Raw genomic sequence first — 72,089 nt, forward strand, 5'->3', positions numbered from 1 at the left:
GTAAAACCCCAACTAACTGAAAATCCTGAAAAAATATTTATTAAAAATAAACTAAACACTCCGAAAAAGAGCTGGGATGGAAATAAACAATCCACTCCCAAAGAAAAAAGATTCCAGTCCAGAGGAAGTTCTCCTCGGCGGAGAGAAAGATCTCCGGACCAAGGACACAAGTCTCCCCAGAGGGAGCCCTCTGAGAAAAGATACAACCTTAGAAATAGGGATAATCTAAAGAAACCTGATAGATATCAAGATATTGATACACGTCCCTCTCGATCTTTTCAGACTTCCTCGCAGAAATCGGAAAGAAGAGGACGGTCAGAACACAGGGAAGAGCACGTCAAGTCCAAAGACAAGGAACCTGCTCATCAAAGTAAAAAATTACAATTTCCAAAAAAGAAGGTAGCCAGTATTAAAATAATCAAACATGCCGAGGATCCTGAGGACACAGCTGAAAAACGGAGAGTGGGCTCAGACAATGCTAGACAGCGCAGCAGAAGTGAGCATAGCTCGTAAGATCCTGATGAATCATCTGGAGACAGTGGACACAAATGAATACATTCAGGTGGAAACTGCAGATACCAGAGTTAGCAAACCTCATAAAATATACGAAATAACATTACGTATAGAGGGAGATAAGACTAGGAAAATAAGGGGTCTATTTTGGGATAACCTCTCCAAAGGCTATGACATCCTTTTAGCTGAAAAAGACTGGCCACCGGAGTTTGTCAGAGAGTGCCCTCATGGCGAAGAAATGATTATGCCTGCCTTCTCAAATCATATTCCAATTCATAAAAAATATACACTTGCAAGAAAGTGGGCAGTAGCCCAAGCACCTGCATTGTATAAAAACCATGTTGGATGGGATGAGGACTCTCCTCCTCACAAAATCCAGTTAAAATGTCAACCAACTGCACAGAGGCAGTACCCAATTAAGCAAGAAGCTAAAAAACAGGTCAGGGAGATCTTAGATCAACTTGAATACCAGGGGGTGATTGAAACTTGCACCTCACAAATGAACAATCCTTTGTTTCCTGTCTCCAAGCCAGACGATTCATATCGTCTACTTTTGGACTACAGACACCTTAATTCATGTTGCAAGACATTTGCAGTACAAAACTCACACAGTGCAGCACTAATGAATAACATCGTGCGCAAAAAATACAAAACAACATTAGACATCTCTAATGGATTCTTTTGTCAAAACATAGCACCTGAAAGCAGGTATTTGACCGCTTTCTCAATAATGGGCTCGCAGAAAAAATTCTGTCGACTCCCACAGGGGTTCAAGAACAGCCCAGGATTATTCTCAGCAAGAGTAACAGAGTTACTACAAATGTATGATGGTGAGGCATTATCTTATGTCGATGACATCTATCTAACAGATGATGACTTGGATACTCACTTGAAAAGAGTGAACACCATAATACTTGGGTTCGCAGCAGAGGGTTACAAATTCAACTTTAAAAAGTCACGAATTGCCCATCTGACTGTCCTGTTTTTAGGATATGAATTATCAAGTGAAGGCAAAAGCCTGGCAGACAATTTCTTAGAGAAAAGTGCTGTAATCCAAGCACCAAAAACGCTGAAAAACTTACAATCAATTCTAGGTTTCCTGAATTTTGGAAGAACTTACATTCTAAATTATGCAGAGAGGGTTAAACCTCTCTATGAACTAATAAAACCAGATTTTAAAACAATCAATTGGACTCAAAAACACACAGAAATTTTGAGATCATTGCAAACAGACATGTTAGCTAAAACAAAATTGCAAACACACGATAACACACGCAACCTTGTGATCCGGGTCATCCCAGGAAGATGCGGATTCACATACCTAACCTCTAATGAGGGAGAAACGGTACCAATAGCATACAAATCACATTTGTACACAAAAGCTGAAATGAAATTTAGGTCAACTGAAAAAATTCTAACCACGGTTCAGACTGTGGTAGCAAAAGAAAGAGCCCTAGCACAAGGTAAACAAATAATCATCGTTACACCAGTACCAGCTCTAGAAGCGGTAACAAAGGCAAGCATTCCAAATGCTAAAGCGCTACATCCTAGATGGATACAATGGGTTAATTCTCTTGCTGCAACAGACGTGGTCTACGAATTTGATCCTAATTTAAAAACACAAGAATTTCTCCAATATGAATTTGAATGTCCTCTGCCGACCGAAATCTTGCCTCTTGAACACTACGGCTGTATAATATATACAGACGGATCAGCACAGCCCGCAGTTGGGGGTAAACAAGCTTACAGTGCTGCGTGCGCGATTGTTAAAGGTCATTGGCACGAAGGAAAATTCAGACCACTGGTCACTAAAACACAATCTCTAGGAGATTGTACAGCTCAGCGAGCTGAACTACTAGCATTTAAGATGGCACTTGAAAATATTGATCGCGAATTCCCCACACTCATAGTGTGCGACTCATATTATTGCGTTCAGTCTTATAATGAATACTTGCAGAATTGGGTTTTAAATGGTTTCAAAGATGCAAAGGGTGGCACAATCAAGCATAAAACGCTTTGGGAACAAGTAGTTATTTTACAAAAGGAACTACAAAAGACTCACGTGATACATACACTGAGTCATCAACGTGATGGCGTTCACGTTGCAGGGAATTCATTGGCTGATGAGGCCGCGAAGGCAGCTGTGCAAACGGCTTCCGTAGCTGCTATCACCCGGTCAAAAACAAAAATAGACAGCGAGATATTGCAAGCTGTCAGCGCTACAGTAAAAAACGCAATAAAAACACTCCCGAAAGGCTTTCCAGTAAAGTACTCATACATAACTGATGCGAATAACGTTCCATTTGCTCGAATCCCTGGAGTGGGGGATAGGGCAATTCCAAACATGGAACACAGGTTAGGACTAATTATAGCGGCACACGAAGGGCTCGCCTCTGCACACGCTGGTGTCTCGGCCACAGTATCATTATTAAAACAGAGATACTGGTGGCCACAAATGAGAAGACAAACTAGGAACTATGTTCTAGATTGTGAAATATGCCAAAAAATGAAAGTTTCGACAGTGAAAAGACCAGCACAGACGCCCCTTCTGATCTCAGATAAACCATTAGCGTGTGTTTACCTGGACCACGGTGGTCTCTTACAAAGGGATGGCAACTATAAATACATCATGGTCGTTGTGGACTCCTGCACGAGATTCATTTGGATGTGGCCCCAGCGCTCGGCTGACGCCAGAACGGTTATAAAAGATTTGCGAGTCTTTATCGGCACATACGCAATTGGCATGCTACACTCTGACCAGGGTCCTGCTTTTAGCTCTCGAGCTTATAAGGAGGCCATGACCAGCGTGGGCATTGCATTGCGGTATTCTTGTCCCCTCCATCCTGAGGGAAACGGGATTGTGGAAAGAAAAAACCGAGACATAAAGCAATCTATAACGGCAAAGGTATTAGGTTCGGGGGTTGGGTGGGTCAAACATTTAATAAGTGTCCAACGTAGTCTTCACAATCTGACTAGAAATTCTCTAAAAGGTTTCAGTCCGTACGAACTATTGTTCGGGACTAGAATGCATATCCAGGACCTCGATAGTCAGACTTCAGTGGTAGAAGGAAAATGCTTTGATATCAAAGATCGTTTGGCTATTTTACAGGACCTAAATGAAACAAGAAAAGACCTGAGCAACATAAAGTTGGAACAACAGCCAACAGCCACTGAAGAGAAACCACCTGTCCCAGCAAGGCCTGTCTGGATTACAAAGATTGGGGATCTGGTCAGAGAGAAAATCGCGGTGAAGAAGGAATTTGGGCCTTCTTACAGAAAAGCAGTACCTGTCTTAGCTGTCAACGGAACAAGATCAGTTGTACTACCGTCCCTTGCTGGTAAAAAGGAGAACTGAGTTGTATCCATCGACCTGGTTAAACCACAATCATGTGGCCAATAATAAGTAGTAGGCCAAGTGGACTCCCAAGAAATAGCAGAACACCAAAATTTGCTACAAATCAAGAGATTCAAACTGAGAGACTAATCACATTTGATAAACCTACAGTGAATCAACGAGGACTATGCAACAAAGCCATGGAACTTATGCCTCTTAAAACCCAAATTGCAACAATTCGTCAAGAAACACCTGTCTACAACGATGTAGCCACAGACTATGCTAATGAAACAAAGACAAATCCAGAAGCTATTCCAACAATTGACAGAACTGCATCAGGCTACTTCATCAATTTCGATGACTTTTCTGAGGATCCGAGCGAACCTGAGGAACAGCCAACAACAACAAAAACTTTTAAAGACAAAACTAAAGAACTCTTTCATCAAATACAAGAAACCTATCTGATTTCCCCATGGATTGAATTTTGGGTGGTGCTAGGAGTACTTTTCCTCCTGCTTTGGCTCATCATGGTGCTAAGCTTGGGACACTTCATTGAGGCAAAATATATTACAATGGACACAGCAAGCCAGAATATCATTCTGGTCCTAAAGCCACACAAGTCTTCACACATCGAGAAAAGAGAACTTTCTTCAGTAAACTTCACAGTCAATCCGATACCCGGTGGGGTAGCATGGGACAAAACAGATTTCAAAATATATGGCCCGGTCGAGCTCTTGAAGTATCCTCATCAATTTAAGGTTTCATTAAGTGACTTTGTAAAACCGAGTACATTCTCTGATGATTGGGACTTTGAAAGTATTAATGATATGATGTCAGACTTAGTTATGTCAGCAAAATTTACAGAACATGATTATTTACAGGGTTCATCAAATTATGAACAGATGTACTGCTACAACCATTTTGCAAACCATTATTTGCATAAATCTGCTCAACCTAGAAATGTTTTAAATTATAATCAATGGGAACATTGTGCAACTCCACCAAAAGGTAGTTCAAAAACATTTTATGAGAAATTCCCATACTTCTCAGGGTTTAACACAAGTGAAGCAGAAACGTTTTATTTCAAACTGTTAAATAAGACAGGAATGAAAACCATGCTGTCAAATACAAAATTAATCTATTCAGAAACATTTTTTGAAAAAATGAATACATTTGGTTTTGATTTTTGGAAAAATAACATTGAAACAAAAACCATCTGGGGTACCAAAAGATTGGCAAGTCCAAGGTATAGAATCATTATTCAGAGCCTGCATGATCCCAGAACAAATTATATTTTTGAATGACACAATTCAACAAACAACCTGTCTTGGCCTAGCCAAAATTAAAGACTTATACAAACCGTCTATTCCAAAGCCAACACCTGACAGTAATAGCACTACAGATGTTGAGATAGACGTATCCCATATTTTAAAACAAAACAGAACACATCCTGATTGGAAAAAATGGTTGATCTGGCCCACAGACACAAATAACTGTCAAGATAGATTCCTGAACAAAATACAGGGGTTCAAATTGACCAGGCCAGACCCTAGATACTCCCAGAGACAACATCCAGGGATAGTTACAACATACAGTGTAGGAAAACTCTGCCTTGAATGGCTACAGACATCCACACTGGCAGAAATTAAGCAACACTTAACTTTACTTAAAGAAGGTGCTGACTTGCGTGATTTCATTATGGGACCACGCAAACAGCGTCAAAAACGTTTCATAGCGGCCTCTATATATGCAGCTTATAACGAAGCTTGGAAAGAAACTCAAATTGAAACAGCAGAGAAATTACGGGAAATTGACCGTATTAATTTAGAAAAATCACTTTCTGTTGTGGACAATGGGTTAATGACTCTGTCTTCCAGAATATATTCACTGGACAGTATTGTATCATCTGCAATCGATATAATAGAGCAGGACTTACTAATGTTACAACATGGTCAGTCCCAATTGCGTTCTATTGTACAGCTTGGCTGGACGTTACAAAATCTGCGTTCAGGCTACGTGCCTTGGCGTTTAATCAACACAACGTCACTGTTCTCTATCTTTAACCTTACTGATATACAAATCAGCTTGGCACAAAAAGGAGCAGAGTATACAATTCTGAGCATTGAAAAACTTGAGAGATTACCATTGACAATGTCAGAACGACCTGTCATCGAATGGATAATACACGGAATCATAACTATTCCAATAACAACTTTCCAATTTCGATACTGCCAAAAGTATATACAGGCAGGCCAGTATGAAAGGTTGGGTAAAGGATACATTAAGTCATCATGGAAATTACCTTACACACACACATGTTATAGTGAAAAAGGACAGAATGTATTTCTTAGTGGTGATAATTGTGAAAAATCACTAAGTGGTATACTTCTGTGTCAAGGTATAAATCTACATGGGGCCTGTGAGGGGACTTCAAATAACCTTTCATGTCACCAGCTTGACACACCTGCAACTCGGATAGAGCCATTCTTTCGACGGCTTTGGAACGGGAGCTACATTCTAATTGTGGACCACAGATGTTGTGGCTTGATGCCAGGAAAAGCTTATCTTGTAAGCGTTTCGTCCATGGTCACTTGTATGCAAGTATTGTACCCAAACAACACTCCAGACAGGGAGGGAAAAATTTGGCCCAGTTTGAAAATCTCTTCTATTCGAATTGATACTTTAAGCAGAATGAAGTCTGTTCTTCTACAGACGCCTGTGCCCTTGACGTCATCAAAAGAAACGTATGATCTCCAGGTTGCAAGGACAACGACAGAGATACATGCACTATTATCAACAAATTTCCCCTTACATTTCGCAGAAATGCTAAACCAAATCTTAAACATTTCAGATACGAATGGTATCCCGAGTGTATTTAAGACAATTTTTTCGGGACTGTTGACACCTTTCAAAGCAGTCCTGGGCATCTTTCCTAATTTTGTCCATTCGATCCTTGGCGGCCTTCCACTCCTTTTGGGACTCGTAGCAGGCATTTTATTTTTGATACTCCTGCTTCGTTATGGCAAGCCATGTCACAGACAAGTCTCCAGCAACAATGGAAGAAACGATCCTAGCTATACGCTATCGGGACCGCATAACTAAAGTCCTTGGATTAGCCCGGCTAAGAGATCTGAATATGACCTGGTTTCTTTCATTCAGACCCATCTGGCAGAACTGTATCTTACCTGTGCTAAGATGTATGCTATGCGGAGAAGAATGCGTGTTGGAAGTCTGTCTTACACTACAATCAGAAGTACCATTGGATACAGATACTTTGCTAAGTCCTGTAACGGCTCATGCATCGTGTTGTCCCCAGCAGTTACCCATCCTGATGACGGCATTCGTTGAGACTTCACCACTGCGATTAAAGGGTAGTAAAGTGCAAGATGAGAGCAGCATCAACCAGGTACGACCTTCTGTGAGCAATGCTGATCAATACATCGATGATAGCAATCATTCTCACGACTGCACAGTTGCGGCATTTTCCAACTTGGTCGAACTTTCACCTGAAGCGGTAAACTGCTTTTTTGAAAGTCTGTCTGAAATTATGTTCTCCCCTGAACAAAAAGAATAACTTTTAAGCAAACGAGCACTCAGCGTTCCCTGAACTCTGATTTTGGCCTTCGGCTTTGAAAAACAAAAGCTTCTGAAAATATTTGGAACTGTTTTGGCTTCTTCCCCTGAAAAACGAAATTATTTTTTTTCCCTATTCCAAAATATTTACTTTTTTTGGCACCCATCCTCTGCTTAAAGTAGAACTATTCTTAGAGAACAGAGCTTCTATTTTTAGGAACTCTAGAGACAATATATTACCTCAGCCTCTAGCATATTTACAAATAACTGTATTTATATGTGATGAAATGGTCTCGCACTTTTCTTTTCTGTATTAAGAGCCATTTCATGTGTAATTTTCGCAAAATCATTCCGCTGACATATAGGCATCCTATTTTATGAATGATTACTCTGCTTGAAATACTGTACCTATAGTCATTTTTCGTGTATTTCGCATATGCCATTTCAGATGCAAAAAATGTATTTTGGGGTGGATCGGTATACACATGCACCGTTAGATATGTTTACTATTGCTTAGTTTAGTAATTGTGGACATGAATTCGTGGAGTGGGTGTAGTGTGTTTATCTAGGTACCTGAATCGATATTCCTATTCTTTGCCCTTGTGTGGTTATAAATCAATAATATCCCTACAACGGCATAGAAACCCTTTTCATAATTCAGTCATAGCGCATGCTGTCACATTAAGCAAGCCTATTCCTCCAGCCCCCTAGAAAGCACACCGAGTTCTTAAACAAATCCAAGCCTCCAGCAAGCTGGGAAATATCCGCTGCCGTTGTTTTGATTTCATCCAAGAACTCATGTAAAACACTGTAAGAACGACCAGTTCTTAGTGACATCTTTTATTGACGTCTTATGTCCAGCCTTACGTCAAACCCGGCACCTTTCAGGTATAAATATACCAACGTTGCCTTAAGCAAAGACACGGTGGTGATGAATCTGGAGCAGCTACTACTTGCCCGAGAGCCCAGCTGATGCGAGAGCCCACGGACGCTGCCCCTCCCTTTTGACGCGCTGAGAAAGAGGCTGTCTTTTCTCTTGCCAAGAAATCCAGCCTCCGGCGTTTCCAGCTTACCCTTGCGGGTGACTGGGATACCGAGTCCTGAGAGAGAGATACCAGCCCTCCTGCCTTCTAATACCCAGGTACTTAACTGACTAAACCCTTACAGAGAATTCTTGAGTCAGATCCTTGGCAAAACAAACTTAACTTAAACTGCCACTTACTTACTCCTTCCCACGTATAAGGCTTAGGTCAGGTACACCAGGGTAGGCGCAGTTATAAGAACCAGTTGAGTACGATTAGTCAATGTATATATGTATGTATCTATTTTATCCATTTTAAAGTATCATATGGCTAAGAAACCATATCAATGCTTTTACAGTATTATTTCATAATCCTGCTTTTACTGTATGCACTTTACTTAACTATAAGTATTGCAATTGTAGCAATTCATTTCTCTTGTATGAGGAAAGAGACTGCTCAATAAATAACACCTTTTATTGAAAACGCCCGTCTCTCTTTTTCTCTGCAATCTGGTGAAACTAAGTACGCACTTATTGACTGAGTGAAATAGCTGTCTTTTGTTTTCACACGACTCTAGAGATATACTCTTATTCAGGGAGAGCAAAGTTGTCATGTTTTATGGTTGTCAGAAACTAAATCCCTTCTTGTCTATCCAGGGAGGTTAAACTCGTCCTCGCTTATTCAAGAACGTTTCTAGTGAACTCTGAGCTAGCTGGCAAAAAAACTTAAGTCTAATATAGTCAGTAGAGACCTAGTTAACCTCAGTCCTACGTCTACACTACTGAAGATATTATTCCAATGCGCAGAGCCTATTGGGACTATAGGAACTACACTACACAATGCAGTTGCTCCATGACGTCAGTATGCTCCTGTCTAAGGTTATCTAGTGCTAGTGCTTGCTGGGTGCCAGTGTTGCATGCCAGAGCAGTTTCTACATGAATAAGTTCGTCTTCAATGCATGTGGCTTCTATGTCTAACTGACAGCATATGGTCCGACTGAGTCCCATGCACTGTCCTCTGACCACCGCTTCACAGGCATCCCAGACTACCCAGGCATCCCAGTTACCTCACAGCAGCCAGGGGATTTCGCACCAACAGGATAAGACGCCGGATAGGGCTTGCCAGAATGCTGTCTGTTCCGTATTCAGGGCATGTATGGAGCCAAGCACCATCTGTCGACCATTAAGGCGACCTTTAGTCAACACGTATCGTCTGTGTTTATCTATTTCTATCTCCTCAGGGGTGTATGGGGTGCCTGGGCGGATCCATATTAAGGCCCCTCGTCGATTTTCCTGAAACCACAAACATTAACGAAAACAAGTTCACATGCATGCAGTCCCCCATACATAGCAAAATACATATACAGCATGCCTCTACAAGTTGAAAACTTCCCTAATTTGCAAAGGTAGGCCCCTTTTCTAGTTATCTGATTCGCTAAGGAGGGCACTTTCATTTTAGTGTCTGGGTCTATTTTTTTGTCTTAATCCGACTCTGACAGAAAACAACAGGGAGCTGACTGTGGTGTGAAGGCTCCTCGAGAGAAGGATTGGGGCTTGCTGGGAGCATAGATAGTATATTCACAAGTCGTGGACCTGTTGCAAATAATGTTAGCTGAAATGTATTTTAGTGTTTAAAAGAGCTGTTGTGTTATGGTGATGTTTCTACATTTGATATTGTGTGCCCCATTATTCTGGCACTAAACTGTCGTGGTCCTGGCATTGTTTTATCCTAGAGCTGTGTGCTGTTCCTCGTTCCCATACCCCTGACATGCCTCGTCAAGTACACACTAGATACTATCTCCTTCATTCCCCCAGATTCTGAGCTACCCCAGGGCAGAGAGTATGAGTAAAATTAAAACAGACACAGAATGACTGAGTAATACAAGTGATTGGCACCAATAAAAGGGAAATATGGAAAGGTGTTTTTTGTGTCAGGCCGGGTCGAGGCCCATCCAGGAAGGGTAAACCATGGGCACAAGTTGCTGGTTTTAGTGGGTGATTTTAGTAAGGTATTTGTATACATAGCTGCCTGAAGCCTCTTTTATTCTAGGAAGTATAAATGATGTGTGTTTCTATTTACTGATTTAATGGTAATCATTTTACCTACTGCAATGAATAGAAGGCTTAGTTGGCCTGGCATCTGAATTTGTAACCTAAATACTGCAGAAGGCAGTGGCAAAAGTATCATTCACTCAGCCATCTTGACAGCATTTATTTTGTCGTGTATAGAGAATAGGAGGAATACAAGTCAAGTCAAGTCAAAGAGGCTTTATTTCGATATACAAATATCTTAAAAAGCATACAGCATAAAAACATTGTTAAAAGAAACCATCCCGCGCATATAAAAAGTTAAGAAGCCCACAATATACGTAGATAACACAATCCTAACTGCGGTTCGGTGGGGTAATAAATTAACTAAGACGGTCTGTATATACAGTCCTTGATTAAACAATTTGGAAAAGCCACTTTGACCTTATGCGCCAAGCCCAGCCTAAAAATTTGGCTAAGGCACAAACATATATCGGGCGAGTGTCCGTCTGTAGAATTCTTAAGGCGACACAACACTGCCTAGTGCCCAAGCCCAGGCACACAGGTTTAATCCAACGTCCACGAGGTGTCTTGTAGGCAGGACATTCGAAGAACAGGTGAGGAATGGATTCAGGCCTGGTAGGACAAAAGGGACAAGAGGAAACAGTTTGATGTGGTGGTTTCCACCGGGAAGTGAACTCCCTTACCGGGAGCATGCCAATTCTAAATTTAAAAAAGAGGGCTCTATCCCAAGGGGTTGTAATAATGTCCAGGTAGATCTTGCGCAATGGGACATCTTTGGTCATCAGAAAAGTCCTGGATGATCTACACAAGTTGGTGTTGGTATTCCTTTTGGCCGTGATCCAGGACCAGTATAATTTTTTGAGTGCTATTTTGGGAGGGGCAGTCCGCTGGTGCCAAGCCTCTCCCAGCCCTAAGTTCAACAGTAGAGCTTTAATGTCTCTGAGCCATTTCACTTTCGCCCAACTGGGGGAATCCAGGATTTCACGCAAGCCCTCCGCATAGCTGCTAAATTCCTTGACCCTCCAAATGCGAGCCCATAAAAGGAGGGGGCGGAGCCTCGCTTGATCTTCTATGGAGCGACAACCCATATCCAGTTGGGGGGGAATGATAGGAATGGAAGCTTGAAGACGCATGAGGTTTCTGAGGAAAGTGTTTTCAGAAATGATCAACTGACTCATGTTCAAAGCACCCCAGAGCTCCGCGCCATAAAGCGCTGCGCTGACGCCTCTGGCATTGTAGATCTCGAGCACAGTCGCTATTGGCTTCATTGACGAGGCTCTCTGCTCCCTCAACAAAGCCCCCGTTACCCTTTTGTGGCTCAGGAGCATTTTATTCAGATGACTGTCCCACCTCATTGTGTCTACAAGTCGAATGCCCAAATAATCAAACTCCCTCGTTCTCTCTAAGGGGACAGTGCCCAGCAAGGGAGGTGGACAAAGTTTTTTTGGGGGGTTCAGAATAAGGTATTTAGTTTTATCTATGTTGATCTTGAGACCCCTAGATGCACAGAATTGCTCAAAGCTAGTTAATAAGCGCTGGAGACCAACAGGGGATTTCGAGAGTAACAGGGTATCGTCCGCAAATAGGAGTGTAGGTACTAGCCGTCCTGCCAAACGGGGAGCATCAGCTGGAGATGACAAGAGGTGATCAACTACCCCGTTTACATAGAGTGAAAAAAGGGTGGGGGCGAGTACACACCCTTGGCGGACTCCTCTGTTAACCTCGATGCGACCTGTCTTTTGCCCCTGGGTCCCCCAGCGCACTTGCGCATAGTTGGACTCATGGAGCCTCATGATCAGGAATAACAGATATTCAGGCATTCCCAATTCTAATAGAACCCTCCACAATTGGTTCCGGGGCACAAGATCAAAAGCAGTTCGAAGATCAATGAATGCTAGATACAAACTGCCTTTCCCCAACAATACAACTTTCCAATATATCATGAGTAGTCGCAATGACTGCTCGATTGTTCCGGTTCCTGCCCTAAACCCGGCTTGAAAGTCAGATAAAATATTGTTATCTTCAACCCAGTCTAAAACCCGACCCAGTACAACTTTACCAGCCACTTTCTCAGAAGAGTCAATTAAACTAATAGGCCGGTAGTTGGCTGGGTCATCCCAGCTACCTTTTTTGTAAATCGGAACAACCTCGGCGCCCATCCAGGAATCCGGTGGGGCGACGCCCTCAGCGGATGCGTTGAGCAGGGAAGCAATCAAAGTTCCCCACTCCATAGGGTTCATGCGGAGAAGGTCCCCCGGCAAGCCGTCAGGTCCAGCAGCTTTTCGTGGGACAAGGCTATTCACTGCATTCTCAACTTCTTTTGGGGTAAAGATAGTGCCCACACCAAGCAAGGGGCCAAGGGGGATTGGCGAGAGGGCCTCTACTGCTACATTATACAAATTGGAAAAGTGACTGTGCCAGGCTGCCTCAGGAATGTTACAGGTTAAGAGAGTGTCAATGGGTCTATGTTTCTCCCTAATGAGATTCCAGAAACCTCTGGAATTCCTATCCCTACTGGCTTCTTTTAACTCATGCCAAAAGGTGTCCTCCCAATCCTTTCTTGCAGAAATTAGGGCAGCCTTATAGAGTTTGCACTTGGATGAGACCTCGGCCCCATCCCCGCGTTTGACTGCCATAATGACTGCTCTCTTGGCTATCCGACATGCAGGAGAATACCAGCCCAATTTCTTTTTAGCACAAGCTTGCCCGAGCGCCCTTCTCTGGTTGCTCGTGACAGTGAACATGTCCCCTATGGACCTTGAGGTCTCACAAAATAGGGATGAAATATCCCCTGGACACATTTTCCCATGCTCTAGCTTCAACAGAGCATTGGCCAAAATCCCCCCAATGCTGCCAACCTTTACGGGGTCGATAACCACCTTATCCCATTTTAAGCGTCTAAGGCAGTTTGCTGGTACCACTTCCCCAGTTTCCCTTAGAGTGAGCGTGGTGGGTGCAACTATAGACAGTCCATTAGGCCACCACAAGGGGGTCAGGGATAGGGAGAGGGGGTTGTGGTCGCTGTCGGTAGATGCAACAACCATCATGTCAACTAGGTGGGCCCAAAGGCTAAAATTAAGAAATATATAATCAATTCTAGAGGTATGTCCCGCCCTGTTATAGGTATGAGCCCCGTTTGTATCTGATGTGGTTCTTCCGTTCGTCGCCCTTAGCCCAAATTCCAGCGTTAGTGCGTTCAATTGCACAACCCTCTGCGACCACCTTTTAACCGGAGGCAAATTGAGAGAGGGTATACCTCTCCTTGAGTCCTCTTCATTTAGGTCCAGAATATCATCGGCCGCTAGTGGCTCAAAGGTGCAGTTGAAATCACCCATCAAAAGGATGAGTGAGTTAACTGGGCACTCTTTCAATTCCGCCTCTAGTTCCGACAAGGTCGGAGAAGTTGAGCTCCCAGTGGCCCCTCTGGTGTAGATGTTAAAAATTTCCAGTGAGGAGCCTCTCACGGGGCTCCTCACGGAAAGCCTCTGCAAGTCCGGGGTTTTAAGGACATGCTGTTTCACGCGAAGACCAAGGGAGACATCAACCCACACGAGCAGCCCACCCGAGGGCCGGCCTTTACCTGCTACAGGAGGGCAAGCGGGAATAAAAAAAGAGGTGAAGCCTACTCTGTGGCGTGGTTCCAGGCACCAAGTTTCCTGGAAGGCACAAATTCCATATGGCTCAATGAAAGAATTCCAGTCACGCAAGTCTAGGTTGCGACTGAGCCCCGCACCATTCCAACTGACTACTTTCAGAGTGAAACGGAGAGTATCCTGAGCAACCAAGATGTTCGATGCAGGCCATCCAGAACGACAGGCACCAGGTACAAGACCCGGGATATCGCTGGATGACCCCAGGTCACTCTCGGGGATCTGCAACCAACTCAGCCCATCTGCATTGGGAGAATTTAACAAGGGAACAGCATTAGGGGTAAACAAGATAGGAGGGCTAGGAGGGGGAAGATCACACAGTTCCCCAGGACAACCATCTAATGTGGGCCTACTGCTAGATGGAGGAGTTGCTATCAGTGAGTCCTGCCCACTAAGTCAACAACCCCAACCATGGGAGCCTTGCACTTGGGAGAAGTTCCGAACCATGGGACTTGCATCAAGAGTTTCATGGCGAGGGTACCAAGCACCTCTGCCCTCACCAAGGAATGACTGGTTTGGCCAAGAAGATGGCAAGGGACGATAGAAATATCCCAAGTCCCTAGTTTGAATGCCATACGGGTCGCTAGTAGTAGCTTGGCTATAAATAATGCCTGCTACTCTTGGATCATTAAAGTTAACCAATACACAATCTCCTTTAAGATTTTTTTGTCTTTTACCAACCCACCCTACTCGTCTGACATGAATAATCCTCCCATCTATGTAGCCTGGTAGAGGCCTGTTTTCCCTGAGCCAGAAGATGGTTTTGTTTTTAAGGTCAGAGAAAGACTCATGTGTCCCTAGCTTAAGGACAGGAACCCCAGTCAGGATCACAACAAATGGCTGGCACCCAGGCGGGAGGCTGGCATGAGGGGCCTGCGTGTCTTTTCTTGCTTGTGCTTGTGGTAGAGGTGGGGGAGCAGGTGCCTGCCTAGTGGAAGATGATGTGCTAACTACTCTAGGACTGGCTACAAGGGCGCTATTATTAGAGGGAATACTGCTCGGGGTTCCTGGAGTGCTGGGTTTAGGGGAGTTTTTAACTTTTGGGGCCTGCTGAGTGGATCTTGTAAGGGAACTCTTAGCATTAGGCTGCGAATGAATTGTTGCAGCTGTGACAACACGTTCCCGCACACCTGCCGAAATAGCGGAAGGTGGCCCGGGGAGTTGCCCTTGGTGACCCGAATTAGTAGCTGAGGATAAAGTAGAGGGGATGGACCCCTGGGGAGGAGCACTAGAATTTTTCCCGGACTTATCCTCATCTCGAAGTTTTGAGTGCAATTTTATCAGTGATTTGACAGAGAAGAAATTATCCAACATGGTTTGTTCTAATGAATCAACCCGTTTTGATAGCCCCTCAAGTTTGTCGGTTAATGGCAAAACCATTGACTTCAGTAAGAACTCAATGTCAAGAAGTAAGGAGGAATCACCCGGAGCAGCTTCCTGGGCTGTCTTGTGGATAATTCCAAACACAGAGGAGGAATACATGTTCCTGAACATTATCACAGAGACAAGTCAAGCAGACTGGTTGAAGGTGATTGTTCTGCGACCATGATCTCGTGATTCTGGATGTTTTTGGAAAAGATGTGGTGTAGAATGTGGGAACCTATACCTGACACGTGGCACCGTGGATTGGGCACAGCGGATCGGCTATCCACATTAATTGGGTGCTGTCGGCTTTAAAGAGTCCTTTACTGATTCTGATGGGAACCAGAGGGCTGAAGTCACTGGGCATTGTTTCTAGGTCTCGTCAGGTCTTGGAACAGGATATTTCTAAGCGTTTGTGCCAGAGTGTATGGAAGTGATGGTGCAGTAGTAGATTCTAATCCTGGCTTCCTCAATAAACACAATTGTGTGTTTCTCGCTTCATCACATTGGCGTCTGGAATGGGCTATACTTTCTTTCCCTCCAATATTGGGGAATGTTTGAAAAAAATATAAACCTGATGGAGATTCATTTTATGGTATGGTTTGGTGCTATCTTTGTCCATGTGTGACCTTTGTCCTATGCAGGATAAGCATAGAGGTTCTTCTAGACATGGGGACTGAAGATATCGACATATTCAGTCGTTGTTTCATGCCAGTAGGTACCAAAGGACTGGAGATACTAGAATTAGATGCCAGAAGGTGAGAGGGGAGGTGATGGTGCCATACACAGGTGAGTCAATGTACTTGCACTTCTATAAAGTTGAGATGATTTTTTAATAAAGATGAATGTTTTATATTGCCATGGTGGCCGCTTAACTCCCTGACTCGATGACATAATGATACTCTAAGATGGCACTGAAGTTTTAAATGTACTGAAAGGTTATTGCACATATGGAAGTTGCACTGAACATTGGAGGCTGGAGCTGCACTTATAGATGTTCGCACTGGAAAGTGGAAGCTGAGTGTGTGATTTTCAATGCTCTGGTTTGAACTTTCATCATTAAATTAGGGTCCATAAGAGCTGTATGCAACTTGTGGTACCTCTGAATTGGAAACTTCAATTATTTGTATTGTTTAAATAGATGCTACATTATATACAGTCCTTGTAAATGCAGTACATGCAAAAGAGAGCACATTGAGATTAATAGCCGGAGTACCTGGGCATAAGAAATTGGGTTTCAAGTTGAGAGGGGTGGAAGCACCACTAAAATAAGAAAAACAATTGAACCACAAAATTCACTAAATTAACCTGGGTCTAATCCATGGTAGTTTGGCACAAAGCAGTCAGGCTTAACTTAGAGGCAATGTGCAAAGTATTTATGCAGCACACGAAAGTGAAAACACCACACAAGAAAAATCTCACAATAATCTAGAAAAATAGAGTAGAATTTAATCAATAAAATGACACCAAAATTAACAAAGTCCAGTTTATAGAAGATCAGGAGCTACGAGGTGCTGCAATGCGAGGTCCTGGGTTGAGTTGCTTCACCCTGCATCGGTTTCAAGGGGACCCTCAGCTGGACAATCAGGAGTACACGCTGATGCCAGCCAAGGGCCCAGGACATGTGTTTGAGTTCCTGCAGGATTTGGAGTAGCAATGGGGGGTAGTTAGCCTTAAACAGATCCTCTAGCGTGGGTGTCTGGTTAATACCCAGATATTTGAGTGTATGTTTATCCCATTGAAGCGGGGCATAGTCACTCAATCTACCAATGGCTTCCCTTGACATTGTGAGATTCAGAATAAAAGATTTTGTAAAGTTTACTTTAAAGCCTGCAACTTTCTCAAAGACCTTAAACTCCTCTTGTAGCGCCTGCAGTGACTGATCAGTAGAGGTGAGGGATAGCAGCACGCCATCAGGGAAAAGTGATATTTTATGCTCTCCCCTCCCCCAAAGAGGATACCCCGAATTTCTGCATCTTTTCATATCCGGAGGGCCAATGGCTCGATACTTAAGACGAAAAGTAAGGCAGAGAGCGGGCATCCCTGCCTTGTGCCCCTCTCCAGGGAAAAGAGAGCCGAGCTGGATACGTAAACCTGGACTCCAGAGCGGGGATGTGTGTAGTTAGCCTTAATCATGTTTATAAATGGTTTGCCAAACCCAAAGTATTCCATCGTGCTAAAGAGGAGCGCCAAATCCACCCTATCAAAAGCCTTTTCGGCGTCTAGATCCACTAGACTGCAGGTACCTTGAATTTGGTTGTTTTCTCAATCAGTTGATTGATTCTTCGAATATTGTTGTGGGTCTGTCTGCCTTTTATGAAGCCCGATTGATCAGGGTGGATTAGGTCTGGCATCAGGTCCTCCAGTCGCTTCGCCAAGATTGAGGAATATAATTTTGCATCCAGATTCATGCGAGCAAAAGGCCTGTACAAGGCACATTCCCAATGATTTTTCCCAGTTTTGGGGATGACTGTGATAGCGGCCTCCACCATTGAATGAGAGACTGCCTGGCCCTCCACTATCGCGTTAAAGAGCTTTGTTAGGTGCGGGATGATGTCTGGAGCAAAGGTTTTTTAAAAATGTGCTGTTAGGCCATCGGGCCCTGGGGACTTATTAGGTTTGAGAGCCGTGATGATAATCCCCACTTCTTTCCCTGATATGGGGGTGTTTAGCCTTTCGTTCCAGTCTGCAGACCTGTAGAAATTCCAGTGACTTTAAGTATTGGTGTTGAGCTGCAGGCTCTAGGTAGTCCCCAATGTGTAATTCTTTATAGAACGCCTCAAAAGCATTTGCCTTGTCAGTGTCTTCATGGGATGTGTGCCCCATGGAATCTACTATAGCCCCAATATATTCTTTCTCCCTCTTCTCACGAAGCTGTCTAGCTAGGTGTGCGCCAATCTTATTTCCCTGATGATACAAGATGTGGCGTAGTCGCAAGATTGTGTATTCTGCCCTATTAGAGTATATCTCTGTAAGTTTCCCCTTGACCGATCTCATCTGACGCAGTACCGTATGGGAAGGATTATTTTTGTGCTCCCTTTCAAGAGCCCCCAGGGACTCTTCCAGAGCCTCCCTCTCCTTAGCCCTCTGTTTATATAAGGCAGAATTACGCTCAATACACTTTCCCCGTATAACTGCCTTAAAACTTAAAAGCATTCCAAGTAGTGAGCGGTGAGGTATCCTGCGGCTGAGTTAGGCGAAAGAAGTTTGCAATGGCCCCCGGAGTTCCTCTCTAAGTATTCTATCTCTTGTCAGTGAGATTTTGAAATACCATATTGGCGCTTTATGAGCCCCTCCCTCCCACTCAAGATAAATTGTGACTAAACTGTGGTCTGAAATAGAGATCAGGAGGATTTTTGCATCCTGAAGAGATCCCAGGAGACTTTGACTTGGTGAGAATGAAAAAAGAACATGTAGTCCTTGGTATCAGGATAAAGATGCTGCCATGCATCTACAAGTCCTAATGTGTGTGAGGAGTGTTTAAAAGTCCTGGGGAAACTACTTGTAGGAAACCTGTGTGGGTGGGTGCTATCCATATCTGCCTGCCATGTGAGATTGAAGTCCCCCATTAGTATCACTGAGCCTTCTGCAAACCCCCCAATCATATTAATCAGAGCGGACAGAATTGGTGACTGACCTGCGTTGGGGGCATAGCCGATATAAATGTGCATAGCTTCCCGTTTACTTCCCTTTCACCATAAGAACCTTGCCCTCCTTATCTGACTTTATAACTTCAGGTTGGAATTTCAGGGAGTATTGAAACAATAGGGCAACCCTCTGGTTTTTGTGGTCGCTGAGGATCTACAGATTAATGTATAATTTTATGGGGCAGCCGAAGTTCCTCATCTCTTTTTAGGTGGGTTTCCTGCAGGGCCACCACTTCAAAATCATGATCTATCAGATATTTCCAAATGTTCTGCCTTTTAAGGGGCAAATTCAGCCTCTTTACATTCCAGGAGGCTAGAGATGTCGGCATGATCATGTTGTCCCCATTAGCCTCAAAATTAGGATCTGTGCATTCTGATCAAAGCATGGACGCGCGCTCTGAGCCCTCATAAGTACATAATAATAGTCCCTGTGTGTGCAGTTACAGCCTCCTGTAAATCCCTCCCCCCCACCATTGAACAAAGTTACACAAACAAAACCTTTGCCGGTGCACTCCAGTGCTTCTGGCCATAGCGAAGTGGAAGAAGAAGTTCGTAGTGTGGGGTAAGCGATTCAGGTCCGCGTCTCTGGCTTTCTGTCCCAAAAGATTGTTGGTCAACAAAACCTCCAGTAGCTTCGCATGGTGTGGGATTGTGAGAGATTGTGCAATAACCTGGTTCCCATGTGACATACGTCCCTCTGGTGCGAATCTTTTCCCTGTTGCATCTCTCGTGTTGGATGGAACTCCTGTATAGTGAAAAAGCCTTTGGTAGCTATAGATCTCACTGAGCTGCAGTCTTTAGCCTCTCGAGTGGCGGCCCTTGACACTCGCATGCCACCTTGAGGGAGTGTCGCTCTCTTTCCCTCGTAAAGTAGACCCAGCAGGGTCCTCCGTGCTGAGGGGTAGGCCCAGAATATTCAAGCCTTCCTTCAGATCCGTAATGGGCTTCATTTTGTTATTTAACTCAAAGGCCAGACCAATGGGATAAGTCCATCGATACTTGATTTTGTCTGCTCTGAGCTTCGTAGTGATAGGCCGAAACTGTTGGCGCCTAAGTAGCGTCACCGGTGCCAGGTCCTGAAGAGGCTGCAGCGGAAGCCCTGAATGGAAATCTCGTCTCTTTTACTGGTGGCTTGTAGAATTGCCTCTTTAACTTTAAAGGAGTGCATTTTAACAAGAATATCATGGGTTCGTCAACGTTCTCTGCCCTACTGAGCCCCATCGCGGTGCACTCTTTCATCTTGATCTTCGCGTGGTTTGATCCCAGGATCTCTGCAAAGAGCCCCTCAATGAACGCTTCCAGGTCTGATCCATCCGCACCTTCCTCCAGGTCCTTAATTCTAATATTGTCCCGACGTGATCTGTTTTTCAGGTCCTCCGTCTTCAATAGGGCCGTATGTGGCTGAGCTTGTAGATCCTGTATGCTGTCTTGCGCGGCCTCTGTCCTTTTCTCCAGTTCCTGGGCCTGAGACTCCACCTCTGGGACGCGTGTACCCACAGAGTCCACATCTTGTTGGAGCGCAGTCATCCACTCAGTAAGGTCATCTTTCAGTTGGCCCAGGGAGGTCTTAATGTCCACTTTTAATTCTGCGCAGAGTTCGGATTTGAACTCCCTGAGGGATGCCATTAGACATTCTTCGGTGAGAGCCATGGTGTCTAAGTTCACGCCACGACATCTTGGTCGACCGTGTCAGAAATGCTGGCATTTCTGGCCTGGCCCTGTCTTGGATTGTATCCTTTCTCCAACTACGCTCCCAATCGGTACATCTGTCTTCCTTTTCTGCTCCTCGTATTTCACTTTCCTGTGGTGTTCCCCAGGGTTCTGCCTTGTCCCCTCTCTTGTTTAATCTTTATATGCAGCCCCTCCTTGTCTCTCTTCGTCATTCTTCTGTTACCACTTTTAACTATGCAGATGATCTGCAACTTATCTTTCCTATCGACCCCTCTCCTCTTTCTTGCTCTAATTTTCAAACCACAATGCTTAACATCTATGAGTGGATGAACTTCAGCCAGCTGAAGCTCAATCCGAGCAAGACAGAGCTGGTCCTGATTGGTGGGCCCCCTCATCCTTGGACTTCCAATTTCTGGCCCCCTGCCCTTGGTCCCCCTCCCTGCCCAGTTAACTCCGTGAAGAGCCTGGGTGTTACCATCTCTAGCGACCTTTCGATGCGGCCGCACATCAACGCTGTTACCTCGGCCTGCTTTTACCATCTCCGCAGAATCGGGAAGATCCGAAGGTTCCTATCACCAGAGGCTCTCACCCTTGTTATCTTGGCCCTGGTCACCTCACGTTTAGACTATGCCAACTGTCTATACGTGGGGATCCCGGCATACCATCTCCAACGCCTCCAATTGGTGCAAAACCAGGCAGCCAGATTAATTTATCAGCAGCCCAGACACCAACATGTCACCCCGCTGTTGAAAACCCTACACTGGCTCCCTGTTGCGCAACGTTGCATCTTTAAACTGGGATGTACTATTTTCAAATCTCTTTTTGCTTCTGCTCCTGTCTTTATCTCCCTCCGCTTGCACCCCTATGTTCCTTCTCGACACCTCAGATCTTCTGCTTACAATCTTTTGATCACTCCTAGGTTTAAACGCAAGAAGCACGGTGGTGCCTGTTTCTCCTTTCTTGCCCCGTTCACTTGGAATTCCCTCCCTCTCTCCATCCGGCTCAGCTCCGATTATTCCTCCTTTCACAAATCCCTGAAAACACATCTGTTCCGCCTTGCCCATGGCTAGCTGCACCCACCCCTTGTGCCCTTATCCACTGGTCTTTGAGCGCCAAGAAACCTATTGGTGTATGTGCGCGGTATTAAATTTTTTTTAACATAACATAACATAACACGCCCTGCTCCTGCAGTTGCTTCTTTTCTGCTGTAGGGAAGTAGCTGGACACCTTAGCTGGCCCTTTTCGGTGGCATAAGTGCAGTCCAATTGTCTCTTCTCTCCATGGGTGGCCCCCTTCTGTTCAAAGACTGTCCAGCTCTTCTAACTGGTGCCCTTTCAGGCGTAGGATATTTCCCTGGGGTGTTGAGTGTCCCTTGTATCCCAATCAGCTATAGGACTCCATAATGCTGGAGCACTCAGTTTCCCCTCTGGCTCCTGCAAAAATCTTCAGGCGCAGTGAGGGCTTATGCACAACCACTACTCTGGGCGGTGTCTTTCTGTGTGGCAGGGGCCCTTGCTTCATGCCCTCCTGGGCCTCTCTAGTAGGGCGATGTGTCTCTTGTCTCCCATTGTACTCCCCTCATCCTTGCTCATTTTACATGCACTACATGGCAGCGATGGCCGCCATCTTAGGGTCAGGCATCAAGGCTCTGGTCAGCCCGCGCTGCATCCCCCATTATCAGGGCACCCAGAGAGACATACACTCTCTATGTTAGGCAGACCCTCGGCACCAGTGGGGCCCCCAAACGCCACCAGCAGAAGTCTCTTACCAGTGCGCCCCACAAGGTTGATGATGGAAGCGGTGCCCGGTCTCGTAGCTGGGCGCCTCGCCTTCTCCTCAGGTCACAATCCGGAATCTGCTCCTCGCATACTGCCACGGCAGCCTCGAGGTCTTGTTAGTGGATGCTGCCGCCCTCCTCGGTAACGTGTTTTGGCCCCGTTAATGCTTGCTTCGCATCCGCGTTTATATGTTGCTGTCCACCGCCATTTTAAGTCTGGGCCGCTCCTCCTTCCCCTACCTTCTCCACTCTCCGGGGGATGGAAACGGCCCGTAACTCTGGTTTTCTCAACCGCCTGTTGCACTGCAGTTCATACCCCACGCTTAGGTGCGCTTTGGGACCATTAAACTCCCGCTAGCAATGGAGACAGCCACGGGGACGACAGAGCTGAGGTGAGCTACGTCCTCTCAGCCATCTTGCCTGGCCATGCCCTGCTGTGTTTTTTATTGATCCTGTAATCATTATGTCACCATTAAACATCACTTGCTGGGACATCATTGGGTCAAAGGTTATATGAGGTTATATGATCTTCCTGTGATGCCATTTGGGTGAAAGGGCATGTGATGTCACTTCTGCTACCTATGGTATTTTCGTTAATTGATGTCTATTTTGTTAAGCATCTGTTCTGGTTGTAAGATGCAGAGTCAAATGCAGTACATAAATTTACATTGGTGCCCTGGTTATCAGATACTCAAAAATGACACTGTTCTGCCCTTCAGGACCGCTAAAGTATAGTGACGAGAAGTATAAGAGGCCATATTTTGGGTTTCAAAGCGTTTATGCTCCTTCAATTCTTTAAAAAATAGCATTTGTCAACAGGTGTTACTGAGAATAAAATTATTATAAACTATAATTTTGCAATAGGACTGTTTTTAGGTTTCGACTTGGCGAGGGGCGAAGCCCCTCCCAGATCGAAATCTTTTGTTTTCAGTAGTGAGGTTCGGACCGCCTCTGTTTCCAATTGGCTAGCTCCATAAATGGAGACTAGCCATTGGGAGACAGAGGCTGTCAATCGCGCTTTCTCTCGAAAACGCGATTCGGGGGCGTTTCTGGTGCTTTTTTTAAGCCCCGCCCCTTTGTCCCGGGCCGCGCTGCGATTGGCTGCCGGCCCGGGACACCCCCGTGACGTCATTCCCGGGCCGCGCTGTGATTGGCTGCCGGCCCGGGACACCCCCGTGACGTCGGCCAATCACAGCGCGGCCCGGGACCTGACTTGTTTTCTGGTCTGGTTGCGTAGTGCATATGAACAGATGATTAAATACACACAATTCTCTGTGTACACTACTCCTATTAAGATGGCCTCAATTTCTCAATAAATGCAATCCATGCATATTCTTTCATATTGAAACGTAGGGATAAGAATACCCTTTTCCTGAAAAGAAAACTGGCTTTTTGTGTTGTTGTGCAACGTTAGATGTTTGTAACAAGCGTCCAACCTTTTCAAAATGCGTACATCGGATGAGGAATGTCTTAAATGTATGTGAAAAGTACTAGTCACATTTTTTGGATAGCACAAGTGAAAAAAACATTGGCAGTAGTAGTGCTCTTGGGCGCACTGGGTTACCACCTTGCGAAACGTATTCGGTGGTGGGGGCATTATTAGTCATGTGAGAACTCTGGAACACAAATCTGTTAGGAAGGGAAAGATGAAATGCGTCATCTTGCTCAAACAGTGGATGATAGCCTTAAAACCGGAAACTATTGTGACCCCGAGAGACGCCTGCAGAACGCCTCGTGTTCTGATCACATCGAATTGAAATGAGTGTTGCGTGTTTCAGAGCAGCTTGGTGCCGTGGTAGATTATGTTGAGGCTGGGAGAGGAGCCGCCGTCAGTTCTCCAAGGGGAAGCGGTCTCGTGATAGCGAGTTGCGGTAGCAGGCGTTCCCGCAGAGACTGTGAAAGGGTTAAGGAGTCAGGCGGAAGTGGGAGGGGCTTGCTGTGCTTCAGCTGCAGGCATAGGAAGTTTAGAAATGGGGTCGAGCTGCTGCCGGACTGGGGTGCTGTTGTCATTGCAGCCAGAGCGAGGGGTGCTCTTGCCATGAGAGCGCACCTCGCCCAGTATTGCTCCCCCAGCTATCCCCCGCTGCCTCCTCTTTCCTCACAGCGGTCAGTGCTGGTGTACTGGCCCCGTGCAGAGATACCCCCGCATCATGCATCGCCGCCACCAGGCAGCGAGCTGCTCATACCTGGCTCTACGACTCGTGCTGCTTCTGCTGTCATGTACCGCACGCCTCAATCTCGCAGCGACAGACGTCACTCCAGGTGAGAGAGCATAATGTGCGAGAAGATGCTAGGGGTAGGCGCTGTCTTGACAACAAACGCATGCTGGATCTGTCTAGTTCCAGCGTAACCTGTATTTTTTCTCTGAGTACTAAGGGCTTTGTGTCAGAAAACGAAAAAAAATGTTTGTCTTTTTTAATCTTTTGCGCAGAATTCACTTTTATGGGGACATGGTTATAAACTAAACCAGTTGTTTATGGAGTGTGCACAACTTTCACGCCCAATTCCTAAAAAGGTGTGAATCGAGATTTCTTACCCAGAATTGCATAAACACAGTATAAGTCCAAACAGCTCACCGAGCTTCTGGTTGCTTCATTTTAAATATTTTTGGGGGGAACTCCTGCCTGTCATATTGAGTTCATTAGTAGGTGCAGAGCGTGTACCTCATGAAGGTATGAGATGTATTCTGTTTCTGTCGTTCCTTTCTAAACTGCGATGGTCGGTAGTGTTGAGGCAGCACAGAGACCTGTGGTTGAAAGGGGCCACGGTGGTTCGAGCTGTAGCTTTCTGCGTAACCATGCTTTCATCGAACACCGCTTTAATTTGAAACCGTTAATATTCACAGCTGTAATTTCTTTTACAAGTGAAGGTGGCATTTTCTCCTCAACGGTTGGATCTTGGCCTGGTCCATGAATTTATGTAGATTGTTGTGCTCTGTTCCACAAGTGGTTTAAAAACATGGACTTCCAGGGTAGTCCTATGCATTTGTAAAGGCCCTGTAAAGGCAATAGAACAAATCTGTTAATTAGGAGTGGACACACCTTAAACCACAAGACCCTGCTCAGATTTCTCTTAGCCCGGTGATTTGAGTCATGGTTGTGCATAATTTCATGCAGTGACTTGGTGGAACCTCTTCATTTTATATAAAATATATAATTGGTCGCTTTAATGACTTCTGTGGCACATGTGTGTATGTATATGTGTGTGTGTATGTGTGTATATATATATATATATATATATATATATATATATATATATATATATATATATATATATATATATATATATAATTATATAATGTTTTACGGACAATGATGCAATTTTGTGAGCAGGATCCCATAAACATTTACACTTTTAACCTATCATTTTGCTAAACGGACATCAATGTTACAAAACCGCTTTTGATGAGCTACAGCCTAGGTAGTCACACATTGTTGCCAGTACATGCTTGTTTGCAAAATGCATTGTTTTTTTTAAATATTCTAAATTGTGACACATTTTTTTCCTTTAAATCTGCTTGCCCCCAGTATCTCTGTTGCATCGTCTGGTGTTTGTATACTTGCCACCAGTACCTCTCTCTCACTGGCCATGGTCTGGGTGCTTGCTTCAAGCTCCTCCCTACTTCCCTATATTGTCAGTATTGTCCCCCTCGCCGCCTCCCCCAGTTGTCCATGTTGCACCTGTTGTCCATGTTGCACCTGTTGTCCGTGTTACCTCCTCTGTTGTCAGTGTTGCCCCAGACATAACAAACAAGCATTTACAATGCAACGGTTTCGCCTTTGGAAAAGTTTGAGTTATTGGCAATGTAAAGGACAATGCCATTTATCTGTTTTCAAAACCAACACATAAATACAAATGTTGTCATTTACAATGCCAATAGCTCAAACTTTTCCAAAGGCGAAACCGTTGCATTGTAAATGCTTGTTCGATTTGTTTCCACATGTCACAATAGTTATTTTTTTCTTTGTTGATTTCTGGTGTGGACCGCTGTGTTTAGAAATAACTTATGAGTTTAAAAGCACCTGCTGCAGAGTTCCTTGTGCGTCCAGCAGTTTTCAGGCAACAAATGTCAAGAAAACTGGTGATAAATGTTCCTGCTGAAGAGAGATCGAGTTTAGCCTACTGGCAGTTTTGACTCACCATAAAATAGCACTGAGGTTAAGATGAACATGTACCATGCAGATTCCAGAATCGCATTTTATGTGGTTAGCTCAGCGGGTTACTGCTTTTGTCGCAGAGATCCTTTTGTTGCTTGCAGTTCCTAAATTACAATCCTGTAATATAGTACAGTGACCTAAGAAATTTCATCAAAAGAGCTGCATGCAAACTGCGTGGTATTGGATTGAATGTTATGTTTTACCCCAGTCTTTCATCATCCCAATGTTGCTTAAAAAGGATTTGTTTTGGTAGAATACTTTCTTATTAGTAAAGCCAACCCCCAACCACTGTGATACGTTTAAAATCCTACATTAGTGCTTCTCCAGACCAAACATTCTTAAAATATACTGCCTAGTTGTATGGATGACATGCGATTCCTACACCTCTGAATTCTCATTGTCTTAATTAAAAATTTCCTATAGACTGATTTACACTCATATTATTCATTGTCTCTGTAAAATGTATGTGTAATATATCAATGTAGGGTGCCAGAGCACTTTACGAATAGACCTATAAAACAAATACAATGTATATGAAAGAGGGACTAGGGAGAGATGAGGGGCACTGTTAGAGGGTGGGAGTGAGGGAATCTTGGAGAAAGTAGTAATTGTGCGGTGGCAAAAAAGATTTGCGCACCAGGCGCTACCAGCACTAAAGCCAGCCCTGTTGATCAGCACACCCCAGTGAAAAGTGCTTGCTGGTCAATTAAAAGTAAACAAAATAACAATTACGTGAATAGGAAACTTTGGGACCTCACAATAATCTATAAATAGTTGTTTTAGTAACATTATAAATATCATGAAAATATATCCCGGTAACAAGAACACGGTTTAAAAATACCACATGAGGTGAGATGTTCACACCAACAGAAGGAAGAAGTTCCAGAATACTTTATATGTGGGATGTTAAAAAGGTCACATGTCACATTGTATCCGAGCAATCTAATGTGATTCTTATGCTATTATTTGGAATTCTTTTTAAACAAATAGATTTCATGGGTGTTACATTGCAAACACGTGCAAAATAAACTGGGCCTGGGGGTTTGTTTGATTAAACGTTCATGTACAATCTCTATATGTCACGATGATGAAACTTCCATTTACAATCTCTATATGTCACAATGATGAAACTTTCACATACAATATCTATATGTCAGGATGATGGGAGCGTTTGCTCATTGGGAAGGGAGTTCAGATGCAAGTGTGACAGAGGAGCTGATAATAGCACAGTAGGTGAACACCAGGAATTGGCACTACCTTCTTACCAAAAGACTTTTCGCAGCATGCATTAAACGACTGGATATCACCATACACGAGGTGCAGACAAAGAAAATAAACAAGCATTGTCATAGCCAATAGGTCTCGCCTTTGGGACCTTAAAAGTGTTTAGCCATGCAGGACATTAGCAACTATAGCTTAATTCCTGAATATGTGTAAAGCTATATCAAGCCTTAATTGTAAAAAAAATTATAAACTGCAAACAAAATATTAAGTGTATGCCAAATTGCAGGCACATGACGTATGAAGCAAATTAAACAAGTGTCATTTGTTTGCTTAGAAGAGCGAAACCACAATCTACAATAACAAAATGTAGTTCCTTGAGATGCACGCATGTTCACCTACCTACATACATCCTCCATTCTAGAAGCCTGAATAGGTTGTAGTGCTGGCTCCAGAATGCACTAAACACAACTGAACGTCTGCTTGTGCCTGCTTGTGTAGAAGTGTCTTTAGTTACATTGTTGATACGTGTATTTAAATGTATATTATTTGGCAAATATAGTGCATGTATATCACCTATGCTTAATACCCATTAGGTACATATCTACATTTGCGTATTTTACCCCTGCCAGGGAACTAAATGGACTGATGGAAGTGGTGATGGAAAAACAGTGGGGGGGGGGGGGGAGGGGGGGGGGGTAAATACATGGACGGGTGTAGATGGTTTCAGACAGCAGAGCTATCAATTAGGTTACATCAATCTCATTAATGCCTAAGCCAGCAGATACTTTAAGACCTTCCACATCTATCATGAACATTTGGGATAGCAGAGCTTCCCCAGATGTGTGACAATACAGCCCCCAGGCAGGAGATTCGTGCCTCTGTCTGTTCAAACCTTATGCACCTTATGCAACCTTCCCCCCTCTCCGCTCTTACTCTTTCCAGCTTCTGTCCTCAGCCCTCACATGCCCTTGCCCTTTGTCCCCACCCTGTTTTGCTGTGAACCTTAGACAGACTTCCTTTCGTCTCTATGGTTGTCTCTTCCCTTATCCTCACTCCCTCTCCTCCCCTACCCCCCACTACTTTCTCTCGCCTTTCACTCCTCCCCTAATTGTATTGCTGATTGTTTGATTTAATGTTTACTTGTTGATCTTCTTCTAGTATATTGTTGAACCACATTGTTGCACTTCCTGTCGTCTCTCCTATCGTCTCCTACCGCATCCTCACTCTATTTATGTCTCTCCCTCCCTCCTCTCTCAATGTTTTGAGACTGATCTACTTTGTCTGATGCCTGATGGAGCTACTTGGTTTAGCTATTGGGGAGATGGGCCTTGGATTCCCTCCTTGGTCGTCACCTACCCAGTCGGTCTTTAGGCAGACTTCTTTTCGTCTCTCCTTATTGTCTCTTCCCTAGCCCCTATCCTCTCTCCCCTGAATCTCTCCCCTTGCCTGCTACTCTGCCTACCCCCTGTCCTTTGTGCCCTTTAACTAAGCACTCCTTCTCCCCTTGTTGGGGAAAGATCCAATATTTATACTCTGGAGTCTCAGCGAACCCGCTGAGTGAGTCCACTGCGCCAAGGGAGCAACTCACACTTGAGGTATGGTATGGCACCCCTTGCCAAAGCACTCCCTCTCCCCTTTTTGGGGAAGGATCCAGTATGTAGGTCTTGGAGTCTCGGAGCCCTCTCTGAGAGAGTCCACTGCGTAAAGGGAGCCTCTCGCAATAGAGATAGGGAAGGGATACCACTTCCCTTGTGATCACAGCTTACTGGACTTTGGACGTTGCCTTGACTCGTCTACCGGTTTGTGTCCCCGTCACCCTTCCTCTCTTCTCCCCATGCTGTGTCTCTCACCCTCCCCCTCCCCTCCTCTTTCCCACCTTCTTTATCTGTCTACTTCCCCTACTCCAACCCCCCCCTGTATCTCTCACCTTGCCTTCTTTTCCCCTTACGTATTTCTGCTTATTGTTTTTCTCGACCGTACAAGTAACTTTGTTGCCTGCTCTAAGAACTGTGTAACCTTTGTAACGATGTAACCTGTAACTATGATCTGATGCTCATTTAAAGCGCTCTGATACCTCCGGGTCTAGCCAGCGCTATATAAAACTTTTAAAATAAATAAATACATAAATAAATACACAGCTGTGGGCGAAGCCATGGGCAGCACAGATGTTTCTTAACATACACCCATATCTCAGTAGCAATTATGATAACAGAGCCGCCCCTCAGGTGACACACCTCTGTAAGGCCTGTGACAACACAGCCACCTCTGGGTTACAATGCACTCTGTGACTGCCAAGACTGAAGAGCTATCCTTAAGTTTCCATTGCCATCACTAACACCTGAGAGAGCAGAGCATTACTTAATTGACACACATGTAGGTAGTGCGAGAGTCAGCAGAACTACCCTAAACCCATCACAGCTCTCATTAATGTCTGCGTCAGCAGAGATCTACCTCAGGCTACATTACTCTCATCAAGGCCTTCGATAAAATATCCTTCTCTAAATGCACATCTCTCAGTAATGCTTAAAACAGCAGAGCTATCGACTGGGTCACGTAACTCTCATTAACTGAGACAGGAGAGTTCTATCAGAGGCACCGAAGCTGTTGTCAACAGTTGGGACAGCAAAGCTACCCCACAGGTTACCTGGATGTTATGATTCCAGCAACAGCTGTCCCCCGCAGGTAAGCATGCTCATGCGGAGTTAAGCATCAGGGTACACAGCTCTCACTAGGCCGGAAACAGCAGTGCTATACCGATGGCTACTTTTATGCTACACACCTCTGAGTACGGGTTGAGACAGCAGAGCTGTCTCTCAAGTCCTCAGTATGTTATATCCACATTTGTAAAGCACTCAGAACCACCTAAAGCGGAGCGTTCCTTCAGGTTACACACTCATGCTCAATGGTTAGATTCTAGAAACATCTACAAGGGGACCCAGTCGCCAGTAATGCTTGAGAAATCAGAGTTACTTGTTAACCTATGCAAGGGCCACTGAACATAATTGATTTTATGGCCATAAAGTTTTCCACTTAATTATGGAATTGGCCCATTCACACATGACCCATTATCTGCTGCTTAAGCTGCAGGTTTTAACAAAACATGTTTCCAGCTCAAAAGAATAAAAAGTATCTAAAACGTGGGGACACCAGATGCAATGCAGTGGAGGGCCATTCACAAAAGTTGACTGGTCACATTTGAATTTCTTATTGTTGTATGGGAGTGCTAAACTGGTACAAATGAGGTGAATCCTGGGCCCAGACTGTGGTGTTAATGTGCAAAAAGGACTAAATAATGAAGTAAAGCTATCAAAGAAATTGCTGAATATTTTGCCTTTTCTTTGCTACATAATTTGGTCAACCCTACCGCAGAGGTCCCCCTCTTTTTATAATTCCAGTGAACCGGGCCTATGTCTATTGCAGTAAGGATTTAGACTGCAGCTGTCTCAATGGCTCAGACCTCAGAGGAAGGAACAAAGTCCAGGCCGCACAAATTACACATGATCTGGCCTCAGATTTCAGATCTTACTTGTGTTACATTAATCAGTATTGAGTGAACAGCAAACCTATCCACAGGTCTAAGGCCTTAGGCAGCAGAGGTATCTCTAATGTTCGACAGCTCTCACTTATATATCATCCTTGCCGCAAGACCATTCCATTCAAGTCAATCAGACCTACTATATTTGTCAACACTTAATTCTGTTTCTAACCTCTCACCACTTCTTGAGGGAAGGCGGTTCTGAGCATTTTCACAGTGTGATAAAGAACAGTCTGATGCTGCTGCCCAGGTAATCCCTCTGCCTCAAGAGTGTCAGCAACTCTGAAGAACTTAAATGCCACCTCAGGAGTTCAACCATTTCTGTTGTAAGTTAATCCCCAGTGGTGCACATCCCAGTACAGTGATGTTTGAGTCTGGAAACAGTAAGTGCAGGAACTCACAGGATTACTGCAATTGTAGTGAAATGCTCAGTACTGTCTTAAAAATAGCCATCCCCATCTGTAAAGGGCCAAGGTTGCCCCTTGCGGCAGAGCAGCCCTACCGTGGAGGCTTGGCAGTATCTGAGGTTCACCACAGCTTCCCTGCTGCAAGCACTGCAAGGGTCTGGTCTGAAGCATAGAGGTGTTGATGAACTGTGCGCGTGCTGCCCTATCACAAGGACAGCAGCCCTCCGAACCGCTGCTCCTGCTGGCTGACCTTGCACTGCGTATAAACCCCCCTTTCACAGCACTGTGCAGGAAGCTCAAAAAGTGATGCGTTGGAAACTTCTTTGCGATGAAAGCCAAAAAAATACATCGCAACAGGGTATTTGTCCCATTTCAGGAAATGTTAATTTAGAAAAAATAGAACAAGCAGCAATGAGCAGGTGGTGGTGGGGGACGGAAGCACACAGTGGCCTCTCGTGATATTTGTAAGTAGTGGGGTGAAAAAGTGCCTGATGAGTTTACTGTGGCGAGAGAACCCGACCGAAAATATTATATTATTCAGTATAATCAGAGAACTTCACTACCCCTAAACAAATCGATTCACCTGTAAGCAGCGGTATTTTCATTTACTTTTGCCTTCTCAACATTTTGACAACTGTGTGCCTCCTTCATACACATTTGCACAGAATCTCAATTGCAGCTGAAATAAGTGACCTTTGCTCTGTTTGATTAGCAGAGAGGCAAAGGATTGGATGACCAAGTTTTCTGAACACCTTTTTGAGTCACCAACAGGCACTGTGAGAAATTTGCACTGCCTTTAGACTCCAGAGCTCTCAGTGTTGGCCCATTAAAAATGCCTGAAGGCGACTCAGTTCAAAGTATGCACTGTACAAGAGAAATATGCTACAGAAAAAATACAGCAATACAACATCCTGCAAATAGAGAGCTCTCTTAAGGATTGGAAGATTAAGTAAAACATGAAATATAAACAGAAACTACATCACTGGCATGGAATGCCTTAACATTTTATACATTATTTGTTCAGAAATCGATCAGTGTTTTTGACAGTTGTGGATGGGTGGATTGGTGGATGCATGCATGTAGGTACTTACGTATTTATGGTTGTATGACTGGGATGTGGATGGATGAACAGATGGGTGAGTGGATGAATATGTTTGAGGAGGATGGATGATGAATGGGCAAATGTGCTGATGGGTGAATGAATTGATGTGTGGGTTATGAATGGACGAGGTTGTGGGGTGAATAGATGGATTCAGGAATGAACTACATTGCTGGCGTGGACTGCCTTAAAGTTTTATACATTAATTGTTCAGAAATCGATCAGTGTTTTTTGACAGTTGTGGATGGGTGGATTGGTGGATGCATACATGCAGGTACATACATATTTATGGCTGGATGACTAGGGTGTGGATTGATGAATGGATAGGTGAGTGGATGAATGTGTTTGAGGAGGATGGATGATGAATAGGCAAATGTGCTGATGGGTGAATGAATTGATGTGTGGGTTATGTATGGATGAGGTTGTGGGGTGAATAGATGGATTCAGGAAGGGAGGGATGGATGAATTGGATAGTAGAACAGATGATGTTGTTGAAGAATGGTAACTTGGTGAATGGAATGATGACATATGGATTGATGAGTGAATGGATGGACAGGATGATGGAAGAGGTAGATTCATGGATTGATCCCTAACGGAAGGGTAGCTAGATTGGGATTTTTGATAGAAGGTTGAGTAGATGGATATGTGTATGGTAGGATGGGTGCATAACACACTCCTTTAGCACAATACACAGTGCCAACAGCAGTGGACAGAGATTGTGAAAACTTGTAGCTTGTATCTAGCTATAATAGTCATTAAACTGATAGGGTGTTAAACTAATTATATTCGCATATTGCACTTTGCGATTTTAAGAGCTACTGGCTATTGAGAATCAGTCTGACCCTGCAAAAGGTACAGCAGGACCAGTCATCAAATTCACACACATGCTTTCAGACATCTAAAATGGTGCTGTGTCTCACCTCCTCTCCTTCAAAACAGTTTGGCAAGCAGCTTTTAAAATGCCTGGCCATCGAACCTGCAGTGAAGCACTTTAATGTTTACCAGCCAAACTGGACGAAAGATGCCTGTTTTCAGAGCAGGTCAGAGGTTTGTTTCAAAGTCAGTGTGTTAGTCCACCACTGACTGCATGATACTCTGTGAAAGCTATTTCAGATCCAAATCTAGTAATATATACGCCTGAGAATGAATGCAGCACCAGCAGCACAAATCAATATAAACGGATGACCACACACAGTCAATCCCAGTAGGTTACAGCTTTGGGAATAATTCAGCCAGATGCCCTTTCAAAGATGATAATAGAAATACCTACGAGTTTGATAATAATATATAATATATGTTACTTACATTTTCGAAAAATATATGTTAGGGAGCAGAGAGACACATGAGCCAACAAGACTGATACTGGCGAAAGAGATCACCTAATTAATGCAATAGAAAGCAGCACTTGGGAGGGTGTAGAAAACTACTTTGTTTTGTTAGTATTTTTGTGTTTGTTGCTTCTCTTTCCGTATCTTAGTTCTCTAGTACTCGTCCCCCTTTACAAAACATGTATTCATCACATTACATTTGATGGGCCAAGTCAAGGACATTTTGACAACAATTTAAATGGTATTCGTTGTGGTAAACGTAAAGGGATTTTCGGTGTGGTAAAGAACAATGTAGTCTTCCCCTATTTGCGGATTCATGTTCTTGTGTTGTTCTGAATATATTTAAAGTGCAAATCACAAACTTTTCTTGGTGGTTACTCACTTTGTGATTGTTTTAATTAACCACCCATAGCAATATAGCACATTGATTTACGCACACTAACTCCAGTATATAACTAGATGATGAACAGCACTGGAATTGTGTCATGACTCATGAGTAATTTATTTACCAACTGTATATTGCAGCGATTTGTTAGTATAGAAAGTGTTAGTATAGACACTGAGGATCCTGAGAAAATGTCACAAAAAGCCTCACCTTATGCAGTACAGGAATATAGTTGATTAGACAACAGTTTGTGCTCAATGCTTTCAAGTTAATAAATTACAGTGGACGAGCGCCTAGAGAGAACAGCTGTGATCTTTGATACATACTGATAGTAGCTAGAAATTAATAAAACAAACAAATCAAGAAGTCCTTGGTACATCAAACAAACCAGTATTGACAGTTCCTCCAGAGAATGATCTTGCAAGGAGGTGGTACCAGGGAAGTGATGCAAGTAAACCAATCAGCTTTGAGGTCAATTTAGTAGGGAAAGATAAGACAAAGGGATGATAAAAATACATTGCAACAAGAGAAAGATCATGCGCCAAGTGAATTCAGGAGGGTCCATACCCTTCTTCACCTTGCAAATAAAAGCAAATGCAAGTTGGCTCCAGATTACAAGGTGGGAACTTTTAAAAATGATGAACAATACTGTAGACGGCTTTAATTAAATTAAAGAAGAACTAAGAGCTATGAGTATGATAGTAACACAAACCAGATATGTGATGGATTTACTCACAGCTATCGAGGGTGGAAATTGTGGAAAAATAGGAACCTCGTGCTGTACATTGCTACCAGGAAATGATGCTGAAAATGGCTCTCGAACTAAAGCCATACAGACTTTACTTAACTTATAACAGACTATGCAAGAAGAAGGAGGTGCCCCAGGTGAATGGTTCTCAAACATGTTTAGTTAGCTTCCGAATTGGGTATTCGGACTATTTAAATCCTTACTTCCAATAATAGTGGTGCTGCTTGTCACGTGTTGTATCTTCCAATTAATATTACATTGCTGTAAAAACGCAGTCACAAAATTGGGAAAGGAAATGTATGTTAACAGACATTTTGCATGCTTTAAGTCCAAGATGAACGAAGACAGGATAAACTCTGAGATAGTTGAAGAATCAACTAAAGGGGAGAAAGTTGGTATAGAAAGTGTTAGTATAGACGTTGATGACCCAGAGAATATGTCACTAAAGGCTCACCTGTAGCAGTACAGGAATATACGTAATTAGACAGCAGTAAGTACCCAATGCTTCAAGTTAATATAATAATTACTGTGGATGAGCACAGAGAAAGAACAGCTACAACCTTTGATACATACTGATAGTAGCTAGAAATCAATAAAATAAACAAATCAAGAAGTCCCTGGTACATCTAACAAACCAGTATTGACAGTTCCTCCAGAGAATGATTGTGCAAGGAGGTGGTACCAGGGGTGTGATGCAAGTAAACAAATCAGCTTTGAGGTCAATTTAGTAGGGAAAAATAAGACACAAGGATTATCAAAATACATTGCAATAAGAGCAAGATCACACGCTCGATTTATGCTGAGGTTGTGGAAATTGGCACCTAGTCAGATTGCATTCATCAAATAACACGCAGTCAGTTTAAGCGTTGTCCTTGAGCTGAGTTTTAGGACACGTAGAATACACAAACCAAATAACATGTAGGCAGATAGCACTTATCAAGAGGGTGAGAGTGATTGCACCCATGAATAAAGGAGGGTGAGAGGCTTGGCTTTAGTTGTGCAATGTTGCTCAACTATGGCCATTGTCTGTCACATGATTTGTATGTAGGATTCAGCACAAATACACTATATAAAAGGCTACCTCCTGTGGCCCATTTGAGAATTGGGTGGCAATCCTACCTGGGTTCATCACTCTCACACCAGCTGCAAAATAAAACCTTTATACTTTATCACTTGCTCTTGCTTGTTTTTCTACTTCATAGAAGTTCTAACCAACAGATTATTTGGATATCACTGGCAACAAATAGTTATGAAAAAGTTAGCTTCCGAATCACTGCTTTTGGGGTGTGACTATATTTTATATGTGTGTGTAAAACTAGTGCTAGTTTAAACTTTTCTGTATTATTACATCTCAAACGTATACACCCCTTTCAACCATAGGTGTGCAGGTTAAAAGCATTCTACATATGTGACTTTATTTTAACACAACTGAATGATACCCAATGTATTGTCCTCTGAAGGATGAAGGGCTGAGTAGGCAATAAACATCTGTGTTATTGAGGCTGTGCTCTAAAACCAGTAGCAGGCATTTAAACCAATACACTGTTACAGCTTATACTAACGTAAAGGCCGACCTTCCAATAGTATTTGATGTCTAAGTAGCATTCATTTAGGATACAGGCATACATGCTGCGCTGTGATATCGACAGTCACGCTGCAAAATAGACACACATTTCAGATGTAATATTCTTCTAGTTTTCTATCACTATATACATTGTATATGAAGCATATCTAGTGTTTCTATGATGCGAGCAAACATTCTACAGATGTAAAAGCAAGTTCTACATTTCCAGCACAATTATTTGCTCAGGCTTTCACCTGATTTGCACAATAAATATGTTGGTAGCTCCTACCTGGATTAAAGAGAACAATACACTGGAGGTATGCATATTATTTTGCAAAGATGTCCAAGTTCCAAGCCTTGCCCATGAAACTCTTCATCCTCTGAATGGTGCACCAAGAGGGGCAGGCCTCTGCATGTCATCCTCAGTATCCGTTTGGTTCAGGAGGATCTGTTTCAGCAAACTGGGTGCTGAAATGTATGTTGTGTCAAAATCCACCTTCTCCTGAGCCAGACCCAGGACAAACAGAGAGGCCCAGTACTCTTGCATCAACAGCCGCTAGTACCCAATTTGCAGCTGGTAAAAAGAGGGCAGGTTTTGAATGAAGGCTGCGGTCTTCTGGAGCACTTTTGAGGCCCTATTGCAGGTGAGCTCTGGAGCGTAAGGCCCACTTGGTGGTTCTCGTGGCAGGGACAGCCTTCCCTCGGAGATCTGTGTTGTTGCTGGTTGTAGCGAAGGGAAGAAGGTCACCACTTTCCTTCTGAACTTTGCTCCGCGCTGAGGATTCCCAGCAAGAGGCTGTCGGGAGGAGCGGCCTTGCACTGATATTTTCCAAAGTCTGCATGCCTCCCATTGAAAGCCATTTCACTTCTTTAGCTGCCTGCGCCTTCTGATCCCTCATTGTGGTTTGCTTGCTCCAGGTGTGCATGGAATTGTGAGCAGCTCGACCCTCCACCCACCCACAGCATCTGAAGAGCCAATCTAAACAGTTATCCCTTGCTGTTTATGCTAGTAAACAGCAAGAGAGCAGCACAAGGATAGGCTCGGTCAGGCACTGCCAGCCTCCTCAGGAGACTTGGGGCTGCAGCTGTAAACCCCCAGGCTCCTAAAGTTGCACAACCTGGTGAGAGTTTATGTGTGCATATTGAACAGGACAGAGCAAGGCACCATCCAACCCCACATGCGCACATCACCCTAAGGCCCAGCTGAACCATGTCAATCATGATTCAGGCTCCACACACGACCCTGCCCCTCACTCACTATCATACTTAAAGGCAAACTCTGCAATGCCGCCTCTGCAATGCCGCTAACCAACATGTTTATGGGGCCACCGGGGCAACAAAATAAACAGGGGGGCAACGCAATAAAGAAACTGCCCCTGCCCGCACAGGGAGATTAAGTGAATTTTGAACAGCAACGGGCACCGACAAGAGCAGGAAATTCAGTCACTGGCGGTAGGTGGGGGGATGGCATTGCACAGGAAGATTAAGTGAATTGCGTGCAGCGAAGGGTGCCAACACGAGCAGGAAATGCAGTGACGGGTTGGAGGTGATGGGGAGGAGCAGTGCGCACTGAGACAAAAGAAAAAGTAGTCCACCAAACCTATGTAAATGGACAGAAGTGAACTTATCCATGTAACTGGGTCAGTCTCCTGAGTGTGAATAAAACAGCCAGAAGGCGGGACAAATGTAAACTATTCACCAAAGAAACCACAGGAATTTTGAAAGGCAGACCAAGTTGATACTTGTGGAGAATTCACCTGGAATAGTCATCAGTGCATGGTGCTTGGGTGACTGTTCGTCAGAGAAAACGTGCCATGACTCAACAAGGATCAGAAGCAGGCAGAGTTTAGGATCAGGCAAAAAACAAGGACATCTAGGAAATGCAATAATAAAAAGAAACGAAAAAGGGAACTGGTACCTAGAGGTTATGGAAGAATGAGGGAGGGCCTTACAGGTTAGGAAGAAACAAAGGGACAATCACAATAATGAAAACATTGTATCAAGGGCAATTTAGGTAGCAGATACGCTAGGGCAAGTTGTCTCTCAACTACTGGATTGTACGGCTCCTGTTTATTCAGGTCGGTCACTGTATTTGCAATCCCTGCATATGTTTTGCTCCCCCTGTTCCTCTTTCATGTTTCTCCCTTCCTACTTATACTTCTTGTGAAATCAGCTCTTGTGTCTGGATTCAGAAATGTTGGAGACGGTCTGATCCAAAGTCATGCATTCTCCTTCAGCATCTCCTGATGTTCCCAAGTTCAGGGGTGGTCTTCAGCTATTTCCTGTTCTTACTACCATCATTTCTGACCAGAGCATCAACCTATTCACTGTATGGCTGGCGTGTGGGCTAATCTGCTTCTCCCCTTTCCATCGGAGTATGGCTGGCAAACTTCAGAAACCTGCTGAGATGCCATCCAGTGTGTTTTTTTTCTAATATCTCGCTTGCCAATTTTCCTCCACTCAACCTGCTTGTTTGAGTGGATTTGCATAGGTAGGGGCTGTGATGCCAAAATACCCACACAACACTACCTTGTCATAACAAAAGTCCTCTTCTGTGTTAGAAATGTTCAATTCATGCCTCTGTGTGGTTTGACGGCACACAGTAAAAAAGTTTCGTTGATTGGTTTGAAACACATTACAGAATATTATAAAGCATTTACAGAAGATGACAAAGCGTAGAAGAACCAGACCCTAAGCAAACTTGTGAGGTATAGATGGTACACTATGGATCAAGATCTTATTCAATGGCCCAGAATCCTTACGCTGAATCCACCTTTAAAGGACAAAAATCTAAGACCTTACAGCTAAGGGCGTATCTTCAAATTACAGGTATGGTAACAGGGTCAACCAATGACCCATGTATTAAGCTGACTGAATATGTTGAGCATCGCAAAATAAAAATATAAGCCCTTATAACCACAAGTACCTGGGAGTTACCACCACATCATAATAACAAATATTACAGAATAAGGTCAAATTAATAAATACTTCCAAAATATCACTTTGCAGTAACCCTGACTTAGCAGAGCAGCCCATGCTAAACATGCAACCCAGAAGGGAATAGAAACCTTGTTTAGCAAGCTGGGTCAATTTCATTTTGAGGATATTGTTTACAATTGTCCTGGAGTCCCTGATTCCCCCAGAACAATGTAGAAGGCAGCTACTGCAACACTTCAGGACTGAGGGTTGGTTAATGAATAGCGTTTAGTTCAAGAGTATTGTCAACCTTCAACAATCGTCTCATATCAACATTGAAGAAATTAACACTTGGATGTAGAGTGTTTTCTAGGGAACTCCAAAGGCACCAGGCTTGAAGAGAGGAAATGTGGAGCCAATCATCTCACAGTGTCAGTCCAGAAGGAAGGATAAATGTGCCAGAGAAAGTGTAAGCAATGGTACAGCCTGACAATGAGCTCAGTTGCTCAGTTATATACTATACTATCCCTATAGAAGGAAAAACACTGGGGGAACAGAAAGAAAGGCGCAAAGACTAATGGTCAGCATTTACCATGATTGTGTGCAGGTGCAGCCATAAAAACATGCATGCAGCTTGACATGTAATCTTATGCTCTGCTGAGAAATAGTTTTGGGGGTTTTGAAATTCTCACTATAATAAGGAAGTGACCTGAAAACCAATACCTCCAAAGAGGGTTTCCATAGTATTCCTAAATTCAAGGTCTGTAATTGGAATTGGTAGAGTGAAAGATCTTAAAATAAGACAATCAGTGGAGGTTTGTGTGTAGGTGTAGAAACCAAGTTGAATACCATGCTTCTAACCCAAGACTAGAAACATTGATAAGACAACACTTCAAATGAACACATGAAAGAGGCAATCTTCAATGAGAGAGTCAATAACTGAAAGATATCACCATATCATGACAGTGGTATACTTAATATTTGATGTATGTTATAAAGTGATTTATCAATTGGGGTGGATGGTAGTCCTTCATAAGCAACAAAGTCACAAACATGATAGGTCCTGGCAAAGGTTTAGCCTAATCCCTGGCAGCTAAGGCACAACGCAGATAGGTTTAACTTAGAGAAAATGTGTAAAGCATTTAGAAGTACCAAAACACATAAAACGTCAAGACACCTGTATAAAAAAAAAATACCACTCAATTTATAAACAGAAAAATTTGATAACATGCCATCAAAATGACGCAAATTCAATAAGGGTAACTGGGGATATGAAAGAAAAAAGGACAAGAAAAAGTAACCCCCCAGTAGAAACTACTGATCGCATGTTACCCGGACCTAGTTGCAATTTCAGGCTGACTGCGATGAAGTGCTGCTCAGATATGACAAGCAGGTTCATCCCAGTTCAAGTGTTAACATCTGGCCTAATCTCTGAAATGCAAGTAAGAATGATCATGCGGGGCAATGCTTTAAAGTAACAAGGGTCCCTATAATACACATTTGTACATGTTACTGGGAGAAACAATTATGCTCAAATGCAATGTTCATGAGAGCTATTAAAATTACATTCATTTAACAAAATAAATCAGAAATTGGTGGGTGAAGACACAAAAGACAGAGGACACAAATTTAAATAAACAAATGACCATAGGCAATAATGTGTGACATCCATCAAAAAAATCTGGTATTCACAGATATAACCACAACAGCAATTCTGCCCTTATGTTCATTACTTTATTCATTTTATAGGGTCAGTGTGTGAGAGTCGACATTTTGATCTTATAACCATAACAGGATCATCATCAGGACATTACAATTGATGACTGAGAAATTTTACTCAATGGTAAGAATGGAATGGGGAAAAATGGGAAAACGATGGAGAGTTATGTTATGTTATGTTATGTTATCAGATTTGTAAAGCACATGGCTGCCCAAGCAATGGGGCATCCAAGTGCTGGATCCGCAGAGATGGAGACTGAAAGACGAGACAAGATACATGGATTTAGTTGCCACTTGGAAGAATTCTTTTTGTATTTAAAGTCATATGCACTCCCAGGAGTAAAATGGGTTAAGTGCCTAGGGCCAAACACCCAAGTGGGGCCCAGTCAAGTCACTGACAGGAATATAGACGTGGGCGCTCACATGGGAGAACCTATATCAGGGACTAGTCAGAGATTGCCAAAATGGGGCCACATCGCAACACCTGGAATGGGGAAACATAACATAAATCATGCAAGCCACTGAAGGTATAATTAAAACAAAACAAATAAGGCCAATCAACCTCATGGCAATTTACCTAAAATATAAAAAGCGTTATCGCGGAAAGGGCCCTGATGCGAATGTACTGGTGTCAGTAGCAGGGAGCAAAAGTGGCTGGATTGAGGGAAGGAATCACCTCCTAATATTCAGACTATCTGAAAAATGGAGGTGCAAGTTTCAATATCTATATTAGTGCACTAATCAGGAATAAAAACCAATAATTATGATAATTGTGCCAGAGATTGTACCTGGAAATGAGATGCAAGTATATAGCATATAAGGGCGATTGTGGTTCACCAGAAGTGCAGGAGAGGACGCTGTTCTGATATGATCCTTGGCTGCAACCCAAATATACAAAGGGAGAGTCAATATGCGAAAGCAAGTGTTTCATAGAATGTAAAGCAGATGGGATACATCTATGTCTTTAGCCAGGTACAAGGGATATGTTACCCTGGGAGTACGCTGGGGGCCAGAAGGTCTCAGGGTGACAGGCCACTTTTTAAGCATTACCTTACACCTTGTAAAAGCCAGTGTTTGATAGTGCTCGGCTATGGGAAGAAATTAAAGGAAGCTGTGAACAAATTGGGGTATCAATCAGGGAAACTAATTGAGGCCTCAAAGTTTATGGGGCCTCATCCACACCCATACCATCAATCAGGAATATGTGATCTGTGTCCTCAGAAGCCGGCGTGGGCCGGGAGGTTTCACCGCGAGAGGCCTCATTGCAGGGACAGCGCATAAACAGTGAAAACTGGCTTGTAAATACACTCAGCACTAGGGCAACAAGATTAAGGAAGGACTTTGTGCCAGGAGCGCATGGATGGCCAGAATGCGGTCTGATAATGCTAAGGGGTAGCCCTCTTAAGAGAGGAAAAAAACAAAATATGTTCTGCAAAAGCCTGCATTATAGAATATTTACAATTGGTGATCTTTTAGGAACTGTGGAGCTGTACAATAAATAAAGACAGTACATTACTAGAATATTAAAAAAAACAATAAATAATGGGCACTGCCGAGTGGCAAAATTAATAATGATTATGTAAATAAACTTATATTGGTAGTACATTTCAGATATATAAAGGAGCACAGTACTCTCAGGAGGATAGTTAATCCTTCCAGTCAAGTAAACATTGGGTGGAGGATTTCCATGCATAGGAAAACTATAGGGGACGCAAGGTGCAGATAACCCTAAAGCAATGTATAAAGTCCTGCACCAGGTATTCCAGGACTGAGTGTGTTATTGAAGTTAGTCTATTAGTAGTCACATGGATTTACATTGAATGCTAGATGTAGAATTGATGTTGGCCACAGTAGAGACCGCCAATGTTCCATTCTGTTCAGTTCGATGTATAGGCTGTCAATACGTAGAATCCATTTAAGTTCCTCTGTGTTTAATATGGATGAAATGTTTCCGCCTCTGTCTGGTTGCTGCACCACAGCGATGACTTGACATTGTAGATCATTCTCATTGTCATTCAATTTCACAAATGGATCCACCAATGGGGCACTTGTGACCTTACATCTAAGACTATTTCTGTGCTGACATATTCTCACTCAATTGTTTTGTGTTGTCTGCTCTATGTATAACAAATTGTATGGGCAGGTAATGGCATAGATCACAATGACTGAGTTACAATTTTAAAAATGCAGCAAGGTGATTTTCCCATTTTTATGAATAAATTATTTTGTTTCAATAGTGAAAGCACATTGTCTACAATTCCCGCCTGTCAAATGGGCAAGACCACAAACGTAATTGAGCGCCAGTCCTAGTAGACAGCTACCTGGCTTGTACTAGTTGTTTTTGCGAAATGCAAAATGGGACACTCAAGTGTGAGATCGCCTCCGTTCAGTATATTGCAGTGTCGCAAAACACTTTTTTTCACTAAGTTGGATGCAGGAGAAAATGAAGTAACACATACTTGCCTGTCTGTGTCTTTCTTTTCTCTAGGGATGAGTAAAACCTCCCTAAGGCAGTAGCAAGTCCTCTTCATGTATATTTGTACCAGTTTGTGCGGGTAGCCTCTTGGTAGGAGTGTTTGAGCCAATGTTTCAGTCTCCCTGAAGAAGTCTTGTTTAAAAGAACGATTTATCATTAGGCACAAAAGTTGTGAGTGAAGGAATGAGTCATGCAATGCACTGGGATAGTGGCTGGAATAGTCCAATACAGTGTTTCTCTATGTGGGTTTGTGGTAAAGGAATGCACATAATTCCCCATCTTCTGTTTTGATCATCAAGTCCAGGAAGGAATTTTCGGTTTTACTGTGTTCAAGTGTGAATTTGTGACCCTTGCAGTTGACATTAAGCCAGTTGAGAAATTGCTTAAGGGTATCTCCAAACCCTGTAAAATAAAGAAAATATCATCAAGATAACGCTTCCATGATATTATATGGCTTCGAAATGGGTTAAAGTTGGAGAGGATGATCTCTGTTACTAGGGGGGCAAGGCAGCAGATTGTATCTGGCAAAGTCCCTTCAAAGTCAGGTTTTGTGTTGCCTGAGGTCCTGCTGAATCCTTTGGTTGGAAAAGGTCAAATTCCGAGAAGTCAAATTTCACACCCTGAGAAGCTCTATCATTGGCCGGACAGTTTTGGTACCTTCACCTGTTAAAGATTTCTATCTTCAGGATTAGCCTCTTTTTTGAGATCGAAATCCATCAGGGTGGTGAGGCAGCAGGCTGCATCTGGGAAGGTTACACCAAAGTCGGATAGGCCTATCCACTAAACCAGATTTTCAGGCAGCAAAAAGCTCAGAGCAGGACCTACCTGATTGTCCTGCCCAGCCCGCTCGTATTTTGGGTGGATTGACTTGGATGATTTGGACGTGCAGACCTCTGGAGAACTATAACCAAAGTATTCCGGGATTTCAGAATAAGTCCTTCTGGACATAACTTAGACTTTGAGAAACTCAGAGACAGCACTTTGGGGTGAGGACTCATCCGAGAAGAGGTCACCAACAAGATCCAGTCTTCTTTTAGTTGCAACTGGTCACTCCAGGAAAAGGCCTTTTGCAGCTTTTGATGTCCCTGTAGCCACACAGGGGGCCAGCCAGCTAAACTCTTGGAGTCAACTTCTTTATCCTGGGTACAAGTGGGAGCAGGTGTTGTCCTTCAGGTCTCCTATCAGTTATCAGATAGCAGTTTCAGCCCTCTTCTGTTTTTCAGCAGATCCAGAAAATGTTCTACAAATCTGGTACCTAATCCACAGCTCTGCAGGTTTACTAGCGAGTGTGGGTGTGACATTCCATGATGCATGAGAAAAAAGCTCCCTGGAGCAAACCTTCACACCTTTGCAGCACACCCTGTTTGTCTTACTGCAAACTATCCCACATTGCAACATTGTAAGGAAAACCCAAGATGGCACAGGTCCTCTGCCCCTGAAGGGGGCCTGTAGGTCAGCCAAGAGAGTGTTTAGAAAAATGAGCAGCCCTCCTCCTCAGCTACACCAAACTGATTCTGGGACCAGCTCCCTGTCACTGGGTTGGTGCTCAATTGTCTACGGAGGGCCTAAAGATCAAAGTGTTCACTTCTCGAGGCTCTCCCTTAAACTTGATTCTGAATGGATGGGTTTTACCCTTGTCAGTTTGAAGTAAATTTAAATCCTAAACACTCCAAGCTGCTGTTACTGGTGTCACATTCCTCAAACCCAGCCCATCATGTCACCAGACCTAAGCCATTGCCCTGCTCTGGGAGCAGTTTTCTCACCTTATTAAGGTCAAGCACTGGTAGGGACAGCATCTGGCAGGTTAATGCAAATTAGCCTCTGAAAGCTTCAGGCAGGGAACATGTAACTTCCAAAAAGTTGCTTTTGCTTTTATCACAAATGTACCTTAACCTTTTAACTGAACTTTTAATAATTATTAATATAATTGAACCTTTTCTGTAGCTTGTCTCAAACCTGAGATTCAAAATTAATATATTAATCTGCACTTTAGTTTCCTTTGTATGGCAACCAGCATCTTCCACAGTGAGAAAAAACGTTTGGGGGCTTGGTACTGTAGGGAAGTAGTAACATTGCGTTTCTACAAGCCCCACTTTTAAAAACTAGGCACCCTACCGTGTGGGCTGCAGTGCCTACTTAGGGATGATGAAGCAAGATTTTTGCGAAATAATCTTGCTTGATCAAATCTGGTCATAACTCTGTTATTAACAAAACATTGACTAATGGTGTGAAAAATTATTAACATAGGTATTTAAAAAGAAAATTTCTAACGTGAATATGTGTACAAAAGACACCACGAGTTTAGTAAATTAGAAGTTGCAACGTTTAACATGCTGAAAGCGTGGAAAATATATGAAGTGTTTTTACTAAATATTACGAGAGAGAGAGACTTAAAAAATATGCATTTAAAAGCTTACACATACACAAGTATAAAATAATAATAATAGAAATGTTTATCCTATCTTCATAACAGGAGAAAAGCAAATGTTATTAATAGCTTGATAATTGGAAATTTCAGATTATACTTATGGATTTAATTAGAATAATTAATCTTTAATTTCTGTTTCTTCATGTATTTTCTTCTTTTCTCAAAACAGTAATGCGTGCGTTTTATTCCTCAAAAAATTTATATCGATTTATATTTTTTTCTATGAAGGCCAGAGTAATTTTCCTTTCCCTAACGTAGGCCACAGAATAATGTATTTTGTCCTTCATTATTTCTAAAAAGCTGATTTATTTGTTTAGCTGTGCTTAGCATATCAGAAGGATTTCCTTACTACAATTGTGTTAACTATATTGCAAGCTGATGTGGAAGCGAGCATGAGGACATGAAGTTATCATCATTTATTTTCCTGCTTCCGAAGAGCGAGGATGACATTCATTTTGAAACAAAGAACTTTAACAAAGAAATCTGGACGAACTGATTGAGACGATGATCACCTCATACGTTTGGCCAATGAAATTGTGTGGAACTGTGGAATTGCAACTTTAGGGGGGCTGGACTTTTTAAACATTTGGGGTATAATTATTACTGTGAGAAAAGAATTTGGCTGTACCTTTTCCCATGAGAAAAAAGCCTTTGCTGCTGTACTCGCTATGGTACTCTGGCTGGCTATTATCCTTGAAATTCCTGAGTGAGACTATCCTGATTATCTTGCACTTTATTGGCTGGTGGTTTTGCTCAAGCTATACCTTTTCGGCCGAAGGGATAGCTGTTTCTGACCCTTACACTCTGTGCATTAGTATTCTCTGACCTAGGTTCGTATAAATTTCTGATTTGCATACTGATATTGCAATGATTTTTTTCTTTTGTCTCTCACACTTGTGATTGAATTTTGATGTATTTGTCAGGTATTGTGTTTTCCTTATTTGTTTTCTATGTACTTGGTATTGAGAATTCATATTTTGAAATAGTTGGATAAAATGAACTTGATATGTATTCAGAGTTTTGTCATTATGAATTAATATCTAGACATATGTATATTGTGATTACTGTTGTTGGACAGGCTTTTCTTTCATTTTAGGTCCTCATGAGGGAAATAGCAGCATCTTTTATTATCGGATCCCTACTAGCTCTACTAAAGATCTATCGGAGGACCTGATTTATGTAGTGGATATTGAGTTCATATGGGCCCAAACCATATTGGTTATAGAAAGGTTCCTGATTATTAAGAATTACGGATAAAGTTAATGACTATAAAAATGTACTCTGTTTCCGCTGGATCAGGGGTGACCTCTAAATATTTAAAAGGAAGATTTTTCCCCTTGTCAAAGCTGGTATTTTATCAGGTTGGGTTGTGGGATTAACCTTCCGTAGTCAGGCTACATTGGTAGGCATGAAGCCATGATTTCCCTGTCACACCAAGTGGATGGCACAATACATGCTGCAGTCAAGTCAACACGTAACATTTAATTTACCATGCATGGGTGTATTTTCTATACCATATGCTATGGCCATACTGGGAAGTTAAATATGCCAGTTTGGAGTTAACCAGTTGTACCAGGTTTTAGGGGCCAGAGCACATACTCTGGGGCTCGTACAACAGTTCCCCAGTGTGCCGTGTATACTAACTAGCAAAACATTTCAGAAAAAGGGGAGTGACATGCAGAAAGAGCATTTTTCCATGGACCTAAAGGACTTATCTGCTGTTGGTGCTTCCAGAATCTGAAGCTAAAAAATTCCCATTTGTCCAGGCTAGGAACTAGTCTGGAAGACTCTTTTGACACTCTGCTATCATAACAATCTACTGGCCTTGCCTACATGAAAATACCCCGCTAGCCTGAGAAGTCTGGAGATCTGGGCACATGCCTTGAAGACTTCTCTACCCCTCACCAAAATTGCAGTAGGATTTCCTGAGAAACCTATTGCTAAAGATGTAGGGGAACTGAATAGAGACTGTAGCTAGCAAGCACACGCTCCCACTGCACCAGCGTTTTAATATTTTCTGTTTCCTTCATTGGTTTTGCTGTGATGGTGAACACTGAACACATTGTTGGCTTGTCAGCTAATCACGTTGTAAAAGAACTGTGTGTCCTGAGGGATTCCCATTTAGCTGTGCTTTACCGTACATTTTCTTTGGTCAGACAATTGTCTTCTCAGATCATCATCACAAAGGGTCCCACCCAGGTGAGGAGTTGATGAACCAGAACCTTTGTTGTTTTTTGGGCATTAGCTATATCCATTTTAGGTAACTGAAACCCCTATCACACATCACACGAGGCATGATTACACTATTGGAGCCAGCAAACACTACTCAGACCAAGTACAGTGTCACTTAATTGTACTTAATTTTACTTTCTTTTTGCTTGTTTTAGGTGTTACATAACACGAACTGAACACGTTACTGACGGGATAACAATGTAACAATTCATCCTATTGAAGTGTCCTGATTGTGGTCATGTAGTGATTGCACCCATTGTATATTTTGTCAACATTGCTTATATTTTTAAGGGTTCTGTGTACGCATTGTATGCTTTTCTGCAAACAATTGTGCTGACAGGCTACTATATTGATTGCATGTGAATTCCTATTGTATAACTTACTTTAACACACATACATTTACAGTACGAATGGCAGGTTAAAGTAATGAGTTATGCTGAGTAATCACAACTTGGACTGGACATTACAATTGTAACCCCATTTGTGATAACTCTTTATATTGTACCTAGACCTGTCCTACAACATGTCTCTTGAGCTGACTCCTTATCCACGTCTAGCTGAAGGATAAACAGTCTTATTGAGGCTAGCTTTTAATGACAGATCTGGCATCCTGGTTAGTGGAGACTCTCCCTGAGTGGCTGTTATTTGCCACTGCAACAGCAGGCCCTGGGGAAACAAAACTGACATAAACCATCCACTAACTTGTCAATTTCCTTCTCCTCTTGCTTGTACTCTTCAGGCACTGCAATGCAGGAAAATATGAATATAGGACATCTTTATTCTTCACACAGGAAAAATACTCTGATAAACCCATAAAGTATCCTTCACTGTACCTGTTACAGTGCAACTCCTGACTCTGCCGAATTTGTTGTCAGCTGTGCTCCTAGTGTCACCCCATATTCTGCTCTGATGCATCAATTTCAAACAGATGACCTCAGTTGTGCAGTGTTGTAATGGATGCCAAAGGCAAGTCATACCGCCTGCTATCTTCAGCTCTTCTCCTTCTCACATCAGAACTGTTAAAACAGCACTGTGCATTGTCCAGGATGTGTCGACCACTGGTTCCTCTGGGTTTTGCTTTGGACCCCTATCTCCTGTGGGTGCTCTTTGCATGTCACATTTGACTTGATGGTTATAACAGTGAGGTTTTCTTTCTCCTACTATCACGATTGCTGCATTTATTGCGGAAGGCAGTTGTCTTTGCTTTTGAACAGTCTGTCTACCATACTAACCATTTTGCAGGAAACCCAGGAAGGTTTTGCAACAATCCGAAGCTTATTTATGATTATTTATAACAGCAAATAACATAGCAAGTAGTAAAATACTTTGCTCTTTATGGTCCTTAGATTCAAACATAAGGCAAGTCACTCAGGGCCAGATGTACGACCAAGGTATTGGTATGTACTAGAGTGTCTGCAACACTGATTGCGATTCCCAATGGGGTCGCAAAATGCGAGCCTCATGAATATTAATGAGGCACTCGTACTTTGTAACCCCATTGGGAATGACTGGCCCTCCCAGGGATGGTGGCCTGCTGGGCTCAGTGGACCTCCATGCCTGGGGCTGCTTTTCATCAGTTTTTTAAATGCAGCCCGCATTCCTTAAAGGAATACAGGATGCATTTTTTAAAAAACAAAAAACGTTTATGTTGCATTTTTGAAGGGCAGGTATTGGTCCCTGGGACCACTGCCTGCCCCCAAAAATATTTTCCCCTGCATTTGCAATGGGAAAGGGGTCCCCATTTGCAACTGCATTACCACCCTCTTGAAGAGGGGGGTCAATTGCGAGTGTTTTGCAACCACAATTACGGTCGCAAAACATTCTTCCATGGCTTGTGAGTCGCTATTAGGAAAAGGAACGCCCCTTCCTAATAGCGAGTCGCAAAATAGGCTTTGTACATGGCCCTGTAGTTTTTTGCATGCGCAAATGAGTCACAAACGTATTTGTGCATGCAAAAACGGGTCATACATCTGGCCCTCAGAGTTCTGCTTTGCATGGAACCCACAACTTACTAAGAACTCGCCTCTTAGAAACACCCAGAGTAACCAAGAGCAATGCTTAGGTTTGTTGCCTGTTTCTATATTTTGTTAGTCAAATAAGCAGTTTAGTTCAGTAAGCAGAACTCGGTGGTGAATTGCTCCCGACAAAGAGATCAACATTCACAGGACAAAGTTCTACAGAGTAGAGCCTTCATTAGGCAGAGCCTGTGGTCCCTCAGCCAAAGACACCTGATTATGTCAATCCAAGTCTTTAGACTAATGGATGGACCCTTCCAGGAACAGAACAGTTGAAGCAATCATGTCCCTTACCAGTTCATCAAGTCCTCCCCCAGTGCTTTATTTGAGCTGGTGGTTGCCAGTAAGGTCCACCAACATTAATTTCCAGGAACAGGTACTTATTTTTAGGTTTCGCCTGATCCAGCGCATGCGCTGTCTGGCAAGACATTTAGTGGCTGCTTTAAAAGTGCTACCTTGCCGGCCACCAGCTTGCTATTACGAGCACAAGCACGGGCGACGTGCACAGCTGTCATCTGGCTTTCAGCGCACACGTGAATCCACTCCCCCTCCCCATCCCCCTCCCCTTCTTCCCGCCCCCCTTAGTTCATGTTCACTTGATCTCGATCAGTTTCACTTTCACGCGTGGCTGCCACTTTTGCTTGTTTTCTGTTTCCTTTGGCTGGTGCTCCCTTTTCGCTGCTCTCTTTTGCCCAATTTCTCCCTCCCTCTTATTGTTTCCCCCTCTCTCGTTCTTTCAACCTATACCTTTATCTCCCTGCTCACCTCTATGTTATTTCCTATTGTCTGCCTCTCCATGACCTTCTCTCTCTCGCACTGTGTGCATCTTGAGCACCCCCTCTCTCTCTTATAATTTTACATTGCCCCTTCTTGCTAGCTGTCTGTCTCTTTCTTGCACTCCCCAACTTTTTTCATTCCCTGTTCTGTGCTCTCTCTTTTTCACCCCATTCACCCACTCCCTCTTGCAATCTATCTCTGCCTACATGTTTCTCTTTTTTGCATTTCATTCCCCACATCTCCTTCCAACTCTACCCCACACTTACTGTCGATCTTTCTCCACTGGCCTCATTGTACCAACGAACGCATTTCCCAATAGAGACAGAATGAGTAAAACTCCTTGAAAAATCAAGCCCTTAGTATTTTACTCTTCATGCCCAGCCCCTGTTGCAATGTTGCCTCGCTCTGTTCTTCTTTATCTTGGAAGTGATCTCCCAGCTCTTCTTTCCTTCTTTGTGCCTCTCAGTTTTCTCCCTTCCTCCTCTCTCTCTCTGTGTTGCCCTTTGCCTCTCTCTCCCGCTCCACATCTCTTTCACCACCCCGCGCTCGTCTTTGCCTCTGTCCCCATCAGCCCCCCCCCCTTCCTTCACTCGCTCTCTTCCCAAGCAGCTGGTTGTAAATCCGAGCCCTCTCTGGGACTGTGCTAGCCACTCCCGCGCCTGTTCACTCGATTGCTCGTTGTTTACTCCGTGATTATTGGCGATGGAATTAACATTCATTACCTTTTATTTCCCTCTCCTAATAAGCTGGAGTTTACAGTGTTACTGTTCCGTTCAGTTATCCTGAAAGGCATCAGGACTGCACGGATGCAGTGTTAGGATGGGTTGACGACCCCTCCCCCATACTAGCCAATGCCACAGCACGCTCCCTCCCACCCCAGCTCAAGGGCCACTCGATGTCAATCCATCCATTGGTGCTATCACCTGATGCAATGGCTTCTTTCTTCCTAGAGGGCAGCATGACCGGAGGTCTTTCAGGCAGTAGGCTCAAACTCAGTGGCCTAACGCAAAATGATGCCTCTCCACCCTACAGTATTGGGTGAGGGCCTCCGGAGCCTCTGTATCTTAAAGATTTATTAGACCGTCCTTGGCTGAATAGGGATCCCCTGAATGGAGAGAGCCCCCCTGTACATCAGGGGCTGAAGGCTTGGGCTCCTGCTTACACTGAATTTCACGTCACCATGAATCAGATGGCCGGTCAGGTTGAAGTTGGTACAGTACCAGGTGAGTTCCATCAAGAGCAATCACAAACCTCTCAAGTCTGTGGATTCATGGTTCTGCATGTGGGGTGGACCAAGCAAGGCTTTTTTTTCTCGGAGTCCGTGCTGGCTCTAAGCCCAGAAGGCAAATTCCTCCTTTTTTGTTTCAGAACCAAAGTCTTATGTATATCCCAGTGCACTTACATCAACTGGATAAATTCCTCTCCTGGGAGAGTTAATTTCATTTAATGTCTTGAGGAAATTGCTAAAATAGACGTCTGATACACTAGCAGTTTTCACTGGGTGGCTAACAGAATATGCAACGTGGAACGTAGTGAGGAAAAGATATGCAAGGCTTTTATGCTTGAGCACTGATGATGTGATTGAGGATTTCAAGATAAACAAGCATTGGCATAGCCAATAGGTCTCGCTTTTGGGACCTTATAAGTATTTAGTTATGCATCACAATATCCTTGGTGTAACAACATCAACTGTTGCATGGCTAAACACTCATACGGTCCCAAAAGCGAGACCTATTGGCTATGTCAATGCTTGTTTAACTCTGCATTTACTGAGTACAAGAGAGGGACAGCAAACAAAAGCGTAAGAAGGAAAACCCGTTCAGAAAAGGAGAAAGCAGGAACCAGCAAGGGTGAGATAAAGGGGGAGGGAGTGTCTGGTAGTGGATTAAAGAGACCTGAGGTGAATTTCAGACTATGCCGCCATGGTATTGAGCTAGTTGACAAATAGTGCCGTCGCGGGATTCTGAGCAGAGCTTTGGTCACCGGCTCTTATTGTTTTACAACCTAAGCACTGCCTCCCCACCCCGCACTGAGCCTTCACAAAGAAATGTACGGGAGTCGGGATCAATGCATGCTGATTGTGTGCAGTACCTTCTCTTGAATACCTGCTATCACATATGTGTTTGTACTAAAAGTATGATATTTGTTGTGCGGCAGAACATTTTGTGGAAGTGTGTGCTTTAATAAGAGGTGCTCTCACAGAAAAGGTTCTATTGTGTTTTTCTTTTTCTAAAAAATATGGGGACCTTGGTAAGCACAATAAACATGCCATCCTCTGCTCTGGGCCTCTCGAGCAACGCTAACCAATGGTTTACCTGATTCTTGAAGTTGAATTAATGCTGTCTTCGAGAAGTGAAGATAAGATAAATCTGTTGCAACGTGTCAATAATTTTCTTGCAAAGTATGTGTAATTGCACAACAATAAGAGCATTATGTGAAATTTCGAGGGGTGTTGTCTTGAATAAAAGTTGGCATGTGAGAGCATATAATCTGTACAAAAGTCACTCGAGATACAGGCAGGATACAGGTTTGAGTGGAAAGTCTCCAACGAGATTTTTTTCTACTGGAACCAGACTCCAATAAGCACAAAGTATGCGAAATTTGACATTATGCAAAATGGCAAGTTTTTGTACAATTATCAGAACGTGGAATTCAACAAATGACGTGCGTCTGCGTAATGAAAATACTGCCCTGACCTACTCGAGACTTGGTGTAGGGATTGCCGGCATAAAAACTGTCCTAATGGCTGCTCCGTTGTGCTTTTTTACTGTGCGTGCAGCTTGCACTGTCTTCCTCTTCGGATATTTGCTTTCTACCATGGTCGATCCTCCTGTCAGTGTTGTTCTGCAGACGACAGGGCAAAAGCCTGCTTGGCCTACGGTGCCCATGGAAAAACAGCAGCAAATGAATTAACTCTGACTTGAAGACATATACATCATTATTATTGACTGGGACTAACTTTTAAATCATGTTTTCTGACATTGACTGTCAACAAACTATTGCAAGGAATGTGAATTTTGATTCAATAGAAAAGAAAGGAAAATTATTAGGGGACTGTGCATTTGAGTTAATTTGAAAAATGCTGATAGTCTATTGATTGACTCCCTTTGCAGGCATAAACAATAATACAAAAACAGACATTATAATTGATTAGCTGTGGCAAAATCATAGGTTTTTCGTTTACAGTTTAGAGTTAATTATTTTTGTGCATTTCTATATATCGTGGAGGGGGGAGTGTGAAACGTTATGATGTGACACAGCGGTGATGTAAGTAAAATGTTCTTTCAGTGAAAATGGTTCAATTGATTGTGTGATTTTTTTTATAGTACCAATAAGTGGCTTTCAAGTCTCTTTTGATCATATGTTGTGGCAGTGGAGATTCTGGCCACTGAAATTCTTGGGTCAGTAAGTAGAGAAAGCCTCAAAGGTTTAAATTATCAGTAGGCTTTTCATGGTCTTTTTATTTGAGAGTGGTTGTGAAAGGATTTTGAGATGGACAGTGGGCCCCACCATAGGTCTGAGCCTGTAATAGAAGACGCCTTACACCTTTATTCTTGGTGTGAACTGGGAGCATAATGCAGGTAGCACTCTTCAAAATGAAGTCACTGTGACATTGATAATGTTCAAATGTACTTCTCAAGCAGAGAGTGTTGCCTTCCACTGGAACGCATGCATGGTATGTGCGCGTATTCTGTCTCTGGAAGGTGCACTTTAAATATGGTGCAAATTAGGTTATCTTTTTAGGCTTGCTCAGGTAGAGAAAATAATTCCATGGCCTAAATCAGCTCTCGAGATTGCAGAGATCTTGATGGGGTGTTTTGTCAAGAGTAACTTAATCAGTGTTCCAAGCTAATACAATTTGTGAAAAAATAGTCTGGTCCACAGCACACACCTTGGGCTTTTGAGTGGATTCAGGGTCTCCCCCGGAACTCTTGCCAGTTTGGATAAATGTTGATATGTAACTATGGAAATATTACATTAAGGTGTCGCTCTGCTGCAGGCACAGCCAATGGAATTGATAACCTCGGTAGAAAGAGGAGAACGTGCACTAATCAACAAATTAGTCATCTAGCATTATTGCATGATGTGATATGTAAACAGAAGACAACTGAGTTGTGTGTCGCCACATACGTGTAGTGGAGCAGCCCACTGAGTCAGTATATGTTGAAGAGAAACATTGAAATCCGTAGTGCTAAAATAATGAACTTTACTATTTGAATAGCAAGTCACAGTAGAACCCATCTACAATTTTCAAATTCTCTGCCATGCAGTTTAAGCCAGTGCTGGATTCTCAGCTAACATTAATATTGTATTCTGGGATGTATATTAGATTATGAGAGTGTAGGGGCTCAAAAATCCCAAATAGCATAGTACATTAGATTTCAAAGCCTGTTGAGGATGCAAGTGTAACCTATGAAATGTAGTACATTGGCAGCTGTGCTCCAGTCTGAAGCCAATCTAGATGGTGTTGAACATCTGAATGAAGTAAAACAAAGGTTACATTATGTGTTTTCTAGTACCTGGAGGACAGCATCCGTGCACATTTCAAACTTACATTGAGCCGGTGACCCTGCAACGCCAACATACACCCCGCCAGTGGGATGGTTACGTTACACTAGCTTCTTCCAATTATCTTTCACAACTTTTACAAAGTAATGGCATTTAAAGGCAGCTTTAAAATAGGCTTGTTTCCCTGCGCTTAAAGGTGGGGGGTGTTATCTGTGTTTCCCTGGAGATATTTTTATTTTTAATCCTTTAGATCAATTCTACTGAAATGTTGACAGAGAAGAGTTGCAATTGTGATATTTCTGTCTCTTGGCACTCTAGATCTTGTTGAGTTCCTTTAAAGGGCAGTTTGCTTCAACTATATGTCTGGAATATTGTCTTTTTGTGATTCTGATGGCTCTTCTTTAGATTGTTATATTGACGTTGTATGATTTTGTCTCATTCATCTCTTGATTTTCTCCACTTACTATGTTGTATGTTGAGTTGTGTTTTCATTTCCTTTAATTTTGTCATGATTCCAGGTGTTTTTCTTTTTGCGTTTAGTCCTGGATGTGGTCTTTATTTGTACATTTTTGTCCAAAGCAGCGGAGATCCTTTTGTAGAAGATGTGTATTTCTTGCAGCCACTCATTTCTTGGGATTCTTTCAACATGGGAGTTGAGTTCTTGGAGGTTTAGTTTTTTTCCTCTGCATGAGCATTTCTTGTAGGTGACTGTTTGTTTCTTTGCAGTGTTATAATTCATAGGGGTGTTGATCAAGAAGGTAATGAAGTTGTAGCTCCAGCTTAATGAGCGCTTGTCTGTCATGTAACATGTCCCATGGGGCAAATGTGACATCTAGAGCATATCTAGTAGAACAAGTTGGGTCAGAAGCAATTTGTTGTGAAAGGCCTGTGATGGGCTTTGGCTGCAATGGCTGTAGTTAGATTATTTCTGTAAAAGCATATGCTGAATTGATAATTGGAGTGGGTGGGATCTTATCAGCAAGAGTGTGCACTTGTGCATGGTGAAGATTTTGCTGTGTGTTATTTTGAGTACTTTGTATGGATTACGACAGGGCCTCAAATTTCGCCAATATGATTTTTGTTAAGTAGTCCAAATTCACTTGTGATGTCTTTGTGTCAGGTAGGTGCAGAGCCTTCACTGAGCCATTTTTCAATGATGAAGGTGAAGTCTGGTGTGACTTCTGAGAGTAGATCAAATGCAAATATGTTCAAGAAGTGTTTGTTCTGATAGAGCGCGCGGGTCACCCGACCAATAATTTCGCCACTTCCGGTCTTCGGGCCCATATATTTCAAATCACCATATACATTGATCGGATGACCTCACGGTCTACTATCAATAATTTGTGAGTTCCTTTCGTTATTCTTCAGAGTACCCGACTTACCATCCACCGATGCGGGTACCTATGACCACAATGGATCAGGGAGCTAGTTGTAAAAGGAAAGGCAGCAAAATACAAACCCAACAAATAACATTCAAATTCTCTTTGTAAATGACCACGGACAACTGGAAGTTTTAAAGTCTTTATCTAAAGTTCGTTCTCAGAAATCGTTAGATTTACAAGAATAAGACAATCAATAATCAAAATAATGAAAAGTACATAACTATAGAGAAATAAAGTCAGGGTAACCATTGAAATTCTGATATGAGATGCAACGGGAATATGCTATGCAGATTTTAGAAGAAAGTTTTAAGCATGGACATTCATTTAGGAAACAAACTTATGCACGTACTAGAGATTCCCTATTGGAAGAGTTTATACTGTGGTAAATTCAAAGATCCTATATAACTATAGGAGAGTCTATGAAGAGAAACACGCTATACATCAAGGCAAAAGTTCTTTAGACAATTTAAGTAAGGATGTTCTAGACCATATCAGGAAATGACAAACTGCAATGCAAAATATAATTTCTAACAGGTAGGGTAACATAGGAACACGTTATGAAATCAAAGCAAATGACTTTATGATTCAATGGTTGCGGAAAAAGCATGGAAAATTAACATATGCAAAGGTATGTCTTTATTGAAGCAAAAGACAGAAATTCAGAAAGGTGCAAGATTCAGAGTTTTCAGAGTGATATTTACCTAGACTGGTGTGGAAACCAAACCCTGGCCACGGGTCAGTTAAGGACAGGAACCCCTCAAGGAAGGATACCCCTCAATGGACAGCAGGTGCAGAATGGACACCCAGGACAGGACAGGAAGACCCTCAGATTAGGAATCAGGACAGGACCTCTCGGACAGGACCCTCAGGACAGGACCAGCACCCGCAGTTCGGAAGCAACGCCTGCGCTCCACCCTCTCTGCAGCTATCGATCAAGGCCCCGATTGGGTCAGCGAACTCCCAGCAAAGTGCTCCCCCAGCACTTTAAGGTTTAGTAAAACCTTAGTCTATGGTCAAATTTCAGACAGAGTGCTCCGCAGCTCTCTGTATCTTCAGTCACCTATTGAGTGCGTTGGGTCAGTGACAGGTCAGCTAAACCAGACAAGTCGGACAATTTCCCTAGGTGAACCCAGGGTAGATATACTGTTTTGGGACGGTGTACCACCCCCCAATGTTGCAAAGTGTCAGAATCCCTCAATTTGGATTGGCCCTAAGGTAGGATTTGGGTAACACACCAATCAGAACAGACTATTTGGAGGCCTACTTTGCATCTCTGGGTACCGCCTAGCGAGATTGGGGTTCCCATGGGAAGCTGTACAGCAAACAATAGCGCAACACACAATGTATCATATAAGGAGCAACTTTCTCCATTCTCGTAGGCCAGAGGTGGCTTTCCCATGAGCATCTTGACTGGGGCTGCCAGCTGGCTGAGTTCCACTGTCCAATGTTGCCACCTTTCAGTGCACCACGAGTATGCGCAGAAGGGACCTTCAATATGGCTCCCAACCGGTTCGGACCCCAATTTCCCGCAGTACATGAAAAGTAAGCGAAAACAAATTAAAACATAGAAGTGAATGCATGAAAAACACATCATTGGTTTTGTACTTTAAACTTATCATTATAAAAATATACTATGCAGTTTAAACATTAGCAACATATACACGCTCACAAGAGCATCACCACGTTATTCATGAAAGCTGTGTATTACGCATGCGCACCCTTTCCCACCAAACTTATAACTACGTCAGGTCACGTGAGTGTGACTGACGCATGCGCAGAAGCAATTTTCCAAGCGGCGGCCATGTTTTAGAGACATGGATTAGTTGTATTAGAAACCACATATGCAAGCTTCATCTACTTCGTTCGAATATAAAAAATAAAAGATTAGTAAGACGTACAAATTTATTAATTGATTACACAGGGGCGAGGTTCATGACTCGAGCAAGTCGCGATGCGAAGCTTGCTCTATCAATCCCCTCTTTGATGATATTTACTATCATCACAAAAATAATGGAACCAGATGCCAACTTCTCACACTTTATACAACTCTATCTCTTCCAGCAAGCGATTCAGCTTCTCTTTTTCGTTTTTGATAGGGTGAGAATTTTTCACCTTTTTGTATATCTGATTATTCATTTCCTCTAATTCAAGCTCATCCACACTCCGTTTCACTCCTCTGGCATTCACTTGATGCTTTCTGGTGTGCTTACGGCATTTGCAACAGACAAATATGAAAAATAGGATAAGACCTATAATTCCAATTGGCATCAGTACCTTAAACAATAAGCTTTTACCTAAGCTAGCAAGCCAATGGCCTACATTTGAGAGACCATCTACCAGTCTCTTCCAGGCACTGTCAACCTCGAGTGGTTTGAGTTCCTTTTCCAAATTAGTAATGTTTTTCACATATCTTTTGAGCTGCACACTTTTGTCCGGAATATAAGTGCAACAATGTTGCGCCTTCAACATCCGGCAGACTCCGCCCTCTTTTGCTAATAAGGTGTCAAGAGCAAGTCTGTTCTGCAAAACCATTGATCTGATCGCAACCATTTCGGTATTGACCAGCAGAAATCCATGAGCTGTGTCCGTAGACAACACATCCACTATAGTGGACAATTTGCAAATTCTGTGAGTGTTCAGAACCACTCCCACTCCAGGTATCAGTGCACTGAAAATACTACCCATTATTTCACCTACGCTTTCTCTTTTACTACGCACTAAGCCATTAGTATTTTCACTGCTTCCAGCAACTTCATTCACATGGTATATTTTCGGGAAGACAATGCCAAAAGAGCAGCTTCCATGCCAGTGATCCGGCAATTTGAAATAAGCCTTGTCTCCACATATATAATAAATTCCAGGAAACACAGGCTCTGACCCATTTTTGAAACCCCATCCTCCAATTACCTTGTAATTATGTTCACATTCACTGGAACCAATGAAAATGTTATTATAATAGCTAGTCTTCTCGCGGTGAAGACATAGCTTTCCTTTCCTTTCAAAATCCAGCAACAGAGCAGGTCCCGCCCCACCCTTTGAGGTGCCTTCCATGTCCTCAGCCCATTTTGGCGTTTTCTGTTTTTCGTCATCTGCCTTTCTTTTTATTTTTATTCTCCTCTTCTCTGCCATGTTCAGGAACATCTTTTCCTGCTCACGCAAAGAGCAGGTCAAGTTATCCCTGTGTGCGTCACCTATGTCTATATTACCTATAGTCAGGAAGTATTTGCCCATATAGCGAGTAACGTCACTTTTGGTATGTACAGGATTCAGGTTCCCACGTATAGGAAGTTCAGAAAAGATCACGTCATTGTTAGAGTAATAGTACTGTAATGGTCCTCTTTTGTAAAATAAGCTTGCTAAAATGCTACAGGATATTCCGTATGTCAAGGGCAGGTGATGGTATGTCACGCCTTCAGCTACAGAGGTAGGTAGCTTCATGCAGACATAGCAATCCTCAATTTCCATAGTCTCTACATAGTGTATTAAAAAGTTTGCGAAAACATTTAAATGTGTCTTATTCTTAACTCCATGATAATGTAGTCCTCCCTCATCTGATGCTTCTAGGTCTCGTTTTGTTTGTTTGAGTGCTCTCTCATGTCTTGCTACACTCTGTGTTGTCAGCTCTTCATTGTCAGTATTTACAATCTCAGTAGGGTCAACATTAGTATTTTTGCTCACCGCAAAAGGAATGAAAACTGTTAGTCCTATCCAAACTAATATCACTATAATTATACTACATACACATACCTTGCAGCATGTTTTGCAACAACTGCGACTAGGTCTGCCACTCACGTTTGAATCAGACATTTTGGCTCAGAAGAAGTTTCTCGACCCCTCTTTGTGTCTCTGCACGAGTAGTTTATTTTGAGCAATTTCACGGTGGCTCGTCTTCTTCTTCGGCAGAGTACTCAGCGACTGGTTCTCCATCGCTTTCGTCAGTTATATCAAGATCTTCAAATTCTTCCAAAACGAGCGTCCATTCAGGAGACTTGTACTTTTTGTTTTGTCTTTTTATTCGATCCCTCCTCCTTTTGGAAGTGTCTTCTGGTTGCTCTGCTATGCGAGAACTCCTCCTTTCTTCTGCACGTTTTTCTTCTACCGTTTTTATCCTTAGCCTCAATTTCTTTATGAATCCAGGCTCAAGGTGCTTTCTTTTCTTAAGTCTTTTAGTTGGCACTCGGATTTCGTTTTCTTTTATTGCTCTTTTAATTTCATTTGCTTGTGGCAATTCTGCTTCCTTTTCTTCCCTTCCTATCTGACTAGTTCCAGGGCTCGTATCTATTTCTTCTGCCTGGTTACTAAACTGGCCTTGTTCAGGAGAGTTTTGTGTTTGCTTTTCAAATGTCTCTGTTTCTGTGTCCTGAACACGTTCTTCTAACCCTATCTGATCCTGTTCAAGCACTTCGATCCCTTGATTTTCTTCTGCTCGAACTATTACACTATGTCTAGTCTGTCCCCTTTCGACATCAGGAGTCAGTGGAGGTGTATCAATTATTTGCTCAGTCCCTGTCTGGCCTTCTCCTTCCTCAGGTTTGATGTGAATCTCAATAGTCTGAGGTTCTTCGCCTGTGCCTTGCTTTTCCTCTCTATTCCACTCTCTACCTTCCCAAATTCGCTCCCTTGTTCTGATGGGGTCTTCGGTGAGGTCAATCAAGGGTATCCACTCATCTGGCCATATGCTTGGCAGCTCGTCATCAGCTACTTCTGGACCAACTTCTGGGAACCCCTCAGCAGGCTTGACTCTTGGTAGCTCATCATCAACTACCCCCGGACCAACGTCTGCGGACCCCTCAGCTTGACTGGTATTGGGCTGTACGTCGTCAGTTACTTCTGGTCTTGCTTCTGCAGGCCCCTCTGCTGGACGGCCTTCTTCTCCAGGCTCCTTGTCTGGTAGTACCTTCTGGGTGTGGCTGGCGTGGATCCAATGGGGAACACCTGCACACTTCACTGCTGTGGTCGTTACCAGGATTACTTGGCGCTTCTGTCCCCACCTTGGTTCCAGGCAGCTCGACCGAGTATGCTTCTTTATTTTGACCCAGTCCCCTGGAACCAGTTTGTGGAGAGGAGTCGTTGGATTGGCGACGGCGTCTTCTCCGATCTGGCGAGAGATATAACGCACTTGGTCACCTAATCTCTTGCAGTATTCAAGCACCAAATCATCAGTAATACTCAACAGTTTGCTTCCTGGTACCCACGCTTGTCTCATCACTCTTCCCATCAGGATTTCATGGGGGCTCAGGCCTGTCTTCCGGTCTGGAATACTTCGGAGTCCCATCAGAACCAGAGGCAGGGCCTTTACCCAGGTCATGCCAGATGCATCACACAATTTCGCTAGTCTTGTTTTGATAGTCCCGTTTATTTGTTCCACCACTCCAGAAGCCTCTGGATGATATGCACAGTGGAGTTTTTGCGAGATCCCAAAGGCCTTACAGAGCTGATCGATCACATCATTCTGAAAATGTCGGCCTCTATCTGATTCAATAGTGACTGGAACCCCGAATCTAGGTATCAGTTCTTTCAGTAAACACTTGGCTACTGTCAGTGCGTCACTTTGGGGAGTAGGGTAAGCTTCCACCCACTTTGAAAATAGGCAGACAATGACAAGGACATATCGTTTCCCTTCACAACGTGGCATGGTGATGAAATCAACCTGTATTCTCACAAAGGGACCCCCTGACCTCCCAATTCTCCCTAGTTCCACCATTGTTCTCTTGCCTGCATTGAACTGTTGACATGACAAGCACCTCTGGCAGAGGGACTCTGCTACTTTCCTGAACTTTTTGCTGTACCAAGTCTGTTGGAATACCAGAATCATGGCGTCCCTACCAATGTGTGATCCTTCATGTATCAATCTAGCCATTGTGCCAAGCAAGTGTCTGGGTAACACAGGCATACCATTTGGGCCCAAGATGACACCATCCTCACGTCTTGGTCTACACCCTTCTTCCTTCCACTTCTCTCTCTCTTGCCAGGGTGTCGCCTGCTGCCATTCTCTCACTTCATCCCATGTAGGCACCTCTTCAAACACTCGAAGTTGGCAGCTGTTTCCGCCCCCCCCCCGTTTTGGATTTATGATCAGTCGATCCCTGGCGCATAATTTTGCCACTCGATCAGCGAAATCATTTCCCAAAGATACAGGGTCAAAGTCCTTCTTATGGGCAACACACTTGACCACTGCCAATTCCTTTGGTAACTGGATTGCCTCTAAAAGGTCTTGAACAACTTTTCCATTTCGAATAGGGGTACCTGATGAAGTCAGGAACTCCCTCTGTAGCCATAATTGGCCAAAGTCATGCACAACTCCATAACAGTACTGACTGTCAGTATACACTGTTAGGCGTTCGTTTTTCCCCAATTTGCAAGCTTTTATCATGGCGATCAATTCGGCTACTTGTGCAGACTTTACTCCAAATAAATAACCTGCTTCTTCAATTTTGGTTAAGGAGACTACAGCATAGGCAGCATTCAGGCCTCCTTGTTCATGTCTTAGGCATGAACCATCCACAAACAATTCCTTGTCATGTATAGGCAGAGGCGTTTCTTTAATATCTGGGCGTGGTTTTGTGCTAAATTCTGTTAAATCAATGCAGTTATGTTCGTCTTCTTCTCCATCTTCCATATCCATGGAGTCGGGAAGCAGAGTGGCGGGGTTCAGAATGTTGCACCGGACAATTGTTATATTTGCAGCACCCACGAGAATCCTCTCGTATTTAGTCAGCCGACTAGGGGTGAGATACTGAGTTTTCGTTCTAGTTAGCAAAATCACCACTCCATGTGGAACATACACAGTTACAGGATGTCCCATGACAATGGATTCACTCTGCTCTAAACTTGTGCAAGTAGCAGCTACTGCTTTCAGACATCCTGGTAATCCAGCAGCCACTGGATCCAGGGTGGCAGAAAAGTATGCCACAGGCCTTCTGGTTGTGCCATGCTCCTGGGTTAGGACTGACAACGCGCAATTATCGCGAGTGTCACAGAACAGAGCAAATTCCTTGGAATAGTCTGGCATTCCCAACGCAGGGGCTGTACACAGACAATCTCGCAATTTTGTGAAGGCTGTTAAGCTTTCATCATCCCATTCTATGATATCCGGTGTTCCTCTCTTGGTCATTTTTATCAAAGGCCTAGCTAGGACTGCAAATCCCAGAATCCATTGCCTGCAGTATCCTATCACCCCAAGGAACATTCTGATTTCTTTCTGAGTACGGGGTAACTGCATCTTTTGAATTATTCTCACTCTTTCTGACGTTACTTTCCTGATGCCTTTCTCTATCTGGTGCCCCAGATATTTCACTGATTTTGCACAGAACTGTAATTTTTCAGGGGCCACTTTATGTCCCTTCTCACTCAGGTGATTCAGTAGGGCAATGGTGTCAATCACACAATCTTTATGACTTTTGGACGCCACCAAGAGGTCGTCAATGTATTGCACCAAAACAGAATTTCCAGGTAAGACCAAAGTTTCCAAGCATTTTTTCAAGATCTGATTAAAGATAGAGGGGCTCTCTGTGTACCCCTGGGGAACCCTATTCCAGACATACACGTGACTGTTGAAAGCAAATGAGAAAATAAATTTGCTGTCTGGATGCAAGGGAATGGAAAAGAATGCATGACATAGGTCTATCACAGTGAACCACTCAGCATCCCAGGGAATCTGATACAGAATCACTGCTGGGTTCGGGACAATAGGGCAGCAAGGAACCACTATTTTGTTTACCTTTCTTAGGTCCTGCACTACTCTGTACTTGCCACTAGGCTTTTTGATGCCCATAATCGGTGAGTTATAAAACAACAACAAAAGCCAATACTGGGACTTAGTTCCAATAACACTGGAGTTTCAACAAAAGGGTGTTTTGATTAAAGCAAAAACAACCTATTTATAATTTCAATCAAATTTATTCTTTTTCATGAACATGTCACTTTTCTTATAACAGCACCTAAGTTATTGTGCATGGAAAATACAGAATACAAAAAGCATACAATGATATATACAGTATATACAAACAATTAAGAAAACGATTTCAAACACACTTGGCCATACATTCATACACCATCCATTCACAACAATAGAACTAGTGATATTAGAAAACAATACGTCCAAGCAACGGAAAGCAATTCAGTCCAAAATATTTCTTTTCATATTTTTTGCAAAATTATTGTAGATGAAATTTTCACAAGGTGTCTTGTGACCCAAATTAAATGCAAAAAAAGAGATTGGCCAGATGCTGGACGAAAACAAAGTGGTCGACGCGTTTCAAACCCCTATAATTAGGGTGGGGTTCTCCTCAGGACCAGGTAGGTTCTGAAACAATAGAAATATCTAGATTTAGCGCATATGTCTAGAGCATAAACAACTGCCAATTAAGAAGGGATCAACTCCCTGTGCTCTGCTAAGGCTTCCTACCTTATATCAAGATAAGGAACGTGATCAATGGTGGATAGTGGAGAAGTCAATCGTTGAGTTGCATGGGCTACTCATTACTTCCTGTATGATGTTTCCTTCTAGCAATTTCTGTATTTCCAGGGCAACACCTGCTCTCACTTCTGCATTCATTCTGTAGGGTTTAGTATTAGGGTATACTGCATTGTCCTTTATTGCTATCTGTATGGGGTCTACGTTTTTCATTAATCCTACATCTTTCCCGGTAAAGTCCCATACCTCTGGCTTCACTGTTTCTTGGAGTTCTTTGGGCAAATCCTGCATAGTCATTCGTTTAATTTCTGAGTCGGGTCTGATTAACATTAATTTATAAATGCCATCTTCATCTGGGGTCTGAATTTCAACACCCTTTGGTGTGCAAAAGATAGTACAGTTCATTTTGCACAGCAAATCACGTCCCAGTAAGTTCACTGGACTGGTGTCACAAACGACAAATCTATGCATTTCTTTAAAGTTTCCAATTGAGATCTCCATGGGCTCGGTAACAGGAGTACTAATCAGTTGATTAGATACCCCCATTACTTGGATTGCTTCTCCCGAGAGGGGTAGGTTTGGAACGTCCACTGTTCTTACAGTAGAACGGGTAGCGCCAGTGTCCAACAGAAAAGTGACATCATTTCCGTCAACCTTTCCTTCAATGTATGGCCCTGACTGGTCTACCGGCAAGGAGGCGCCAAGTACGCACTCCTCGTCCTCCCCTCTCAGGCCCCGTCAGTACTGGTCATCGCAAAGGAAGGTATCATTTAGTAAATACTGCGAAGTTGCTGTATTTCTGTTCTCATTGCTCCCCCAGACTTCTACGTCATCACCCTGCGTGGATTTTCCCTTAAACACTGGCTTTGGTGCTCGGGGCAACTGAATCGTTTTCACCTGTTGTTGGGTCTTTCTTGGTCTTTCATTCTGCGTCTGTGGAGTTAAATCAGGTGTTTGGGAGTTACCATCCTGCAAATAGGGACACTCGTCTCGCCAGTGTCCAATTTCTCCGCACTGGTGGCAGGGAAATTTCTTCTTAGCCTCCTCCCTGCTCATTTTGGGCCGGGGCTTTCCTCCACCCCCACCCCCAGGACCTGGATTCTGAGTAGTTTTGGCCATTTTATTCAATTGTTTTTCCTGCTGTTCTGCGAGCTTCACTTGAGCCCACATAACCTTCTCCTTGAGAGCCTTTTTCTTTTCTGCCATCTCGTCCTCACAGTACTTTGCGTACCGTAGGACCTCATCCATCTTTTTAGTATGCCAACAGATTTTGTTATCTTTTATCCACTGACAAATTTCGGGTCTTAAACCATTTACAAACCTGTAAATAAAATGTGTCATATCCTTCATCTCGATGTTATCTATACCACTGTATGTTTTGAACACCTGCAACAGCCTTTCATAAAAGGAGTGCACTGTCTCGTCTCTTTCCTGCGTGGTTCTATCTATCTTGGTCCAATCAGTTTCCTTTGCTGGCACTTTTAGTTTTAGATGCTGTATTACCTGCTCATATTTTCTCATTACTTCCTTCGATGGTTCCCCTGTTTTGTCATCTCTTGGGTATTCCACACTCGGCCAAGGTATGGCTATTTTACACTCGGTCCATAGATCCACAGGGACCACTATATCGAAAAACCCATCCAGGTCCTTCCACAGGCATTTTTGCACTTTCATGAATCTTTCTACCTGCCTATACCAATCCACGGGCTTTTCGCGTAATTTCGGGAAATCGTTAGTAAAGGACACAATATCCTGTCTGGACCATGGAACGTGCACATATTTTCCACCTGGTACTTCACGCATAGGGCATAACTGTTCTGGTTTGTCAGCTTCCCTTAGAGCGAATTCGGGAGTTGCCTGCCTAGACCTGGCCTCATCCTTTTTCTTGGCCCATCTGGCTTTCCACCTTTCCACATCTCCCCATTTTTGTAATACTGTCAATAGTTCTTTGACCTGTGCTTTCTTCCCTAAAACATTCAAGTTTTCCAAATCTTTGTCTGAGAAATCTGCCCTATATGGTTTCTGCAGTGGTTTTGATTTTGAAATATCTATTCCCATGCTAGCAGCAGTATCTGTCAGTTTTTCATGAAGTACTCGAGTATTTCGGGTGAGACTCTTGCAGATAAACAGCATTTCGTCTTCAGAGTAGGTATTTAATCTATCTAATCCTACGTTTCCTGCCATCAATTCCTCTATTTCTATTCTCAGCTTGTAGAGATCTAAAGGTTTCGTTGGGGACGCTTGTTTTTCAAATTCTTGACTCCATCTTTCGATTTCTTCAGGAGTCACCAAGGTGACACTCTTAGTACCTGAGGTCGATTCCATCTGAATTTCCCTCGCGTTAAAAGGATTATGTCTTTTCTGTATCCTTTTTCCTGTATTTCTAACGGGCAGATCTAGCAGCGAGACCTCCGACTCGCACTCACTTGTCTGGTCATCTACAATTAATGGTTCTGGTCTGGTCGGTGCAATGACAGGAGTAATTACTGGAGTTTTTGGACTTCCTTGACGGTCCCCGTACAACGGAACCACTGGTCCGATAGTTACTGGGATCGTCAAGGCTTCAGGACTTGCATTTAGCTGTGACATTTTCTGTATTATCTCAGCTCTCTGGTTTGCTAGCGCTTCCCACTCTTTCTCTTCTAATAACCTGTCCAAGGATTTGTCATGTAACACCTGCGGGGTTAGAATGGGAGCATAACTCGGGGCAGTGGGATGTGTCTCACTTGGTCCTCCGCCATAATTAGGTTTCTGAAACAAACTTCCTGTGCCTAGAATTCTCTGGTCTTCCTCATCTCGGGGCTGCACTAACGGCAATCCTAAACCTAAGGACCTCACCTCACCTCCGTAGGGGGGACGAGAGCAAAAATCTCCTTCCCGTGAATGTCCCATCTCCCCACCAATTGGTCTCCTTGGGTAAATACTTCTGGTTTCTACGGGTCCTAGATTCTCAGTATAAGGAGGAATTAGATAATCCCCTCCTACACTTGCGGACCTGACCTCTTCCCTTTGTAGGGGTCTCCGGGGAATATCTCCTGCACTCGAAGGTCGGTGTCCCTCATTATAAGGAGGCGGACTTCTCATGCATATGTCATCTAACAATTCGTCATCTGATTCTCCGAGGGGCCCCCAGTGTTTGGATTTCTCTGTCCTTTTCCCCCCCCCAGGAGGATCTTCTGCTGGCATCATGGGAAACAGTCCCTCAACAATCATGCTCTGTCTCCATTCTTTCATCTTTTTATCTCGGGTTTCTTGTTTCAGTTTTGGGTAATACTTTGTCAGCCCTTTGTCCATTCGGGGCTTGTCTCTTTGGAAAGCCTCGATCTCCCATTCCTCTAATGCCTCATACTGCGTTAGTCTCGGTCTGGGATGTAGTTCATTCATTCGGGTTCTTAAATTGAATAGGATCCTACCATTAAAGGTACCTTCTAACGGAAAGGCCATTATTCCGTCATCTTGTGTGTATTTCGCCCAATTTTCTAACCACACACATGTATTGTACCCTCTGTCGAACATCATGAAAGAGGCGGGAGTATTTGGTGGTGGAATAACAATGCCCTCTCTAGTTTTGATCGGCTTGTCCTTTTTGAAGTAATTCTTTACCTTATTTACAAGGGACAATTTTCGCTAATTTCCGTACATAATGCCGTATCTATTAGCCTTCCACTGATCCCTTTCAAACCCTAGGTTTCTTGGATCGGGTCTAGTCTCTGGAGTATACGAGTGCCACATACGATTCCTACGCCTAACTTTGTTTACAAAATTACCTCCTATCAGAATGCGTCTTGTAATTCCGTGCGACCAATGGGCTGCACGAGTTCAAATAATTTTCGGCCAATGGGTGCGCGGCCCTTTCGCGAGACCGTTCTCACGCTCCGGCGCTCACCCCTCCTTCACAATTCCAGCCCCGCTACCCGCCCGCTGTTTCTACCAATCCCAGCGCGGCACGGAGTGACGTCAGAGACGCTTCGCGACTGACTCCCTCCCTTCACAAGGTAACGGAAACTTTCTTTCTTTCTAAAGTGCTTAGTACTTGGTTATTTTACGACGAATACACATTCGCCACAGTGTTCAAGTGTCTAGACAGGAAAGATTTGTTTTACTGCAAGTAAACTACTTCCATTTACTTTTCACACACTACGGGTAGATCTCTTCCGCCTACCCTTCACTCTAGCATCAGTGAACCTGTTACTTCCCTAGACCCATCCACTCTTTCCGGGATATATCCGAGTCTAAGGTTTCCCAGCAGACCCCTTTGCTTTCACCCAAGATCCGATGAACCTGCTACTCTTCCGATGTGACCCTTATTAGGTTACGCCACTATGGGAATTTTGCCAATGAACCTCGTTACTAACATTTATTCACACATGTATTCAGAAAAGCCCTAGTTAGTGCTTCCGGTTCTACCTAACCTGCACCTAACTTTCCTTGAGCCTGCGACCTCAAGGCAAATGGATTCTATTCACCACTTGCCATTCAATTTCCCCGGGGATTTCCGACAACACTTAACAAACCGTTTTACATATGCATGGATTAATACATATAACAATATAAGAACAAGAATAACAATTTTCAAACAATTCATAAATTTCAAAAGCAACGCATCTCAAGAGAGTGATCGAGTCCCCGAAATGGCCGCTCCTATAGCAGCAATAATGTTAGCAGCTACCAACTTGGCTAGCCTAACTAGTCCTACCTAACCTTTAACTATTCCCTAACCATAACTCTGCTACCAGAAAATACTGATAGAGCGCGCGGGTCACCCGACCAATAATTTCGCCACTTCCGGTCTTCGGGCCCATATATTTCAAATCACCATATACATTGATCGGATGACCTCACGGTCTACTATCAATAATTTGTGAGTTCCTTTCGTTATTCTTCAGAGTACCCGACTTACCATCCACCGATGCGGGTACCTATGACCACAATGGATCAGGGAGCTAGTTGTAATAGGAAAGTCAGCAAAATACAAACCCAACAAATAACATTCAAATTCTCTTTGTAAATGACCACGGACAACTGGAAGTTTTAAAGTCTTTATCTAAAGTTCGTTCTCAGAAATCGTTAGATTTACAAGAATAAGACAATCAATAATCAAAATAATGAAAAGTACATAACTATAGAGAAATAAAGTCAGGGTAACCATTGAAATTCTGATATGAGATGCAACGGGAATATGCTATGCAGATTTTAGAAGAAAGTTTTAAGCATGGACATTCATTTAGGAAACAAACTTATGCACGTACTAGAGATTCCCTATTGGAAGAGTTTATACTATGGTAAATTCAAAGATCCTATATAACTATAGGAGAGTCTATGAAGAGAAACACGCTATACATCAAGGCAAAAGTTCTTTAGACAATTTAAGTAAGGATGTTCTAGACCATATCAGGAAATGACAAACTGCAATGCAAAATATAATTTCTAACAGGTAGGGTAACATAGAAACACGTTATGAAATCAAAGCAAATGACTTTATGATTCAATGGTTGCGGAAAAAGCATGGAAATTTAACATATGCAAAGGTATGTCTTTATTGAAGCAAAAGACAGAAATTCAGAAAGGTGCAAGATTCAGAGTTTTCAGAGTGATATTTACCTAGACTGGTGTGGAAACCAAACCCTGGCCACGGGTCAGTTAAGGACAGGAACCCCTCAAGGAAGGATACCCCTCAATGGACAGCAGGTGCAGAATGGACACCCAGGACAGGACAGGAAGACCCTCAGATTAGGAATCAGGACAGGACCTCTCGGACAGGACCCTCAGGACAGGACCAGCACCCGCAGTTCGGAAGCAACGCCTGCACTCCACCCTCTCTGCAGCTATCGATCAAGACCCCGATTGGGTCAGCGAACTCCCAGCAAAGTGCTCCGCCAGCACTTTAAGGTTTAGTAAAACCTTAGTCTATGGTCAAATTTCGGACAGAGTGCTCCGCAGCTCTCTGTATCTTCAGTCACCTATTGAGTGCGTTGGGTCAGTGACAGGTCAGCTAAACCAGACAAGTCGGACAATTTCCCTAGGTGAACCCAGGGTAGATATACTGTTTTGGGACGGTGTACCACCCCCCAATGTTGCAAAGTGTCAGAATCCCTCAATTTGGATTGGCCCTAAGGTAGGATTTGGGTAACACACCAATCAGAACAGACTATTTGGAAGCCTACTTTGCATC

At 43.2% G+C, this 72,089-nt stretch overlaps 1 pseudogene; it reads right to left on the reverse strand.

Annotated features, from left to right (window-relative positions):
- Positions 1–37,289: 37,289 nt before the first annotated feature.
- LOC144752587 (nuclear receptor subfamily 0 group B member 2-like) lies at positions 37,290–37,908 on the reverse strand (annotated as a pseudogene).
- Positions 37,909–72,089: the final 34,181 nt, after the last annotated feature.

The sequence above is a fragment of the Lissotriton helveticus genome, chromosome 5_1 (genome assembly GCF_964261635.1).
Source record: "Lissotriton helveticus chromosome 5_1, aLisHel1.1, whole genome shotgun sequence".
Taxonomy (NCBI): domain Eukaryota; kingdom Metazoa; phylum Chordata; class Amphibia; order Caudata; family Salamandridae; genus Lissotriton; species Lissotriton helveticus.